A 72089-nucleotide genomic window follows, 5' to 3' on the forward strand; every position below is an offset into this window, starting at 1 on the left:
CAACAGCGTTCAGAGTGGATAGAAATCTTCAAATCTTTATTCGTCTCACAAGTACCTGAACAGGAGAATAACATCATGCATAATAGACACTACAGTGGTATACTTAGACCATAGATTAGCAATACACTGTGGAGTAAAATATAGATCATAAACTAGCAATACACTGTGTAGCAAAGCAGCTAGAGAATAATGACTGATGCTTTCAGCTCATCACTGTATGAGTGTATGTATCTGTATCACAATGTAGACATCTTATGGTGATGCAAATTGTATGAAGGATAGTGAGTTGTAGTATGTGCCTGTTGAGAGATAGTGGATGATGGGAGTGAGCATTGTGTGCATGATGGGTCCACACAATGCTCACTCCCATTATCCACACTCTCATCATCCACACACAACTCACTCTCATTCATACAATTTGCAAAAAAAAAACAACCCAATCACTTCAATACAACTAATTCAATCATTCAATTCAATCACACATAGACTTTTTTCCATTTACAGGGCCATGTGAGGGCTTCTTTTTTATCAGGAACATAACATGTAAGCCTTAAAGGAGAAGTCCGGCAATTTTTTTTTATCAAAGTATTGTATTGCCCTCCAAAAGTTATTCAAATTACCAATATACACTTATTATATGAAATGCTTATAAAGTGCTTTTTTCCCTGCACTTACTACTGCATCAAGGCTGCACTTCCTAGATAAAATGGTGATGTCACAACGCGACTCCCAGAGCTGTGCGGGCTGTGGCTGCTGGAGAGGATGATGGCAGAGGGATACTCAGTGTCCCTCCAGTGCCCTGTGTCCCTCTGTGGCCCCCTGCCATCATCCTCTCCAACAGCCACAGCCCGCACAGCTCTGGGGGTAGGGATCAGTGTTATCTGTGATCTTCTGATAGAGCCTCCTGTGGCAGACACTATTAGAAGACTGAAGATTTGACTACATGGAGGTAAGCTGCATTTCTCCAGCATTCAGGCAGTGTGACACACTATGGGTGTCCCGATCGGTAAGTGACAGGAGCTGCTCCTCTGACACTTAAACGCTGTGCGATTGTGGTGCTTAAGGGGTTAATGGGCTGCCGTGCAATTGCGGCAGCCCACCATTGAGGGCCCAGATGCTGATAGCAGCCGGTCCTCACCCGCTATGAAGCTCGCTCAGCTCCCCCCCCCCAGTCCCCCCCCCCCCCCCCCCCCCCCCCCCCCCCCCCCAGGAAAGGGTGTACAGTAAGGCCCAGGCTGTGGTGGCGTACATGCACGCCTTTGGTGTCCCACCACAGGTGTTATTAGTTTATACACCCCTTGCAAAAGCCTGTACTACAAGTTAACGTGGTAATGGAGAGATACTTAAGTTTTACCACTAGATGTCGCTGTTATTTGTATATGCACTTGTATATTGCACAGTTGTAGTGAACATTGGGTTATTGCTTCTATTCTTTCTTCTTTTTACACTTTCTTCTCACCACTCTAAAGTTCCACTACTCTGAACTTGCAGCACAAACTCCTCTCTACTGTTCTCAGGTCACTCTACTTCTCAGCACACAGCCAAGTCAGCTCAGCGCTTCTACTGCAGGTGTGCCCAGGGCCGCCATCAGGGCAGTATTGGTGGTACAGCTGTCAGGGGCCCGGGCTAAAACTAGCATCCAGGGGGGCCCGGCAGTCCAGCCTACCTGTGTGTAAGCTCCTGACAGCTGTACCGCACAGGCAGGAAGACACAGGGCCTCCTGCTCACTCTCCCAGGGCCCCCTCCTCTTCCTCACTCCCCCGGGCCCCTCCCCCGCCCCACACAACCTTCTCTGGCAGCTTTCTCCTGTGCCTCGATGTCGGAGGAGAAGGGGGAGGGGCCTGGAGCCGCTGTGTGAGGACCAGTAGGAAAACAGGAAGCACATGGGTCCTGGAGCTTCCCAGCAAGTAAGTGTAGATGTGTGTGTAATCATGTGTGCTGGGGGGGATAATGTGTGCTGGGGGGGATAATGTGTGCTGGGGGGGATGATGTGTGCATGTGTGCTGGGGGGGATGATGTGTGCTGGGGGGGATGATGTGTGCATGTGTGCTGGGGGGGATGATGTGTGCTGGGGGGGATGATGTGTGCCGGGGGGATATGTGCTGTGGGGGATTATGTGTGCCGGGGGGATATGTGCTGTGGGGGATTATGTGTGCCGGGGGGATATGTGCTGTGGGGGATTATGTGTGCTGGGGGGATATGTGCTGTGGGGGATGATGTGTGCTGGGGGGGATATGTGCATGTGTGCTGGGGGGGATATGTGCATGTGTGCTGTGGGGGATGTGTGCTGTGGGGGATGATGTGTGGATGTGTGCTGGGGGGGATGATGTGTGCTGGGGGGGATGATGTGTGCTGGGGGGGATGATGTGTGCATGTGTGCTGGGGGGGATGATGTGTGCATGTGTGCTGGGGGGGATGATGTGTGCATGTGTGCTGGGGGTGTGAGCAGAACGGGGTTGACCAGGGGAACTACAAGTACCAGGGCAAGCTCAGCCGGGGGGCAGGGTGGCATATGCCCCATGGGCTGCCCCCCCCCCGCCCAAAAAAGCACAGGTAAAGGCCATCCCCAGCCCGCCGTCTCCATAACCTGGCGGGCTGGTGGGAAGCCCCCTCTACTCCTGAGCTCACTAGGCGGCGAGAGTGGTCAATTGTTCAGCTTAAGGCTACGTTCACACATAGCAAAACTAGCGGAATTCCGTTAGCCTCCCTCTCATAATGTGAGTCTATGGGAGGCGCGTGCTGCTGATCTCCCCGCGCTGAAGAATGAACATGTTCATTCTTCAGCGCGGAGAGACGCTGTGAGAACAGCAGCACATGCCTCCCATAGACTCTCATTATGAGAGGGAAGCTAACGGCAGTCCGCGGCGAAATTCCGCTAGTTTTGCTACGTGTGAACAGGGCCTAACAGATGATACTGCACAGTCCCCCTCCCCCCAGACTGGAGTGAAGAGCCTTAGAAGATGAAAGGAACCTGCTCCATAGCCGAATTAGGTGAGTATGAGGTTTTAGTTTTTTTGTGTGTGTGCTGGGGCACAGCTGGAAAGGCATTATTACTTTATGGGCACAACAGGGAAGGCATTGTGAAACACTGTGGGCACTATATGGGCATCATATGGATAAAGCATGTACCACTATAAAACACTTTTTTTAAACAAAATATCGCCAGTTGGCATGGCCAAGGGTGTGTGATGTTAATTACAAAAGCTTCTAACATTACAGGATAAAACAGCAGCGTGACATCAGTGATAGTCTACAGCAAATGCATTCAGCAAGAAGCCAGTCCGTTTCACTGTCAGTGCTGAAAGGGTTAATGCTGGACACTTGCATAAGAGGTGTGGCTTAGAAAAGGGGCATGTCCTTACAATTGTTCATTATTGTTACCACGGCTACATGTGCGATACCGTGATATTCATTTGGGCCAACATTGCCCAGCCCTAGGCTGGAGCTATATAAATAAAGGAACTATGATGGATGATTTATCTTAAACGGGTAGTGCGGTGTTAAGCATTTATTCACTAAATAACACACATTACAAAGTTATACAACTTTGTTATGTGTGTTATTTAAGTAAATGCCCCCCTTACCCATGTCCCCCCCCCCCCTCCTCATACCAGCCCCCCTTCAGCGCGTCATCAGCTGCTCAGCAGCGATTGGCTGAGCATAACTATGCTCAGCCAATCACGTCTGAGCAGCTGATGACGCGCTGGAGGGGGGCCAGCATGAGGGAGGGCTGGAGTGGTCCGGCCGGCCTCCTGTAGATGACGTGATCATCCCAAGATGGCGGCCAGGGTCAACAGCGAATGCGTAACTATAATGCACCGCACTTCCGGGTCTGGCGTGGGTGGGGGGAAACATGGGGAAGGAGGGCATTCACTTAAATAACACACATTACAAAGCTGTATAACTTTGTAATGTGTGTTATTTAGTGAATAAATGCTTCACACCGCACTACCCCTTTAACTTGTGCAGAGGGACCAGTGTAGATTCTATAGGTTTCATTTTTAGAGGCCTTTTTAAAAATGAAAAAAGCTATCTAATTGGTTGCTATGGGCAAGTGCTCCCCTGTTCCTCTGCACAGGCTTTGATAAATCTCCCTCTATATTGTTATTACTGGAGATGCTGCTTCACCTCATGTGAGTCACTATTCTATCTATTTCTTGCTGAGGTAAACCCACCTGTAGGATGGCTACTGTAGTGCATATGTAATCCAGGACTACAACTCCTATCATGTACATGTGTGCTGGGGTTTGTCGTGCTACAACAGATGAAAGATTTTAAAAAAATTAGTTTATTTGATTTCAGTAATTGGCAAACACTTAGCCACCATGCTGCTCAAATGACACTTATAGTAATTCAGAGATTTCTCTGCCTATGGGTATAGTGGGCGGAGCTAGATTCAGAAAGGAGGGGGTGGAGCTATAGGCTTGCAGAGCTGTGATGTCACTGCTGACTCCAGTGACCTGGAAGTTCTTTATTAGAGATGAGCGAACCGGGCTCAGGTTCGAGTCCATCCGAACCCGAACGATCTGCATTTGGTTATCTGGGGCTGCTGAAGTTGGATAAAGCTCTAAGGTTGTCTGTAAAACATGGATACAGCCAATGACTATATCCATGTTTTCCACATAGCCTTAGGGCTTTATCCAACTTCAGCAGGCAGCGCTAATCAAATGCCGAACGTTCTGGTTCGGATGGACTCGAGCATGCTCCAGGTTCGCTCATCTCTATTCTTTATGTAAACAAACACAGATCCAAAAAGTAGCAACAGAGGATACAGGGACACAGAGGTGAGAAAAGGTTAGATAAAACAACTAAGGGAAATGGACAGATTAGATAAAACAACTAAGGGAAATGGACAGATTACAAATTATTTTCTTTCCCAATAAGAAAAGAAATGTTAGACAACCTCTTTAAGGGGTTAATAATGAGAGAATTGCTGTGCTTGATTGGTCAGCAAACTCGCCTTACCTAAAGGCCCTATTACACGAAGCTATTACAGTTGATCGCTTTGTGTAATAAAAGGTCTTTTATTGCCTTTCAACATGTTGAAAGACAAATATGGTGGAGGGTAACAATCTCCTATTGGCTCCCCGGACGATCTAAAGATCCCCAAACCCCCATTTCTGTGTAATTGTTCTTTTTTTTTAAGGTGGTCTTTTTAATTTCAAATTTTCTGAGATTTGTGTTTTCCTTGGCTGTATGCCGTATAGTGATGCACGATGCACCGAAATATCGATACTACTATCGATATTTCGGGCATAAAAACGGTTCGGTACCAGGATTTCCTGGTATCGATACTTTATGTTAAGCTGCATAATAGAGCAGCTTAATATAAAGTATAGAGCAGAGAACACGGGCAGCGGCTAGTTGAGCGCCGGACGTGTTCTCTGTGTGCCACCCCCGGCCCCCTGGTGTCCCCTCCTCCGCCCACGTGGTCTCCGCTCCCAGCGGCGGCAAATTCAAATAGCCGGCACATAGCGAGCACTAGTGCTGGCTATTCAGGGTAAATGCCGCTGTCACAACTGACAGCAGCATTTAACCCTTCCCGAGCCGCTCCATATGCAGCAGGAGTCTGCTGCATATGGAGCGGCCCCCACTGCTAATGACTGCGGCCCGCGAGCGTGTTCGGGCGGCAGTCATTTAACTATTCCATTCCCACCCGGCAGTTCCCCACCATCCAGCACCTGCCAGTTCCGCACCCGCCCCGAGCAGGATGGTCCCCTGCACCTGCCCGATCCCCCACCACCACCCTTCCCCCGGGTACAGTGACACAACAACTCGCAGCATACCTTCTTGTGGGGAGTTGTAGTGCACAAGGAGGTATGCTGGGAGTTGTTGTGTCAGGAGGCTGCTAACGCACTACAACTCCCAGCAGCATACCTCCTTGTGCACTACAACCCCCAGCATACCTTTTTGTGCATAAAGAGGTATGCTGGGGGTTGTAGTGCACAAGGAGGTATGCTGGGAGTTTCAGTTTTGCATTAGCAGCCTCCTGATACAACAAATCACGGCATACCTTCTTGTGCACTACAACTCCCAGCATACCTCAGTGTCCACTACATCTCCCAGCATACCTTCTTATGGTGATTTGTAGTGCACAAAGGTGAAGCCTCCCGACACAACATCCCAGCATGCCTCCTTGGGCACTACAACTGCCAGCATGCCTCCTTGGGCACTACAACTCCCAGCATATCTTCTTATGCACTACTACTCCCAGCATACCTCCGTGTGCACTACAAATCCCCATAAGAAGGTATGATGGGAGTTGTAGTGCATAAGAAGGTATGATGGGAGTTGTAGTGCACAAGGAGGTATGCTGTTGTGCACAGGGAGGTATGCTGCAGGGTAGAGGGGAATTAAAAAGTGTTATTAAAAAATTTAAAAAATCACAATAAAAGGTTCTAATAATCCCTTTTGCTTTTAAAAAAAAAAAAAAAAAAAAAGTGGAAGAAAAGGAACATACATGTTTGACATCCATTGCATGCGTAATTGTCCGAACTATAAAATGTAAGTTATCAAAAATCACATAAATAAGTATATCGCTTATATTTGTATTGTTACTTATTTTTTTTAAACTTTATTTAGTATCGAATTGGTATTGAGTATCGAAATAAAGCTGGTATCGGTATCGAACTCAAAATTCTGGTATCGTGACATCCCTAATGCTGTATGTATAATATAGGGGTTTCACTTTTTGATGATTATCTAATTTATTAAGATGCCCTTGTATATAGAGATGTGAACTATGCTGGTACTCCCTGGGTATACTCTTGTATATAATTATATGGCTCAGGATGGTTTCATCAGGTGGTGTATATTTTTGATGCTTGTTGCCCCCTCATGTTCTGATCATTCCACAGTATGCTGCAAAATCCGTTGTGATGCTGAAACATAAGGAATGTTAGCGGCTTCCTGTGGACAGAGAACATTTTCTACTGAAGAATTGGGATCCGTCTGCTGCACTTCATATGTCTGTTGCAGTCAGCGCATATTTGTGATGCATCTCCTCCATCTGTTGCCGGACTTAGCAATGAATGTGAAGACAGGGTTATGGTCTGTTTACATGAAGCGATAATTCGCCCAATAGATCGTTTAACGATTTTTTGAAGCAACGATTTGGTTTTTATAACTATCAGCGTTTAGACTAATAAATTGTTAGAAAAATCATTATTGCGATCGTTTTTAAGATCGCTTAAGCCCATCTCTTACATAGGGTGAATCTTTGAAAGACTGTTTACACAAAGCGATCTGCGAATTTTTAGTGAACGACCAATGCCAATTTGAGAACTTGTTGAAAGATCACAATGAACAATTTTTTTGCTTCGTCGCTTGATCGTTCGCTGTGTTTACTCGAGTCGATTATTGCTCAAATGTGATCGATATTGCGAAAATTCAAAACGATAATCACTCTGTGTAAACCCACCATTAGATGCATCTGTGGATTGTAATTATGGGGGCACTGGATTGGACCAGGGAATGCTACAGTGCTACAAAGTAGTCCACTGATGCATAATAACACAGTGCCCCGTTGCTGGTACAACCGGACAATACTTTGTGCCCCCTTTACCCATTACAATAATACAAGCAACAACATAAACTACAAAAAAGTGTTTATTGTAAAAAGCAGATTATAACAACTAGGGTTTTTAATGAGGCGTCTGTTTAACATTAAATAACTTATGATATCAGTATTGTTCCCTCCGATAAATAAATCTACATTTCCCTGGTTTTTTTTTTCATTTTTTTTTTTATTTCTTAATCAAGAGAATCAAACACGGATAATAATAAAAATAACCACAATTGTTCTAAGGGAACTAAATAACCAAAGCAACAATTTATACAAAAATAGCTCAGCTAATCCCATTGGTTTGCCTGCGTCGGACTACGTAGGCGATACAAGGGGCGGCGGCTCCTACTCCGCTGGTCCGATAATAAACGCAAAAACTATATTCTCTCAAAGAAAATGAAAATAGATTTCTTAAAGAAAAACTTAATTTAAGTCACTTATATTCTACAGTTAAGACATTAGTTACAGTAGAACCGTTCAGGACTTAGCCCCTGGGGTTAAATACTGAGACGCTGGCGTTCCATGATCCACAATTAACATTGAGATACCAGTGGCATCTTATAAAATGTAACAGGAAAAGTGACCGATAGCAGACTCCTCAACAGCGATGTTGTCATGTTACTCATGCTGGGGTCACACCAACCGTACTAGGCCTCTAACTCTTACAAACCTGCCCTCTGCTGGGTAACCTGAACCAGAGGTTCTCTCCAGCAGTTGCCATCTTTATTTAGCCGACCAGCAGCTTGTGGACACTGTGGCAGCTTTTTTTGTCTTGGAATTTAATTTAGATCTAAACTTCAGAGGATTGCACCAATGAACAATCACCCCTTTATAGGGTTTTTTCAGGCTTAGAAAAACGTCGTTTTCTTTCAAAAACATCACTCTTTGTTCTGTTTGGGTGTGGTTTTGCAGCTCAGTTTAAATGAAGTGAAGAGAGCTGAATTGTAATACTACACACAACCTGGGGACATGGGGGTGCTGTTTATGCAAGAAAGTAGCTGTGCTTTTTCTAATGCTGGACAATCCTTTTAAGGTTTTAGTCTGCCTCTGAGTGCTTTCACCGCAGTGCAGTCAGCTAAGGAGCCATCAGTCGGTCAAAACATATAAAAGCCATTTACAATTAGCTAAATTTCTTTAATCCAGCATCTGAGAATCCAGAAAGGGCAAAATGTGATATATTCACAGAAGCGATTATACTTCTGTGGGTGATGTTATATTCTTAACTCTACCCTTACATGCACAGTATGATGATAGATTAAAGGAATTTGGGACGCACCAGCATGCCTTAGTCTTGTGTCGCAAAGCTTTGGAATATGACGTTTGTGACAAAGGCGGCTGGGTCTGTGGTGACTAAGGCACTGAGCGGATACAACATGGAAATATTCACATCTATTTCATATATATATATATATATATACAAAGTAGTCCGCAGCGCAGTCCACAGTGTTCATTCCAGTGTCAGGGACCTCATTAGATTGTAAGCTGGCAAGATCCATTATCAGCAATATAACTACAAGGGAACAGTGTGGAGACTTTTACACTGCCACATATGTGACTCCTGGTAATATGACTGAACAGCTATGGTTGCACCAACAAGAGACCAAATTCTCAGTGTATAAATACTGGAAACCTTTAGTTGTAAGTATCGGTGCAGGAATAGGGGAGATACAGTGTTAAGAGCTTATTTGGCAGTAAATGAGGGACAGGGTTTTCCAATCAAGCTGCGTCAAATATTGAGAAGAAGCTCCTGCAGATCTGAACTTTCTGACTTCTCCACCGTGTTCAGATCATGAATGGCACAAAATAATTTAGAGAATATTTAGTACATGATGATGTGGGCTGATTGGTGACTCTTCGCCCGCCCTACAATAAATCACTTCCTGAGAAATTATAAAGCAGATGTCATGAGTCACTGACCACAGAAGAGGGAGGTGTGCTCATGAGGGCCATTTCCAGAAAGGGATCTAATGGATGAAATGCTGTGATGTTCAGGACTGGGTGACACTGTGTGGTGGTATCACTGGAGGTCGGCCACTGTGTGCTTCAGTATAATGTAACTAGTGCGTCATCATTGTGGTAAGAGACCTCACGGTCGTGTCGCCATTAAAATCACTACACTTTGCAAGAAATGACAGCTACACACTGTTTGCTATGGTAACAAGGACTGCTTCACTACATGAGGGATTGCATTTAGGGCCTCTGCTTGCTGTCCAGCCATGGAAACACAAGGATGACACTTTATTTACAGGAGTTCACAAGAAGTTGTCTCCATGTTATCCCCCTGTGTTAGTTACATGTGGGCTCTAGTATCAGTGCTCACTTTGATGCTTTCAGGGTTTTTCCTATGATGTCACACCATGTCTCTACTTACAGTATTTGTTACATTCATATGACAGGCAAAGAAATGTTTACTCATGGAACAGAAGTGGATCTAAATCTTGCAGATTCATCTCTGCACAAGAATCCCCCAGCATGAAGATCAGTTGTTATATAGGATTTGAGGACTAGGAGCTCAGAGCCTATCAGACAGAAGCATCAATATTTATATCTCACTGCTAGGAAGTTCTGCAGCAACAGTGGACGGTACATAAGGAAAAGCAGCTAAGAATGCTCCCCTCCCCCAGAATCCTGTCCCATCACAGAACCAGAACAAGATGTCTGCCTGCAGTGTCCTGGTGTCCGGCAGAAGACAGGTTAATACAGGTTAAGTGCTAATTCTCACTACTGGAGAGCCACATTCTAGCGTCCCGGGGATGAGCATCGACCGGACAATAAATAATTTGAAGAAAGCAATCGCCGGCTCTGTAGAAATGTATTGTAGACACAGGCTCCACCTCCTCGTATCTGTACACAGGGCACCCGCAGCTTGTAGAATACAGGGAGGGTCAGTCTATCTCCTCCATGGGCTTCCTTGCACTCTCACAGCTCTGTGACATGCATTGGGTAGCTGACTTGGTGCGGGGGAGGAATGTTCACGCTGAGACGTCTGATGTGGCAGCTGTGGCACAAGAGATGTCCCTGCAGCGGGTAACAGCGGTGGCCTTCCTCATCATTCAGCTGAAGGTGACAGTCCTGCACATAGGGGAAAGATAGTATCAGGCAGGGTAAAATCACACGAGTAAATTTTTTATCCCACAAACAGCATTCAATAGCCCCATAATGAGAATGTGATGATTTCGATGTGATTTTAGAAACTTTCATAAATTTATTAAAACCCTCCACAGGATAGGGCATTACTAATATTGCAGGGACCTCAGCAGTTAGAACCCCTGATATCGGTAGAATGGGGACCCCAAAATGCTAGCTGAATGCAGCTCCATTCAGAAGATATTTCACGGGTTCCATTTGAGACTTTTATTGCTGTGTCTGGTCTTCAATTATGGGCCACACTAGGGCATGTCCCTTTTTCTTTTTAGCACCATATGCTCTCAAAATAGGCACAGAGAAACCAAATGGGATATAAATAGGTCTGTTGAGACTCTGTTTTTTTTCATTAGTGTGCTATGGCTGCAGAAGGCTGTGTGTTTTAGAAACAGAAAGGCAGAAATTAAAGGGGAGTTATGGGCAACAGGGGGTGGTGGGATCATAAAGTAGTCCTGTTTAGCAGTCCTCATGCCCCTGCAATTCAGCATCACAGTTCAAGGTTCCGCCACTGGGCTCCCAATCCTGTGATGTCATGGCCCCACTCAGCCAATCAGTGAGTGAGGCGGGGCACAGCTGTAGTCACTTATTGGTTGAGAGAGTAGTTCTTGTGGGGCTGCAATAATTCAGGAGCGTAGATGCTGACAGAACTGATAAATCTGGGCCTATGGCTGACCACTATATTACTTGTATCTGGCATTGTTAGCCGTTCTCTTATGTATGGTGAATATCAGTTAGTAGTGAGTTTTTCAGAACATGGTGGCTGGAGACTGGCTGCATCCACACACAAGAATTTGCTTTATATCTTTGCCTAATGATGCGTTTACACAGATTTATCTGACAGATTTTGGAAGCCAAAGCCAGGAATGGATTTGGAAAGAGGAGAAAACTCAATCTTTCCTTTATGACCTGTTCCCTGTTTATAGTTTGTTTCTGGCTTTGGCTTCCAAAATCTGTCAGATAAAGCTCTCTGTGTAAACGCACCATTATTCACTCAGAAGTCACCCCAGGATCATGTAGCACATTATGAAGAAGCTGCTGAGCCAAATCTCCTTTACACTAGTTTGATAAATAACTCCCCTGGTGTCTGACTGCGGCTTACAGACTCCACCACTTTGGAAAACTAAGCTTGTCATGGTTATCCTGTGACAGTCATGAGGCCTGCTGTTAGCATAGCATCATGACAGGTTCCCTTACAAAGTCCAGAGCAGTCCTTTGTAAGTAAAGCTTCACCAATTTATAAAGAGTCCTGCAACTTTTTAATGGACTTTATTTCAATCTCACCATTTTCAAAATCTATTGGCTATTAGTAAGTAGGAAAATTTTTGCTTGCATAGGAGGTTCAGAAACCATGTTAACCAAATTTCACAGCTGAGGATTTGTTGCAATATATCAGTGTAATTTACCACACACTAGTGTGAGGGTGCGTGCATACTACAGAATTCCCGCATATGACCCACGGCAGATTCCATCGCTCACACCTACAAGCGGCAGCGGGCATCTCCGCCCGTGCCATAGACACTATTCTATGCATGGGCAGATTCCGCATCTCGACAAAAGAAGTGACATGTTAATTCTTTCGGTGGAATGCGGAATTCGCCCATACATAGAATAGTGTCTATGGCACGGGCAGATATGTGCGCCGACGCTTGCGGGTACGAGCAACTGAATCCGCCGCGGGTCATTTGCAGGAAATCCGTAGTGTGCACGCACCCTTAAAGGGTATATCCAGTAGTTTATCCTTCCCTCTCCACACCACTTCCAAGAAAACTTGTCTTAGCATTGACAGTCTTTCCAGCCAATCAGTGGATGTGCCACAATCCCGTCTCAGTTGGTGATTGGCTGAGTGGGCCGTCACTGCTGGGATAACTTTGTCTCTGAAGTGGTGACAGCTGCTGTTAGTGGAGGCTGAGAAGACAATGAGGAAAGGTGAGAATATACTTACTAGATTTTATATAAAATCTAGTAGGAGTAGGTCTGTATAGGTTATTCCGATCATGAACAAAAAGGGCAAATTTCTTCACAAGTTACAACAATTTTTGGCAAATATTAAAAGAAAAATGATTGGGGTAACTTTCTATTTGTGCACTTGTGCCCAAAGAAAGTTGCAGAACTCTACATTAGACCATGACACAGCTTCGTTTACAGATGTTTGTACCAGCCCTTTAACACCTTCCCAAAGTCAGCCATTGGGCACAGGGCTGCAAGTTTAAAAGTTGTTTTTTAGGACAATAACTGCATCACCTGCCAAACAGACCCCAGGACAGATCTTGAGATTAAAAGCAGCTATCTGAAGCTACAAGCGATTTGTGCGGTTTAGATTGTGGGCACAGAGCCACTTGACAGATGGCAGCCTGGGGCCTACAGAATGCCCCCAAGTCAATGCTATTTACGGTTCAGGGAAGAAAAAGAGTGCTGCACCTCACACCTATGGCTGATACTAGTACCTCTCGGTTGCATAAAAAACATCAGAATTCTGTATGTGAATTGATCAAGCCATACTGCCCCATGTACCGCGTGCAGGTATCTGATACACATGGGTCCCTACACCAAGTCCACACTGTGCCAGTCAGCGACCACCACCCCCGCAGGCATGCACAGTCAGGGAAGGGAGGCCATGGAACGGCCCTGCAACCCCCATGCCACAGGACCAGACCCAAAAATGCCACACCAAAACCCAGCCAGCACCACCGGCGGAGGAAGCTGCCCCCAAACAGCACAAGTCTGGATAAGGTATTGCACTCACCATAGCTATCAAAGATAGAATGGGACAGACAGGAGGGATTAAAACCATGAGCACTCAGGTGTCTCCTGCTAATTGCGGTCATGTGGGTCTCACCAGGAGGAGTGCAAAACATGGAGAAAAGAGAGGAACAAAATACGGTTCAGGGAAGAAAAAGGTGTGTTGTGTGGCATTTTTGGGTCTGGTCCTGTGGCATGGGGGTTGCAGGGCCGTTCCATGGCCTCCCTTCCCTGACTGTGCACGCCTGTGGGGGTGGTGGTCGCTGACCGGCACAGTGTGGACTTAGTGTAGGGACCCATGTGTATCAGATACCTGCACGAGGTACATGGGGCAGTGTGGCTTGATCAATTCACATACAGAATTCTGATGTTTTTTATGCAGCCGAGGAGTACTAGTATCAGCCATAGGTGTGAGGTGCAGCACTCTTTCTTCCCTGAGCCGTCAATGCTATTTACCCTGTAATTGTACTCCTGATTGCCCCCTCTAGTGGAGCTTAATTTAAATTTATGAAAACCAAAAAAAAAAAAAAAAACTTTATTGAGTTTCTACAACATGTTAATAGTACAATTGTGGTCTGTCTCTCTGTTAGATACATTTTTTTTTTCCCTTGTTCCTCTACATTATAACTCATCACATAAAGAAAACATGCCATCTTACATCTATGTTGACAAAAAAATAAGAAAAAGTTGTTCTCGGAAGCAGAGGATTAGAAGGGTTATTCAGATTTTCAATCAAGTGTTTTCTTATCATAGATAACCCCTTTAAAGAAACAAAACTGACATCCTTAAGAGTGGGATCAAACAACGGAATCGTAGTGGATTTCACACTGTGGTTTCCATACTATCAGTTTGAATGGCATTACATACATGCAGCAGAATTTTCATTCCGCTGTATGTAAACGCCTCCCCCGTTTACCTATTCACTGGGCTGCCTCAGGTTAAGGGGGCTGGCGCTTACATAGCGGGATGAAAATTCTGATGGGAGTATTCAAACAGACAGTATGGGGATTTCAGCAGATTTCGCTGAGAACTCGCAGCGTAAAAATCGCTGTGATTCTGTTATGTGTAAACCATTCCTAAAAGGGGATGCATTACGAAGGGGCTAATGAGACTGCTGATCACAGAAACAGGACTTGTAGTACTATCCCACATCCTTGTCTTGCTGCATTGTAAATTTTTTTTTTTTTTTTAATTCCAGCATGATCTAAGATAAAGCAGATGCAAGGGGTGGTGTCCTACCTCACAGTGATAACACTCCACGTGGTAATCTTTATCCATGGAAACCACTCTGATTGTTTCCTCTGAACCCTGGTGAAGGAGGAAGAAAACAAGTGAATGGAAGTGATGCATCTGCCGGGCAAACCCAACATCTATTATCATCCCCCTACATTGGAGAAGGGGAAGCTCAGCAGCTTGTACAGAGGCCCATTTTAGTAAGGTCTCTCTCCATGATCAGATCATGTGCTATAAGACTACATTTACACACAGTTGAAATACTGCAGATCTATGGCTTGAATATCTGCCAAATACAGTACTAGCAAGTGAACTGGTCAAAATGAACTGAAGTGTGGGTATTTGCTTGTGTAGATGTATACTACAATTCACACTTATGTTCAGGTGTAACTTGTAGTAAATGTGGCGCATGGAGGGTACACCCCCTTTGTGCCATGATGGGAATTGTAGTTTTCCAACACCTGGAAGGTCAAAGATTTCTCATCCCTGTTTTAGTCCCTCTGTTTAGTCTGTTATTGACCTCTGGCGATGATGTGTCATGTGCACACATGGGCCAAAAAGTCACTGCTGGAACCAAACATATAGGGACTGGCAAAGACTGCAAAGGATTACCTGAGAGAGTGGAGATGCGCAAAACAGTAAATTTGGCTGAACTAGGAAACATGTTTGATTACCTGTCCCCTTCCTGCTCACATGGCTGGGGATTCGTATCCAGTCTATACACCTCCTCACAGCCTGGACATTAGACTTCTCCCTGCACCGATATATGGTTACAAACTATAAGAGTAGGTTCACACTGAGGAATTGTCGCAGATAAATTCTGCAGAATTCCGTGGGCTGTACATGGCCGCGCGCCTTTCCGCCGGCTCCATAGACACCATTCTATGGGCCGGCTGATTCCGCCGAAATAATTGACGTGTCAATTCTCTCGGCGGGATGCGAAATCTGCCCATGCATAGAATGGTGTCTATGGCACGGGCGGAGAGGAACGCGGCCGTGCGCGCGTACACCAGGCGGAATTTCGAGGAATTTATCCGCGCGAGGAATGACTACACTGAAACAAACTAGGGATGTGGCCGTGGCAGGTTTTCTGAACGTAAACAAATCTTCCCATTCACCGACATCATAGAATGTCAGAATATTTCATTATATGGTAAGATAATGCAACATAAGCACTGGTCAGAGAGAGACACAGACATTACCTGTGCTGGGAGGATTGGCTGACTGCACGAGGCACATTTAGGTGCAAAAACCCTGAAAGACAAAGATAATAATCATTACGATTAAATCCCAAAGCTGCAGTGAGCTCTGACAAAATGATTTTTGCATATATTTTAATAATCAGAAGTTAAAGTTGCACTTGAAGAGTTTTTTGGTTTTTTAAATTGACGCTACAGTGGACAGGTCCGGACATAGCATCTGAGAGCTGTGCCAGGCAGCTATAAGGTACTGGGGCCAGGTCACACTCCCTGGTGATCGGTTCCCTTTAGGCTGGCCATCCATATATAACAGCTATCAGGCTTGATTTGCGCCCCCCCCCCCCCATAAAACATACATGCTAGGTAAGCGTTTGTGCATTCTCAATGGGGGGCAGCTTTCCCCCTGGTGGTGTGGTATATCTCCAAAAGAACAAAAGGCTTGGGCAGTTGAAAAATCCCCTGCTCAATACTTATGTACCCCCAAACCTTTGCTTCTAAGTTCCCTATACAGTACTTCAGAAGGGTGGCTGGTACCATCAACATTGCTTTAGTTTTAGACTCAATTCTTAGTTCATTACATTTTAGCCCCCCTGCTAATAGACTGTAAGCTCTTGTGTATGGATAATTATATGTAAATCTCTAATCTTCTGGAAGTTGTTCCAAGCATCTAATACTACTACTTTTAATGCTCTCAGAAATCACTACCCTTGAATCCTTCTCTTCTGAAGTCTTAGCCAACACAGAACGGTTAATATGGTACTCTGATAGAGAATGCCTCCTCCCCAAGTGCATTATTTGGCATATGGAAACATGCAGTTTCCCTTGTTTGGACCACTTATCTAGTAAAGCTTAATCATTTTTCATATTACTGACACCTCCAGGAATATCAACTCTATTGCACACTTTGTGAGCCTTGAGTACTCTTACTCTCTACAGCTTATGTGACTCACCCTTTTGCAAAATGCCTTGTGTGCTTTCCTCCCTACATACAATTTAATACAGTTTAGCATGTGTGCTCTGCCCTCCCTGAAGAATTGGACACGTTCCCTAGCTCCATATACTGATCTGCCACATACAGTGTCCTCCCACCGTTTGCTGTTATCTCAAACACGTTTTAAAAAATGGAGCGGAGAGGAGAAGGAGCAGTGTTCCTTTGAATCTACATTATGAGCAGCTGCACAACAATCTATGTGAAGTAGTTACACAGACTGTAACAGGAGCAACAGTAGGTAAGAATTTAGAATACTTCTGTTTATATTTGTAAAGCAAAGAATTTTTAAAAATGAGTGCAAGGTGTCTATAGCCGTTTTTGATTTTTTTATTGGATGGACAAGTAGATTTTTACCATTTATCAAAGTCTGCTCTAAGTTCTACCCTGAATGTTACATCATGATTGCTTTTTTTCCTTGTCTACAGCACCTGGTCTAAATGAGATGTTCTAAACTGGCAAGCAAAACAAGCAGTATACAAATCTACAACACAGGGTGGCAGCACCGCACTGCAGTCTCTTGAGGGGAAAAAAAAAACAAAACCTGTAAAGGTTCTACCCCCCTCTTTTCTGCCTTTAACTATGTGTGGCAGGACTTCCCCCTTTACATGTGTCACTGTTCTTACGTGTGATAATCTTTGACACAATAGATATTATTCTCCACGTCCACTGTGAAGGGGACTCCATCCAGACACTCGTTGCAGACCACACAGCGGAAGCAGCCGGGATGGTAGGACTTCCCCAGAGCTTGTAAAATCTGAAAAACATAAAAAAAGACAGTGGGTACAGTTTCCTTACTGCTCCTATTAGTGATCATCTTTAGGTGAGCTGCAGTATGGTTTCTGCCCAAGTATTATTGCCATAACGGTAAGGGCTTATTCACATATTTCCGTGAAACACAGGTAAACGCGCGGCTGTGTGATTACAGTCCCGTGAAGATTTAAAGCGACTCTGTACCCACAATCTGACCCCCCAAAACCACTTGTACCTTTGGATAGCTGCTTTTAATCCACAATCTGTCCTGGGGTCCGTTCGGAAGGCGATGCAGTTATTGTCCTAAAAAACTACTTTTAAACTGGCAGCCCTGTGTCCAATGGCCGGAGCTTAGATTGTGTATGCATTAGGCTGGCACAACCTCTCTGACCCTCCTCCTCACCCTCCTCATCATTAGGAATGCTCCAGGCAGATTGTCTCCTATTCGTCAGTTGTGTGAATACTGAACATGGGCTGGATCGTTAAGGCACCTGTGCAATGTTCAGACAGGAGAAAATGTTCCAGTCACATTCCTAAGGATGAAGAGGGTGGGGAGGAGGAACGGAGGGGTGGTACAAAAGTGGGGCACAGGTACTCAAAGCCACAGCTGTTTGACTCAGGGCTGCAAGTTTAAAAGTTGTTTTTTAGGACAATAACTGCATCACCTGCCGAATGGACCCCAGGACAGATCTTGGATTAAAAGCAGCTATCTGAAGGTACAAGTGGTTTGGGGTGGGTCAGATTGTGGGTACAGAGTCTCTTTAAACATCTTTCCTGATCCTGGCATTATATTGATACCCATCCATAGTTACGTGTTTCACGGAAACGTGTGAATAAGCCCTAAATGTGCAGATACATGACTAACTAGTGACAAAGCAGCACAGACCCCCTAAAAGAAAGCAGACACTGGTGACAGATAAGACATCTCCAGACACCCTCATCATGAAACAGGCAGGGAAGGAGGTGGCAGATCTCATATCCTCCAGCGGAATGTGAAGGCTGAACCCGTGCAAGTCCACACACATACACCAAATACTTTACATGTGCCAGATGATTTGTTCCAGGATCTGACATAACGCACACTTTAACATGTTGGATCATGTAACCCCAGAGTGTGTGAAGAGGAAAATCTCTAGGAGACGAGATCATTACCCATTATACAGAAAGTGGATGGGGGAGGTGGCGGGTTACTGTAATAACCAATGTGGCCACAGATCCAGGAGTCTCCTGTGGAATATAGGATTGAGGCCTAACCTCTGTCCAGTCATTGTGAGTGGAGGTCAAAGGCTGTTGCTGTCTTCCCTGTGGATTCACAGATTATACTTACCATCTCCATGATAAGGTGTCCACACACAAAACACTTGTCTGCCGTCTGCTGGAAGCCGGAGTACTGCAACGACAAGAAAAGAGTAGGCAGATTAACGGGCGGCATTGTTAAAGAATAGCTGTAGTCTGACAACACCAAAGGTTAGGGTGTTATCCCATAGACAAAATTTTCTAGGCAGATTTTCTACACATGGGGGAGATCAAGAGCTTTGCGTCTATTTTTAGGTGAATAATTGGACTTTTCACCCATTTTTTAAACTAACTTATATTTATGAACGAGTATTCGATGCATGAATATTTTTCAAATGCGCCATTTTTAAAAAATCTGCCTGTTTCGAATTTTTACCCAAAAGATGTGCACCAAATTTATAATTTGCAACTTCTTAGAAAGTCGCAAAACCTTGTGCAGGCTTACAGCTGGGCAGTGCCAGGTGAATTTTTTTTTTTTTGCTACCTTTTTAATTAGACGCATTTACTATGATAAATTACACACACAATATATTGGAACTATAGAACCACCAACCCACATTAGAAAAATCACACCGACTCCTTAGTAAATGTCCCACATGGTTTTTAACTGTGTGTATCCCCCCCCCCCCCCAAGAAATTGCCTTTAAGTGTACCTATCATTTGTAAAAACTTTTGACATGTCATAGACCTCCTTTACAAAGCGGAAGGAGGATGCGCAGTCCTCTCCCCGTTGTTCTCCCGATTGGACGGGTCTGAACACGCAGACCGATCAAAACTTTTGACATGTCAAAATTATTATTATTTTTTTTTTTTTACAAACGACAGGTACGCTTTACCCTTATAGCTACAGAGGTCAGCACCATTTTAATTGAACACATTCATGTTTCAGTTCCTCACCATTTACATCCAAAGGCTATGAACTCATCCTACTTTAACAGTTCTAGCAACTGATTGCTACAGACAGTGAGTCTCCCAAATCATGGTAAACTGAATAGCTAGGTTCTTGCAGCCACTTTTTATCATGTAAAAGATCTGAACTAACGTTTATTTCTTGTACAATGTGGACCATGGCAGATCCCAAGGACCTTATATTTTGGTCTCTTGAAGTTCCAGGATCAGAATCTGCTCACATTAGCATTACAGCTTTAATTTTAACAGAACAGATCATGACAGGGTAACAGAAGAAAACTAAGTACAGTGTAAACCCCATATTAGCAATTGATAATCCAGAATATCCAAAAATTAAAGCACCTGTCAGGTCCCAAAGATATCTGGGGGTAAGCAGTAGTGGGCTGTGGGGCTAAGTACAGCTGGAACACTACTGATGAGACACTGCCATCTGTCCAACACTGGACAAGCAGCCAGTTATTGATTAACAATCACTATATCCCCAGGAGGGGGAGCACAGAACACGCAGCACAGACGCACTCAGTGACTTCAGTATAACACACAATACCTCTAAATATAAAGTCACCAATTTTACTCTCCATCCTATAGAAGTGGCCAGACACCTTCCCATATACATGCAGGCCTGAATTGTATGAGTCAGCATGTGTGCTTTATTTGGAGACAGGAATAAGCCTTGAGCACAAAAGGATGGGGCACTGAAGTTCAGTACAAAAGATTTTTTTTTTCCTCCAAAACAACCTGAAACATACACATTAGATAGTTGTCTAGTCTCGTTGAAATAGCCAGATTCACCCAACTTTGATCTTGAACAACAAATAACCTATATTGCAGATGCTGAACATCTATGTATACGATTATGTCACTTCTTTAACAGTGATTGTTCACTAGTCTAAGGTAACATAATTCATAAAATGAATGAATGGCGAGTACAGTGAAGAAAACATTAGGAAACAGTAAAAAAAGACAAATATTTATTTAAAGACCCTTCCAAAAGTAAGGGGCAGTTATAATGGGACTTACCAAGAAATCTTCTTCGCAGTAAACTTTTCCATTGACATTGTAAAACGCTTTCCCACGTAATCTTCTACCTGCCAGAAAAAAGAAAAAAAAAACTGTGATAAATGTCAGGAGCCCTGGATACTGTATGCAACAGTCCCATCGCTACATTGGATATTATACGTACAACCCTCATAATAATATTTATTTGTAGAGCGCTGCAGATTCCACAGCGCTTATTTAAATATATAAATACATTACAGGTTATATATTAAATTATACAATGAATAAATTAAAATACCAAATTAGTGACCTGCTCTCAAGAGCTTACAGACTACGATGACTGGGAGTAACACGAGAGGCAACGAGTGCTTTATTTGTCAATGTTCCAGTCATTGTACATAGAATCTCTAAGTGCCTATAGGTGACTGGGCAAGCCAGTAACAAGCCATTTTCTAAGCTCAGATAACAAGGACAGTGTAACTAGCACCGAAGAAGTTATAGAGAGGATGGAGAGGGGATAGCAGAGGGAGACGAGATTACGAAATGTTATAAGCACGCCTGAAGAGATGGGTCTTCAGGGCACGCTTGAAACTGGGGATGTTGGAAATAAGTCTGAGCTCTTTGGGTAGGGAGTTCCAGAGAACTGGTGCAGCACGAGAAAAGTCTTGGAGGCGGGAATGAGAAGTTCTGATTAAAGAAGAGGTTAGTGTGAGGTCATTAGCAGAACGCAGAGCACGGGAAGGATGGTAGGTGGAGATGAGGGAGGAGATGTATGGAGGGGCAGAGTTGTGGAGAGCTTTATGGGTGAGGGTGAGGAGTTTGAACTGTGTTCTATATTTAATGGGTAACCAGTGCAGTGACTGGCACAGAAGGGAGACGTCGATATAGCGGCTGGAGAGGAAGATTAGCCTGGCTGCTGCGTTCAGAATAGACTGGAGAGGGGAGAGCTTAGAGAAAGAAAGACCGATTAGTATGGAGTTACAGTAGTCAAGACGGGAATGGATCAGGGCGACAGAGTCTGAGCGGTGTCAGTGGTGAGAAATGGGCGGATTCTGGAGATGTTTTTGAGATGAAAATGACAGGAGCGTGTAAGAGCTTGGATATAGGAAGTGAAGGATAGATCGGATAGAAGGATAGATAAGAGTCTAGCATAACCCCCAGACATCGAGCTTGATGCACAGGAGTGATGCTAGTACCACAGACTGAGAGGGAGATGTTGGCTTTAGGTTTGTTAGAGGGAGGAAATACCAGAAGTTCAGTTTTAGAGAGATTAAGTTTGAGGAACAGAGAGGTCATAGTGTTATATCATATACATACAAGCACCATGACTACATAGGATATTATGCACAAGTTCCATCATTGTTATAGGTTGTTGTTTAAAAGTAATCACTATATAAGGTATTCCATAGTCCTGTCACATACAATATGACCACCAGCTAATAGGGATTACCGATGAGTGAAGTTGTCGGATGTTTTCCAGGCAGCCTAAGGGCAGCATACCAACTTCTTCAGCCACAGGTAATCAAACACTGCATGCTTGCATTCACGCATCTCTACCAGCCAATATCCAGACTTAGGGCCGTATTAGATGGCCAAATATTTCAGCGCACACTTGCTTCGTTCCCTGTGCTATTACATGCACAGGCATCAAACAGGGAGAACTGGGCGCAGGGTGCACTGCTCCTAATTACACTATAGTTACCGGGATTTTAGGTCACGTTTTAAATCAACAATCAGCCGACATTGTCTATTTAAAACATGACTTTGTGTAATAGTACCCTTACAGTCATGTGCAGCATGGACAGCAGCTGGACAGGCTGGGAGTGACACAAAGGTCCTCGTAGGTTGTCACGTGTATCTGGAGTCATAATGACTGCAGTGCTCCCACAGCTGGAGGGTGCACAGGGGAAAATACATAGAACAAACATAACTAGACTATCTAGGTGATCCCACAGATTCTCAATGGGTTCAAATCTTGAGGAATCAGTGGGTCAGAGTCATACTTTGAAGTCTTGCTGTTCCAAAAAGTATTGCACATTTCTATCTTTGTGACGTGTCACATTATCTTGCTGGTAGATACCATCCACCTCTTGAAAGACAGCATGTACTTCATGTACATTTGGATACATTTGAAAACATTCCCTAGACCAGTGATGGGCAACCTTTTCACCTTTGTGTGTCAAGATTTGGCAAAAAACACAAGCACAACTTTGGTGGTGTGTCAATAAAAATAACTAAATTATTTATATATACAGTGGTACCTCGGTTCTCTAACTTAATTGGTTCCAGAAGGCAGTTTGAGAACCAAGCAGTTTGAAAACCGAGCAGTGTCTTTCCATAGGAAATAATGTAAATGTGATTAATTGGTTCCAGCAGCCACCAATAATTACCTACAATACTCATTTATTACACTAAGTGCTCAGTATAATCACTACAGTACAGTACAGACAGCACTTTACTGTACAGGACATTAAACATAAGAAATGTTCATCAGAACTAGCAATTATAGTACAGTAGTCACCAACTCCTCACCCATCCTTTACTGTATAGCGCCCCCCCCCATCCAAGCACTGTAATGTATGGGAGATGGTGGTGCACTGCCTGTACTACTACTGCACTGTATATGCACTCCAGCAGTCTTATACAGCACTGTACTGTATGTGAAGCCTCACCACTGCTTAACTCGCCAGGTACAACCCACCATCCACGCTCGCAAAAACGTTTGAAAACCGAGCAAAGTTTGAATTCCAAACACTACTTCTGGGTAAATTTTCGTTTGAATACCAAGCAGTTCGAGTTCCAAAGCGTTCGAAAACAGAGGTATTACTATCTATATATATTTTAAATACACGGGTATTATAATTAAATAAATATTCATTATAGTTTAAATAACAAAAATATATGTTCCCCCAGTCCCCATCCCCTTATCTGCATACACCCCCACTCCCCTTGTCCCCATCCTTTCACCAGCACACACACACCCCAGTCCCTGCTATCCCTTTATCTGAAAGCCTCTCCCCCACCACTGCATACTCGCCGACTTGCAGAATAGTCTGGTTAGGTCTGTTCTTTAAGACGGAATGCTCTACTTGTGTAGGCACGCAGCGGTACATGCACCCAATCAGCAAAGAGTGCCAGGTGACATGGGGCAAGCAAGGCCAGGTAGCACTGCCAGAGGTTGTGGCTGCAGACATTGTAATGCCGCACTGGAGTCCTTCTCTGTATGCAGCTCCGTGTCAGCGAATATGGCTAAGCGTGTCATAGGTTCCCCATGGTTCTTCCAGCAATGGTTGCAGGGTGCTTGTTGTCTGCTGTCTTCTCATCCGACATATTAAAATCCATTCATTCGATCTAGCCATCCAATCAGCAAGGGACCAATTCCGGGCCATGAAACTTGAAGTCTTTTCTGTCAAGGCATCTTCATTAGCAGAGGTGCAGTGTCCATCTATCTGCTTCAGAGCCCCATATACAATACGGTCAGGGCCGGTTTTAGACTAAATGTGGCCCTGGGCAAAGTTGAAGGTGGGGCCCCATATGCTGAAATATTGTAGCAACAATTTAAGGTCCCCATACATGTTACTCTTTTGTTGGTGGTACCTGTTGCTCCTGGTGGGTTTGGCCATCAGTGTAAGGTGTATGGGGCTCTCTGGACAGTCTGACAGATGATATCAGTGGACATAGGGGGTCGAGCTTGATGGAAAATCAACGCCCAACCTCTTTGTTCTCAGAGAGATAAGCCGCCATCAGATCTGTATGGCTATGGCTTTCCCCTCTCATACAGAACACAAGAACACTCAGATGTGCCAAATTTCTGTGTATGGGGAGGACGGGACCGGATGGGACAGATAATTGTCAGCTGAAGGAATGTTCAGCCAGCAGTTATTGGAAGTGTACGGCCACTTTTAAGGCCGTATTACACTGCCTGATATTCCGCAGAAGTGAGCGCCAATCTGGTAGAATGGAGCTCGCTTAGAGAGCCTACTACATGGCTCTTTTATGATGTCTTTTACATGTCGGGACTGCCGCTACATGCCGGGACTGCCCCTACATGCCGGGACTGCCGCTACATGTCGGGACTGCCGCTACATGTCGGGACTGCCGCTACATGTCGGGACTGCCGCTACATGTCGGGACTGCCGCTACATGTCGGGACTGCCGCTACATGTCGGGACTGCCGCTACATGTCGGGACTGCCCCTACATGGCGGGACTGCCCCTACATGGCGGGACTGCCCCTACATGGCGGGACTGCCCCTACATGGCGGGACTGCCCCTACATGGCGGGACTGCCCCTACATGGCGGGACTGCCGCTACATGGCGGGACTGCCGCTACATGGCGGGACTGCCGCTACATGCCGGGACTGCCGCTACATGCCGGGACTGCCGCTACATGCCAGGACTGCCGCTACAAGTCAGGACTGCCGCTAGTGGTGTAAACACAAGAACTATTTATATGAATTGCTTTAAAAAAATAAAATAAAAAAATCACTATAATCAGGACCAAATATTACCTCCATACCGTTTATTAAGAAAACACACTATATATAGGCCAATATTACCACCATAAAGTGACCGCCCCATAATGACTCTATATACACTATATACAGACCAATATTACCACCATAGAGTGACCACCGCATAATGACTCTATATACAGACCAATATTACCGCCATAAAGTGACCGCCCCATAATGACTCTATATATACACTATATACAGACCAATATTACCGCCATAAAGTGACCGCCCCATAATGACTCTATATATACACTATATACAGACCAATATTACCGCCATAGAGTGACCACCGCATGACTCTATATACACTATATACAGACCAATATTACCGCCATAAAGTGACCGCCCCGTAATGACTCTATATATACACTATATACAGACCAATATTACCGCCATAGTGACCACCGCATGACTCTGTATATATAGACCAATATTACCGCTATAGACTGACCACTGTATAATGAATGACTCTAAATACACTGTATACAGACCAATATTATGTGGCTGTCAGTCTATGGCTGTACTATTGGTCTGTATATAGTGTATATATAGAGTCATTATGTGACAGTCAATCTATGGCAGTAATGACTCCGCCATAAGCTGACCATCACATAATAACTCTATATACACACTATATACAGACCAATATTAACGCCATAGATTGACCACTGCATAATGATTCTGTATCCAGACCAATATTATGTGGCGATCACTCTATGGCGGTAATATTGGTCTGTATATAGTGTGTATAGAGTGATTATGTGGTGGTCACTGTATGGCGGTAATATTGGTCTCTATATAGAGTGATTATGTGGTGGTCACTGTATGGCGGTAATATTGGTCTCTATATAGTGTCATTATGTTATAGTCAATCTATGGCAGTAATGACTATATATACACTATATACAGGCCAATATTACCGCCATAGAGTGACCGCCACATAACTCTATATACACACTATATACAGGCCAATATTACCGCCATAGAGTGACCACCACCTAAGGACTGAATACCACCTTATTTTTTTTCTCAATAAAATACACTGTACTGCCTTATATACATAGGAGCTGCAGCCAATCAGCGGCCTCAGTGGTCATCGGCAGCAATTACATAGGACTGATGAGGCCAGAGAATGGCTGCAGCTCCTATATACAGTCTATTCACCTCAACACTTGGAGTCAGCAGTGCTTATACACACACCATTATATATATATATATATACACATACATACACATATACACACACACCAATATATATATATATATATATATATATATATATATATATATATATATATATATATATATATATATATATATATATATATATATACATATACATACACACACACTCACACTCACACACCCATGAAAACACATTATACAGATCCAAACCATCCAGTCCACACACTATACACAGGACATGTAACACACACTACATTCATGCATTATACACCTACATTCATACACATTACACACTACATGTACAGTATACTTACCCCCTCTAGCATGCTGGGTGTAGTGGTGAATCCCCCTCATGTTCCTTGCAGCAGCAGGCTGTCATCCTCACCCGGCAGCCCTCTCCTCCATCGTCCCGACAGCTCCACACCAGAGCAGGAAGTCACGTGCAGTAAGAGGAGCTGGAAGGAGGGGGAGGGGGAGCAGACACCAGCCCAGCGCAGCAGCCAGGAATCATTCACAGACGCTGCAGGACCCTGTCTGTGCTCTCCTCTCCTACTGGAACTGCGGTAGGGGGCCCCTGGGGGATGGGGGCCCTGGGCATTTGCCCTGCTTGCCCCCCCCCTAACGCCAGCCCTGAATACGGTCTACAACAATGTTTTAGACACACATCTGGTAGCCCCTTGTTCATTTTGGCGATGAGCTGTTCCACTATAGCTAAATCTTTCACATCAGTGGTGTGGTGCTTTGTGGTTTCCACGTTGCTTATTTGCAATGTTGCCATCTATCCACTCATGATACCCTTTCACCACAGCAGTACGAGAACAGTTCACAAACGGCACAGTGATTGGAAATTCTGCCACCCTTGGCCTGAAAGCAAATAGTCATCCCTTTTTGCAATCCTAATATATCCCTCTTCGTTGTCATGGATAATGTGTAATTTGTCTTTAGAAAGTCCATCATGCACACCTTATATACCCAAGAGACCAGCTCGCAACATTTGGCTTCATGAGCACTGCTAACACTGAAAGTAGATCATAATAAAGTAAGCACTGTGCACTTTCTACTTAGGGTACTTAGGGTATGTTCACACTGAGCAAATACGGCGGAATTCCGCAGCAGATCTCTTTTTTTAAGCGGAGAGCGTCCGCTGTGGAGGAGCGCGCGCTCTCCCATAGAAGGGCTATGGGACACAGACAGGCGGGATTCGCCGCGGAATTACACCTGTTTTACTCAGTGTGAACATACCCTAAGAGTTCAACTATGTTTTAAGTGGCCAAAAAAATGAAACCTCAAAAATCCAATGTTACCTTTTAAAAAAGAGCCCTAATTTGTGTGGATAGCGTGTGTGATTGCTGAGATCTCTCTAATTCTTTGGCTCAGAAAAAAAAAATGAATTTTTCTCCTCCCTGTCATCTCCCTTGCCCAGTCCCTCCATCCACTCACTGCTGACCAGCACCTTAGCAGATGGTATCACACAGTGGGATTAGATACAGTGCCTCAGAGCAGCATATGGTATCACATACAGGGGGATTAGATACAGAGCTCTAGCAGAATTTATAGTCACCTGCTCTCAGCGCTGACAGCCATGGAGTGGGGGTCGCCTGCTGCACTACTATGCGCACAGTGGGTTTGTGGTGCTGGGAGTTGTAGTCTTGCACTCAGCTGACATAAATGCAGTGACAGTCAACAGTTCATAACACTGCAGAATTGGGAGGGGGGGAAGCACCTGCTGCAGACAGATGTAATATCTATGTAATATGAAATATGAAATGTAATATGTAATATGAAATGTAATATGTAATATGAAAGGACTACAGCTGTGTTGTGCTGGGAGTTGTAGTCCTCCCTTTAGTGACACTCAACCCCTGGCCTGGCTGCAGAACATATTTGAGTCATGGCCTGTATGTTCCCCTCCTGGTTGAAGCACTCAGCACACTGCCTGTCGGAAGTCCTGGAACTTTTCCTCCTCCAGCCAGCAGTGACCTGCACAAGTCCAGTATCTCCCCCGCCTCTGCTGCTCACACTACAGTTTGATGCCTGCCTGTTATCCGCTGCTGTCTGAGAATCTGCCCCAAACTGTTCAGTTTATTAATGTATATTGCAAAAATTCTTATCATGACCTAAGCTAACTAAATGGCAAAAATATTTTTTAGTTACACTTTAACTGTTATAGGATTTGGTGCCTCTTCCCAACCTTCCCACATGCTATAGATACAAGTGTGACTACTATGTAGGATATTACAATTATGAGTCCCAATAAGTCTGTATATAAATTGTGCATTTCTCCCCCCACTCATCTAAACTGAACTGCTGCAATGTGAAATTCCAATAATCATCCAATAATCGCAATTTCCCAATCTGTAACAGTTTTTGGTGCCAGGATCTGTCTGCCCCAGGCATCAGCGATGGCACACAAAGAGTTAATCCAGTGCTGCCTTCTTGTATATTAGTCGCCGTGTGACTCAGCTGTTACCTTCTCTCCACCAGGATGAATGAAGCCTTTATATTTCACAGGGAGTCAGTCGTCACGGTCAGACTCTTCTCAGAGGAAAGATTCACTGAGATCTGGGGGACTCCTGTCCAGACAGGGTCAAAACTCACCAATTACACCCATACCACCAAATAGGAGGTCACATGATCTAAAACACAAGGTGTGCAACATAAAAAAGCCACAGGCAGCTCCACATTTGCTGCTTTTATCGACAGGCTCAGATAGGGGAGGAGAGGACTGCAGGACAAGTGAATAAAATCTACTGCCTCATGTTATCAGCCATATCATATAACTCAGCTGAAGGTGCTGGCGTTCTGGCCCTAAGAGGAACAATGACAGATGTGGATGGAAGGCCCCCTCCCCTATATTATCATAGGAAGCTTCCTCTAGCGTCAGGTCCAGGATGAGTCCACCTAATCCTGACTCCACTGGACACAGCTCACAGGCCTCAAACCTCACCTCTCCATAACAAATTGCAGAGCAATGATAATCCTGCACAGGAGAGAATCCTGTGCACACAGAGACACACACACACCTGGCCGACCCCATAGCATGGGCATGTAAAGAGGAAAGGGTCTGTAAAGGAAGTTGCTTCTTATACAATAGAAAACGTTTAAGTTTCTTATAAACTATGTTACCACTCCTCGCCATTTTAACATATAGCAGAGTCCATCAGCACCAGTAGAATGGCGTTCAGGACAGTGGTAATCCACACGGATGCACGCCAGGAGGTCAGCAATCCCAGTAACTGACCATAAGAACAGCAATGGTAGGCAAAGTCCGACAGCATTCAAGGTAAAGTTCAAAGCTTTATAGGCTACATATAGCGACGTTTTGACCAAACGGTCTTTATCCTGCACATTTTTACCAACACCGATACAATGTAACCAACCTCATTAAGGGTATGTGCACACTATGAAATTTCCGGAGACTTTAAGCGGAATTGAATTCTTTGGGCGAACAACAGAATTCGCCGGCAAATATCATTGAAACTATGGAAGGGGCGGATCCTCAAGCGTAGGCCACCTGGACCGAATCCACTTGGCGTCTCCGCAGAAATTCTGTGGTGTGCATTAAATAAAACATATTCCAATCATTGCAAGCAGAAAACAGCTCTTGAAATTGTTGAATTGAAACTGAACGTGACTACAAAGCATGACTATCTCCTGGTGCAGACACCACTGGCTTAGCATTATTGCGCTCTTTTTACACCTTTCTTTTGTAGTGGATTCCCATCTGAATGCACAAACATAAATAAGGGATAATCTGACTGAACTAGAGAGTTTCCCCACATGATGGGAGGAGTGACTGGGTCAGGGGTCCACTGACTGGAGCTGTTCCCTCAGATCATTGAAATGGCACCTTTGGCAGAAAGAATGAGCACAGTGATTACCACATCAACACTAAGGGCTTTATTCCACAGGACGATTATTGTTCAGATTATCGTTAAGTCGTTCGATTCTAAACGATAATTGTTGGTTTGAATAGCAGCTAACGATTACCGACCGAACGAGAAATCGTTGATCGTTTAATAAGACCTGGAACTATTTTTATCGTTGCTCATTCGCTAATCGTGCGCATCGAGTAAGATTTTGTTCGGTCGTTCGCAGTAGTGACGAACGCAATAGCGACGACAAGACAGTAAGAATGATCATAAGTAATAACTACCGTTCCATGTAAATAATTGAACGATTTCAGGTCTTTCGCAATAGCGGTCGTTTGGATCGTTTATCATTAATGAATATGTGAACCATAATTGTCCCCTGGAATAGGGCCCTTAGGTAGAAACTACAGGGATTTACCAGAATAACAAAAGTGAAGCCCATTATCAAGTTAAATTAGAGATTGGGCAAAATGGTGACTGTAGTATGTGACCAATTAATGCGTTTCTGTGTATGGTGGCCTTCCGACAGAAGAAAAGAAACTGGCATGAATTTTTTTTTTCCCATAAGTTAACAGCAGAGCAGTCTGGTAGCGGTCTACTCCATCTCTCCCATGAAGAAAACAAGTAATTTTGTGCATGGTGAGGCCAGGGGAAATACCCTTTTGTCCTAAATGACATTCTTTAGCAAACAGTTATTATAAGTACCCTTTAAGTGTAAATGTTTTTATGAATCTTCATCAAATGGGCATGAAGTCATTGCTGTTGCTGAAAGATCGGGTAACTCTAGATATGACCCATGCCAGGTCAGTTTCGTGCATAAGCTCTATTCTGATTCAATTAACTGATGCCAGAATGTTTTATATAATTACTTCTGTTTAAAAGGGAATCTGTCACTAGGTTTATTCTGACTTAAATGAGGGCAGCATAAACTAGTGACAGAAATGGTAAACAGACTGGTGTATTACTTACATTATTCTGTTTAGCCGTTCTTCTAATATGCAGGAGAATAGGATTCTTGCCGCACCCCTCCCCCCTGCTGATTGATAGTTGACTGCCTATACACAGCATGGATAGATAACTGCCAATCAGCAGCTGATGGGTGGAGTTTTTTTGCTTCTTATGAATATCGAGGACTACCTGGCTCATACATATAATGGAGAGGACTACGTATTGTCCATGCTATTCAGGAGGATCTAAAGACACTTAAGGGAGGGATTTATGAAGACCGGTGTACAAGTACGCCGGTCTTATATAAGTCCGCGCCCCCTTTTCCCTGGCAAGATTCACTAAGAGGCGCACGCCTCTTAGTGAATCCGGGCGGACGGGCGCCCGAACCTGCACCCGAGTACTAAATCTACACCTGCCTCCAGCAGGTGTAGATTTGGATCATGATTTACACCTGCGAGCATGCCTAAATCATAAATGTGGCACGGGAGGAGGCCACACCTCAGCACCTTCTCCCTGGCATACGCCTCGGGCAGACGCTTCGTAAATGTCCCCCAAGCTGTCCAGTACTTATCAGCCGTTGTATGTCTTGTAAGAAGTGTTGTATTCTTTTCAGTGTGGCACAGTGCTCTCTGCACGTTGGTCCGCAATTACAGACAGGATTATCAATGTGAGAATAAGTCCTAAGCCTTTTTTTCTGCACAAATGGCCCCTGAATTCTAACATATTTCCCACAGTAATTGGCCCCAATGTTTGTCGCTTGAGCAGGAAATGGTATTTCATAGGATGATCCTTCCTGTCCTGTGGGACTGTAAATGGCATCATGCTACTTTCTGCTATAGGTGGGATGCCAGGGATCCGGGTGCTGGAGAAGCAGGCAGGAGGCGGCAGGTAATGTATTAGCACGGAAGTGGTGGGTTAAGTGGGCAAGGGCTACCAGGGGGAATGAAAATCTGCTGCGAGAATGAAGGTTCATAGGACAGAGCATTGCAGTGGATTTCACATTGTTTGCTGTATGTTTAAAACTGGCATTAGGGTTCAGAAAATTCCACATGCTGCAATACCATGTAGAGTATTTTTTATGTTTAAATTTTTATAAAAGGTTATTTTTAACTTATCTTGGGAGGGTTTTTTTTTTATTTAAGTGACTACAAAAAAGTTTTTAAAATCCCAGTGGAGAATTTTCATGAATGAGTCTCCATTAAGAGTCACTTTGGAAGCCTATGCTTACTCTCCATAACTGCCAAAGAGACCAAATCGGCACCCACAAAAGTTAATTGTGGGATGCTGATCTCACACCCGAGAGGTGTGGAACCTGTCATTTGGACAGTTAAATGCTGCAATTGTTACTGACCCTCTCCATACACCCCTTCCCCTACCTAGCCTGTTAATTAATGTGGGGCAGTGGGAAGGGGTTAAACAAGCACCACACCATTGTGGATATAGTGAGTACTTCACTGGGTTTGTGGTTTCACATTTCACCCTTTGAATCTGGAGTTTACACAATATCCTGTCCCACAGTGGCAAAAATAGCCGCACCCCCTCTCCCCCAAGCACCATGTTTCCTGCCAAGCTGCAAAGGCATCCAATGTGATGACCCAGGATGAGACCCAGGGTGACTGAAATATATCCAAATTCAAAAACATGACCCCAAGGGTGACAGGACAAAGAAGCAGCTGCAGGATGAAACTGTAATGTACAGCACTGACCCATCATCAGACCTATTACAGTGAAAAACTTCATACAGCTCTAAACTCCATAATGGTAACCCATGTATTCTGTGAGACATGGTGGGTCTGCCTTTCCCCAAAGTCCTTGGTCACATGTGTGTTCTACCTGCTGGTTAACACCAGACCATCATGGAGTAAGGAATGGGCAGCAGGGAAGGGGTAAAGTATGTGAAGTTTAGTGGATTTTTCCTCATGAAAGGAAAAGGTGATGATTGAGTTTTAGGAGGGCCAATAGGAGGCTGTATCTGGGGGAGAGGATTCTCCCGCTCTGGGTTAGGTTATCAATTAGTCAGGGAGAAGCCGATGAGGTATTGGTATCTGGGGTAAGACAAATTTGTTTTACCTCAGATACAGGGTTCTGATAGGAGGACATAGCTTGGAGGGTAGGGCAGAGGGTAGGTGATGTAAGTCGTGCAACACAGGAGATCAGAGAAAGGAGGAGTAGCGGCCCTCCCAACTGCCTGTTTTTTGTTCATAGGTCTTTGGTAAGTGGCCTTTGCTTGCAGGTTGGGGTTAAGCAGTTAATAAATACATAAATGGGCTTGCAGTATTTTGTCTTTATCATCATCATCATCATGGTCTGAGCTGTAAAAAGCTAGGCCTATGGTTACTGCCGTTTTTAACAAACAAAATTATTTTAATTTAAAAGAATTTTCAATGAATATAGGCCAAAATGTCTTGTGTCTCTTTATTCCTTAATATTCTAGTCAAGGGGTGTAAGTATGCATTATTACTTTAGACAGCCACAGGACACAGTACAGTTTTCATCACTGCTCTAGCTTATCTGACATCTGATTCTAGCAAAATTACTAACATAGTAACCAATACTAAGTAAAAAAAATAAATAAAATCAAGAAAACATTCCTAATTTACAAGATAGTTTCCATTCACTAACAGCGGGCAAAAAGTTAAAGGATAAATCCATGAAAAAGTCTGAAAGAATGTATACATCACTGTATACATCATCCTAAGCCCCAATGGGGTAGGAGGGTCACTTACCGCAAGAGCAGCAGGTGAAGCAGTTGGTGTGGAATAGGTTCCCCATGGCTTGGCAGGCCTGGCTCGCCCCATATACCCCCTTTCCACATTTGATACAAATACCTGAGAAAAAAGGCAAAAATCATCAGAAACCATAAATATTTGAAGGCAGGGGGTGAATGGGGGAGGGGAAAACATTACAAATATGCATGTTCTCCAGCGAACACTCAGGACAATCAAGTCTGCTCCACATGTAACCAATCTGTAATAACCATTTACACAACATACACTGTAGCTAAAAACACACAATATCATCTCTTCTTACACTCCAGTAGTAATGCACGATACACCGAAATATCGATACTACTATCGATATTTCGGGCAGAAAAAAGGTTCGGTACCAGGATTTCCTGGTATCGATACTTTGTTAAACTGCCTAATAACGCAGCTTAACATAAAGTATGGTGCAGAGAACACGGCCGGCGGCTACCTGAGCGCCAGCCATATTCTCTGTGTACCGCCCCCTGGTGTCCCCTCCTCCGCCCGCGCGCTCTCCGCTCCCGTCGGCGCCAAATTTAAATAGCCGGCACATAGCGATCGCTAGTGCCGGCTATTTTACAGCGCCTCCTGAGGCGCTCCATATGCAGCAGGAGTCTGCTGCATATGGAGCGGCCCCCACTGCTAATGACTGCGGCCCACGACCTTGCGGGCGGCAGTCATTTAACTATTTCCCCCCCACTCAGGACCCACTGCTGCAGCCGGGTCCCCCGCGCCGCACCACCCCCAGGACCTGCCGGTGCAATGCGGTCCCTCGCACCCTCCGGTGTCCACAATCCTGCCCCCCCCCTTCCCTCGGGGTCCTCCGGTACAGTGGCACAGCAACTCCCAGCATACCTTCTTGTGGGGAGTTGTTGTGCACAAGGAGGTATGCTGGGAGTTGTTGTGTCAGGAGGCTGCTAATGCACTACAACTCCCAGCAGCACACCTCCTTGTGCACTACAACTCTCAGCATACCTCCTTGGGCACAAAGGTATGCTGGGGGTTGTAGTGCACAAGGAGGTATGCTGCTGGGAGTTGTGGTGCATTAGCAGCCTCCTGACACAACAACTCCCAGCATACCTCTGTGTCCACTACAACTCCCAGCATACCTTCTTGTGGGGAGTTGCAGTGCACAAGCAGGTATGCTGGGAGTTGTAGTGCACAAGGAGGTATGCTGCTGGGAGTTGTTGTGTTAGGAGGCTGCTAATGCACTACAACTCCCAGCAGCATACCTCCTTGTGCACTACAACCCCCAGCATACCTCTTTGTGCACAATGAGGTATGCTGGGGGTTGTAGTGCACAAGAAGTTGTGCTGCTGGAAGTTGTGTCAAGAGGTTGCTGCTGCACAACTGCAACTCCCAGCATACCTCCTTGTGCACTACAACTCCCAGCATACCTCCTTGTGCACTACAACTCCCAGCACACCTTCTTGTGGGGAGTTGCACACAAGGAGGAATTCTGGGGATTTGTAGTGCACAAGGAGGTATGCTGAGGGTTGTAGTGCACAAGGAGGTATGCTGGGAGTTGCAGTTGTGCAGCAGCAGCCTCCCGACAAAACATCCCAGCATACCTCTTTGTGTACTACAACTCCCAGCATACCTCCTTATGCACCACAACTCCCAGCATACCCACTTGTGCACTACAAATCACCACAAGAAGGTATGCTGGGAGTTGTAGTGCATAAGAAGGTATACTGGGAGTTGTGCACAGGGAGGTATGCTGCGGGGTAGAGAGGAATTAAAAAGTGTTTAAAAAAAGTTTAAATTAAAAAAACAATCATAATAAAGGTTCTAATAATCCCTCTTCCCTTTTTTTCAAAAAAAATATATTATATTTGTATTTTTACATATTTTTTTTCCTAACTTTATTTAGTATCGAATTAGTATAGAGTATCGAAATAAGAAAGCTGGTATTGGTATTGAACTCAAAATTCTGGTATCGTGACATCCCTACACTCCAGTCACAGTTCTGTTGTCACATCCAGAGCTGAAATCAGAATTCTAATGTTATATCTTGTCTTATACTCCGGTCACATCCAGAGCTGCAGTCAACTTGTTGTTCTCACAGCAACTAGATCATGGTGTTGCCACATCAGGGAAGAAGTCCTCAATCTATCACAATGGGCACCATTTAAAAATCAAAGTGCCTCTCTTCAAAAACAGTGACACACCAGTCATCGGTTATGTATGGTATTACAAATTGACTCTCTTTACTTCAATAAAATTCTGCTACAATACCACACACAAACGGAGGACATGAGTGCTACAGTGGTTTTCTGATCCCAGATCACCACTTCAACTGATAGCGGTCACCACCTGTGTACACTCAGTAAAATCTGTCAAAATGATCACTGCCTCTCCTTGTTGCCCTGCTCCTTTAAATTAGGCTCTGGGATTTGTTTTCCTACATAAAATAAAAAAAAAAAAAAGCATGATGTCACAAGAAACAAAAACCCGGTGAAGATGTTGAGGCCACGGCGTCAGATGTGTATTTGCTTGTCTTGGAATGTAATTATGGAAAAATGTGGGCGGTGGGGTGGAGACTGGCAATGGGGCAAACGGGTTTGGGAAAATATTTTTGCAAAGCAAACATTAACCCTTTACTGCTTTTCTTACGGTGGGAGGGGGATGGGGCTGGCCCTGTTCATACACATGCAGATTCTGACGATAGCCACCAAATTAGGGTCAATGCCTCGTGCTGTTGATACGGCCATATAGCAATGTCCACTTCATATCGCAAGGAGGCTACAAGCTTCCAATATCTTTGAAAAATGAAGGGCATGTTTTTATGCTTCTGGTCACTGACTGTCCACCCACAATCATTAGATGTCCCTGGGTTACATTTTGCTTGAGGTGAGAAATCCCAAGACACCAGTGCAGGATGTCACTCCATAGATGGTGCTGCTGGGTGAGCGTGAGAACCTTTAAGGAGAAATAAGACATTTTAGGATAAAGCTGCCACACATGGGAAAAAGAGGCATGACCAGCCATTTCCCACAATGCGAACAATCTTCCTCATATAAAAAGGTCAATGGTCTTAAAGGGGAACTCCATGAAAAATAAAAAGAGGATTGCAGAGTCTGGCTGCTGGGACCTTTAGAGATTAGCAATGACTTGCAGTGGAACCTGTTAACAAGCTTTCTATATTCCTGCAGCACCTCTACAGGGACGAGACTTGAACATTTCACCACTGATCCTTGGTAGTGAGGCCCTTGTTACTTGATCGCCATATTGTCTGGCAGCACAGAATGGGTTAACGTGCGGCGGGCCGGGGGATAATGAGCGCTTGTTGGTGATCTCTCTGCCCGCTGGAATGTCTGCAGTAACTTGGCAGGAAGCAAACGCTCAATGTACACAGCAAACAGTCACGTTGTGTTCCTGTGCAGCATTTCCGGAGAGCGTGAGATGATGGTTTAGCACTGTGTCAGCTTCACAGCTTCCTGTGTCAGGCCAGCAATCTATAGATGTAGTGACAGTGAGGACAGAGGCGATCATCCGCAAAGTCCTCCTCCCCTTAATCTAAAGACAGTGGGACAGCAAGAAGTGAGTGACCATCTGCAAAACATCCCCACTCATCTACAGATGTGATGGTGAGGATGTGAGTGACCCCAGAGGGCCCCCCCAGCTCACCCAACTTCTATCTACAGACATAGGGAAAACAAGAAGCGTTAATAACTGAGCGTAGAGCATTCCCTCAGCTCCAGCAATCTAAAGTGACATCGCGGACATAAGTGACTATTCATGGAGCACCCATCCACAGGCACAGTGGCAGTGAGAATAAGAAGGACCATCTACAGAGCATCAAGTCCACCCACTGGTGATCTACAGACATAGGCTAGGATGTGACTGAGCATCTGGAGAGTGTTACTTCATGGCAATGTATAGACACAAAAACGATAAAACTGCGGCACACCAGTCTTGCGGTGAAAAGTTGTGGATAGTTTATTCCATAAAGAAAAAAACACTCAATGTATAGACACAGTGACAGCGAAGACGTAAGTGACCATCCATACAGTCAAGAGAGTCAGAATCGCTGCACTAGAGAGCTGGGAACATGAAGGAGCCGTGATATAGCCAACAATTAAAGGCTGGGCATCCCTATGGAAACGGAACACTATACTTGTATAATAAAACGTTCTGGTCCTCAGTGGTGCAGCATTAGTTGGGACATGCTTATCCACCTCCAGAACTAAAAACCTGTATAGACCCATAATGTGGCCCCTTGGGTCAGGGGCCATAGACAAAGATATTTCCAAGCTGCAACGTTAACCATACGTAATAGAGGGAAAACAAGCTGATTGGTGGAGGTCCGACTACTGAAAACAGGAGGATAATGTGGACTAACCCTTTAATAGATAAAACATCTGTCTCATGACTGATCAAATAAATGAAAATATAAAAAGTGTTAGAGCTAGTGGAGATAATAAATTTAGCTCATCTTGTGAACTCTTGACTTTTGGCATAATGTTCAAGCCGCAGGGCCACTGGAGGCCACACCCCTAAACTAAACCACACCCACTTTAAGTGTGTTGTGGGTGCTGCAGATACATTCTCACAAAAACCAATGCTTTGGCATGATGGGAATTGTAGTTGTGCAACAGCTGGGGGACGGGCAGGTTCCCCATTAATGCCTTACATCATCACCCTAATCTGCCCTTTTGACGTGAGTAGTGAAGATACGTTTCCTGTTCTTTTGACACTATTTCTATGTCACTTGTTAAATAACAAAGCAAAGCCTGTAGTTCTTAAAGGGGTTATCCAGAGAGCAGCTGAGGTTCTACCTGCATTGCCTTTCTCCCTCTTGCAGTCTTGGAAGGCATTTGGAAAAAAGGGAGCGGGTGCATGTTGTATTGGACAATAGGTCTAATACTTGTCTCATGTCGCAGTGACCATCAGGCAGCTACTGTACATAAACTGCAACAGGCGCCTGCTATTGTCTCGGAAGATACCTACCGTCCAGAGGGAAGAGGTGCAGCGCAGAACAGTCCTTTTCTGCTGTCTGGATAGCCCTCTATAAGAGCAGTAATAACCTATCACCCCACATATAATAACATTCCCTGTTATCAACCACAGTGTATTCCCCATGTACAAACTAAATCCCAAGATCTGGACAGTGAGACACTGCATCCTCTACAGGTCATCCCTTATGGGTTAGCATAACTGAGCCACACGATTACAAAGTCAGATTTGGCCACTAAAGACTGAAAGGCCTGAGGGAAACAAGAAACCAGCCATCTCCATGGTTAGGGGGTTACCCGCCACAGAAACAGTATGGGGAGGAAGGGGGTCGCATGCAAACACAACCAGCAGCGCCAGCAGCACAGACATGAAAAATCTCAAGGTCGCGAGCGGAACGTCAGCTTCAAAGAAAGACATGTCCCAGCCTGATACAAGGCGCGCTGTGTCTGCCGTGTTTATTCTTGGAGGAATCCACCTAATTTCAGTCCTGTGACTCCAGACGTGAGGCGTAATGACGGCTTTCTGCAGGATAAATGAGGCTTTGTGGCTCCGCAATTACAGGCAGCAGCTCCAGCCTCCTGTCCCCGCTGGTAATGCACCACAAACCAATATTCCATTCTAAGTACGGCCTGGATAATTACAGTGGAGACCAGATCCAGACTGGCCACAGGTGGCGCTGCAATGGGTAACCCAATGCTAGGGTTACTTCTGCCCTCAAACTCTGGATGTAGAGTATATATTAAACTTCTATTCTCAGAGGCATCGAGGGCAACAATAAACTGTCTAAAAGGTACATTCACACGTACTGGATCTGCTGCGGATTTGATGCAGTAAAGGATTTTCTAGGAAAAACTACAGTACACCAAGACCAGAACTGGAAGCAGGTGTATCCAATTCCTGTGTAGCTGCAATGCTAAGGTACTGCAGCCACAGCTCCTATTCCCTTCAATAGTCATATCCCAGCATTGTCGCTAAAAAAGGAACAGAACCAACTACTGCTTTGATCTTGGTGTACTGTGGGCTATAGCAGCAAAGACTGTTTTACAACTACACCGTTTTTATTACCACCACCACCAATGAGCTACAACTAAACACAGGGCAGCGGGTCACCTCAGATTTCTGCTTCATACTATTTTTGATAAATGATTTGTAAGAAGCTGCAGCGCTATCCCTACAGTCAGTCAATGGTGTTTAGTATGCTGGATTTGTCCACAAGCTGAGAGTTGTAGTCTCACAACAGCTGGAGAGTCACAGGCTGATGGGCACAGCCTATCACCCAATATGCTCATCATACAGAGGGGAGACACAAACAACCTAAATCTCAGCCCCCTCCCCCGCAATACCAGCATCCGGTTAGCTCTCTAAGAAACGATGAGATGCTAATCCCATCAGTTTAAGATGAATTCTAGGAATTCCTGGACTTTGTGTCAATGCCACAGGTGTTAGTGAGAAGAAAGACACCTCAGTGGTGAGCAACAAAGCGAGAGCAGCCAACAAAGACCCAAGAGCCACCACTTCTGCTGGGAACTGCTGGGGCTTACAGGACAATGGAGGGGGAGACACTGGAGCCCTGGGTAACACATCACCACCACTATCATGACCCCATCACACAGCTCACTGTGAGGTCGCATCTCAGGACACCCTTATACTGGCGTGTGACTGCTCTATGCTGGGCCAAAAACACATCAAATATCTGGAAGTATAAATGGCACACAAACGTCCGACTTCTAAATCCTCTGGTCACCATGCACTTTAAATGTTTGGGGTTTTTTTTCCCTACGGCTGAGAGCAATATCTTCCACACCTAAAACCACCAAGCTCCACTGCCAGTTGTGACTCATCATACACTATATCACACGTCACACAAATTGCGCCACACTTGCTGATGCCGCACTGAGTCACGTAGAAGCCAGGATCTGAGCATGATGAAAAACACAGAAAACCACGTAAATCACTGTATAATGGCCAGTTTGTATTTCTATTTCTCGCCATTTTCAAGATCTCTAGAGGCTGCAAACACCTCCTGAAGTCCTAACATATAAGTGCCATCTATGGGAAATCTACAGCTCAGACCTGTCTCCAGTCCTGATCATTACTTACAATGTGTCAAAGCTGGAAAAATGGATCAGTCCAGAATGTTTCCCTCACAGACGCTTGGTTGTCTACAACAGGGGGCAATTGTAACAAACCCTGTAAGAAGTATTGGCTCAGCACATGAATTGGGAATCTAGAGAATCTAATGGTCCTTATACACGGAGCGATTATGCGCCCAATCGATCGTTTAACGATTTTGAAGCACAGATTTGGTTTTTATAATAATCAGTGTTTAGGTGGAAAGATAAATCGTTTGAAAAATCATTATTGCGATTGCTTAAAATCGCTTAAGCCCATCTCATACATGGGGTAAATCTTTGAAAGACTGTTTAGACGAAGCGATCTGCGAATTTTCAGCGAACGACCAACAACGGTTTGAGAACATGTTGAAAGATAATGATGAACAATTTCTCACTCATCGCTTGATCGTATGCTGTGTTTACCCGAGAAGATTATGGCTCAAATGCGATCGTTATCACGAATTGTTCACCAATAATGGCTTAGTCTACCCGCACCATTAGAGAATAAGAATGTCCCCAGTAAATAAGCAGAGATCTTGGCAATAATCAGGAATTAAAACAAAGTATATAAAAAGTTGCAAACCTCATGATACACTGATGTATATATTATATACAGTTCTGAGTGCACTAGTTTGCTTAGACCGTCACAATGATTAACATATGAGCAATACCTAGAGACAGGCTGGGCTAAGGCGGTGATGTCTGCCAACCACAGTTATGGGAAGAGGATAGGCACTGGAAGCGGAGCCATCCTCCAGGCTGCAGCCATGCAGGGGTTAATACGGTGGCCACAGCGGCTGGAATGCGCTCACTGAGGTTTTTTCGCTGGAGCAGAGAATGTGGAATCTTTGTGTTTGCCTCCAGCCTGGCGGAGAGCGCTCAATCCCCCATTGTAGACAGATCTCATCCTCTGACCTCAAACAGCAGCACAGGAATTCCAGAAAACAACAAGTATACAAGAAGCGCTTTACCAGACAGCTCCAAAACCAGCATGACCCCCAACACATGTTATTACTGATAGTGTAACCAGGTAGAAAATAGCAGAGCAGCAAAGTGCTCTCTCCTGTAAAGTAGTTCCTATGGTTGGCAGGATCCTCTCCTGTAAAGGAAGATATAAATAGCTGGATCTCAGCTATCCATAGAATGGCTAATCACTGGGGTCCGACTGCCGCCAGCCCACTGACTTTGAGCACGGGGGAAGTAATTGTCCCTGCAATGAATGGCGCGCTTACCATGCTTGTGCAGCCAACTCTCCATTTATTCTCTATGGGGCTGCCGAGCACCCAATGAGGAAATGTTTGGCCGCCCCATACAGAATAAATGGAGCACAAGCCACTCAGTTTACTGTGGGGATAACTTTGTCCCAGTTCTCGGGATCAGTGGGGTCCCTGGTGGCTGGACCTCGAAATGGGAATGCCCCAACACTGTCATTAACATAAAAGATCTTATGGCCAGTGGGGTTCTCTCTTCTGTACAGTGTGGGTTCTTATGGTCTGTGGTGGTCCCCTCTTCTGTACCGTGTAGGTTCTTATGGTCAGTGGTGGTCCTCTCTTCTGTAGAGTGCCATCTCTTATGGTCAGTATGGGTTTCTTTCTCCTGTACAGTGTAGGCTCTTATGGTCAGTGATGAGTGTGAGCTCCTATGGGCATGGACCTCCTGACGAGTGTGAGCTCCTATGGGCATGGACCTCCTGACGAGTGTGAGCTCCTATGGGCATGGACCTCCTGACGAGTGTGAGCTCCTATGGGCATGGACCTCCTGACGAGTGTGAGCTCCTATGGGCATGGACCTCCTGACAAGTGTGAGCTCCTATGGGCATGGACCTCCTGACGAGTGTGAGCTACTATGGGCATGGACCTCCTGACGAGTGTGAGCTCCTATGGGCATGGACCTCCACTCACTGTTCCCATGCACAGCACTCTGCAACATCTAATATGCACAAGCCTGAAAGACAGAAATGGCTGCACATTGCACCCATGGTTGACACGAAAGCTTGTTCAGCTACATTAAAAACCATTATCAGAAGTTAGTATATAATTTGATCAAACCATATTGCCTCATATACCACGTGCAAATCTTCTGATACAAAAGTCCCCTTATACTGAGCAATGTCTAATATTCCTTTTTGACAGGGAACAGTACACAGTCCAAGCCGCCTGACACTATACTGGTAGGATGTTCATATTGTAAACCCCATTAACACCTCGCAATAACTATCACAGATGGCTGTACAATAATCAGACTACAGGGAGCAGTGATGGAGTGTTCATTTGTCCTTGACTTGAGAAAATACTTGCAAAAACCAAACTTAGCCAGTGACATGTGAATGGATCCAAATGATCAATTATGTGAAAGTGACAAGAGCTTAAGATAAAGCCTGGCGTACAAGGTCACACATGCCAACCCCCAGAAACTCTATACACTTCATATACTCCAGTGCCCATAGGCTACTATTCCCACATAAACGCTACGTCCTCACACATGTCTGGAATCAGATGCTCCGTTATCACACACATCAGTCTGTTCCTGGGTGCTGGGTCTACAAGCATTCATGCCTAAATGAAATTATGAAATTAGATGCTCCGCTCTCGTGCTCACACCCATCCACACTGTCCTAATGCATGCAGGTTTGCCTGAACTCAGATACTGCATGCTCACGTATGCACGTGGTCCAAATGCTCCATTCACACGTACACATTTCCATCCCCTGACCCTCTGTTCGTAAAATGTCTGTCCCTGGACCCTTTACACCCCTGGGTCCCAGGACCATCCTCCTTTATGGGCAGCTCCAGCGTCATGCGCACCCATGCCTGTCCAAATCCAGATGGTCCATTCTCATACATGCTTAACAGAACCCAAATCCTGCATCCTCAAGCATGCACCCCTGCCTGTCTGAGCCTGCCCTCACCTATGCCTCTCCATCCAAACTCAAATACTCCATCTTCATGCATGCCGGCACGTCTCTCCTTCCAAACTTATATGCTCCTTTCTCATGCATGCAGTTCTGTCTGAACTTGAGGCCCTCAGTCCTTACGCACGCCTGGACATCTGAACCTAGACTATCCATCCTCACCACCCTGTCTGAATCCAGACACCCTGTCCTCACATGCACTCCTCTATGACCACACATGCACACCCATCTGTCCATAAAAGCTTTGCCCTCATGCGTTTGTCTGAACCTGGACCCTCTATTTGTGACAGCATGCCCATCTAAACCTCTACAATCCAATACAATTAGTGTAGAAAAACAGTTTTCTACTTAAAAAAAAATATATATATATTTTTTAAATTGATGTTTCTCCCAGTTGAGTTGATACCTTTTATTGACATACTAAAAAGATGATGACAAAATGTGAGCCCTTGAGGTTACAGTCCTAGTCTTTCCACCAGACATGGGGTAACGCATCACTAAAGAACCACATTTATTTAGCAGGATTTGACTGCAGTGTTTTTTTGTTTGTTTGGTCAGATCCTGCTAAATAGATGGAATCTGCAATGGAGCCCCCTGTAAGACTGCCAATGAAAACGTGAAATCAGCCTCAGGTATGTTGTCAAGCATGCAAACTAGTCCCTGGACTTGGCATCATAGGGCACACACAGCCCTGGGTCCCCCGGACCTTCTGTCTTCCTTTGTGCACACAACTGGGTCCCCCATACATTCCCTCCTCATGTACACACACCTGGGTCCCACACACACACACACACACACACACACACACACACACACCTGTGTCCCAGTGCACACACACACACACACACACCTGTGTCCCAGTGCACACACACACACACCTGTGTCCCAGTGCACACACACACACACACACACCTGTGTCCCAGTGCACACACACACACACACCTGTGTCCCAGTGCACACACACACACACACACACACCTGTGTCCCAGTGCACACACACACACACACACACACCTGTGTCCCAGTGCACACACACACACACACACACACCTGTGTCCCAGTGCACACACACACACACACACACACCTGTGTCCCAGTGCACACACACACACACACACACACACACCTGTGTCCCAGTGCACACACACACACACACACACACACCTGTGTCCCAGTGCACACACACACACACACACACACACCTGTGTCCCAGTGCACACACACACACACACACACCTGTGTCCCAGTGCACACACACACACACACACACACACCTGTGTCCCAGTGCACACACACACACACACACACACCTGTGTCCCAGTGCACACACACACACACACACCTGTGTCCCAGTGCACACACACACACACACACACACCTGTGTCCCAGTGCACACACACACACACCTGTGTCCCAGTGCACACACACACACACACCTGTGTCCCAGTGCACACACACACACACACCTGTGTCCCAGTGCACACACACCTGTGTCCCAGTGCACACACACACACACACACCTGTGTCCCAGTGCACACACACACACACACACACACCTGTGTCCCAGTGCACACACACACCTGTGTCCCAGTGCACACCCCGGGCTCCCCTTACCGAAGTACTCCTTCTTCATGTGCATCTCCAGCTCCTTCTCCAGCTCCAGGGTGAGCGCTTCCAGCCTCTTCTCCGCCTGGCTGGGGCCGCTCTCCTTGGATGGGGTAACCTGGTAGGGCAGCTTGAACCTGTGCAGGGTGGCGGAGCCCTTGGCCGAGCTGTAGCCGTAGGAGGCGGTCGCGGCCTCGGTGGTGTGCTGCTGTTCGTGCCTGGGGGGAGACTGTGCCAGCAGCTTGTAGTGGCCCACTTCCCCGACTTCCTGCGGCAGGGCCTCTTCCTGCAGCCCCGGCCCCAGCATGGAGGAGCGGGGGGAGGGTCCGGGCACGTCGGGATAAGCCCCCATGGACCCGCGGGAGCTCCGGGAGCTGCGGGAACTGTGGCTGGAGATGCTGGAGCGGGGGCTGACCAGGGTGGCGGCGCGGCCGTCCTGCAGGCACAGGCTGGAGCGGGGGCTGATCACCGCGCCGTGCCCGCCGTCCGCCTCGGGGTTGCCGGTGGAGTAGCTGGAGCGGGGGCTGACGTGCCGCTGGTCGTAGCCCATGCTGATGCCGCTGGTGCGGTTGCTGCTCGGCTTGGAGCCGCAGTCGTTGAGGCTGGCCCGGGGACTCGAGTGCTTGCTGGTGTCGCTGGCCGTGCTGGCGTAGCTGGAGCGGGGGCTCAGCGTCTCGTACTGGCCCAGGCTGGAGCGGGGACTCGGCACCACCAGGCTGGAGCGGGGGCTGGAGAACTTGCCGAGCTCGGGGCAGGGGGGCGCTGTGCTGGACCTGGGGCTCCCGCTCCCCCCGGGGTACATACCGGGCCGGCCCGAGTAGCAGGGCAGCGCCACCTCCGCCTCCTGGCGGCTCAGGGGCCCCGGCTGCGCGGGGTACGTCTTGTACGGGTCCGAGGGGCAGTGCGGCACGTAGTGCAGGAGGCCGCCGCTGTTGCTTCCGCCGTTCAGCCTCCGAGGCCGGCTCTCCTCCAGGCACAGCTCCTCCATCAGCCGGCCCACGTCCTCCTCCATGTACTGCTCCATGCTGCTGAGGGGGCCCCCGGCGGAGCGGACACTGGTACGGCTGCTGGCCGGGGGGGAAGCTTCATTCCAGCCCTGGCTGCACGGTTCGGGGCTACGGGGGGCGGTTAGGGCCCCGCCAGGCGGAGGAGAGGGCAGGGGGGCGGGCGGACTCTTTTACTGCTGCCGCCGCCGCTTCTCTTACTTCTGTGTCTTCTGCTCCCGGACAGGAATGCGCGGAGGAGGACGGCGGTGCTGAGGCTGCAAGGAATGTGCTGCGGACGCACAATGCCCGTCAGGATCACTGCGCTCCATACAAGAACCGAGCGCGACACCCCCTCCGCATAATGTACCCCGCTGTATACCCGTGTAACTGCCCCCTTTGTGATAAATGCCCCTGGTTAACTACTGCCGCCTTTGTAAAAATGAGTCCTCTATAATTACTGCTCCCTATGCAATAACTAAACATGTATAACAAATGCTCCCTTTGTGATAACTGCCCCTGTATAATACCCGCTATTACCTACCTGCCCCTGTGTAATAACTGTCCCTGTATAATACCTGCAATTACATAACTGCCCCTGTATAATACCAGCTCTTACCTACCTGCTATTACCTACCTGCCACTGTACAATACCTGCTATCACCTACCTGCCACTGTGTAATAACTGTCCCTGTATAATACCTGCAATTACCTACCTGCCCCTGTGTAATATCCGCTATCACCTACCTGCCCCTGTGTCATAACTGCCCCTGTATAATACCAGCTCTTACCTACCTGCCACTGTACAATACCTGCTATCACCTACCTGCCCCTGTGTAATAACTGTCCCTGTATATTACCTGCTATCACCTACCTGCTCGTGTAATAACTGTCCCTGTATATTACCTGCTATCACCTACCTGCCCCTGTGTAATAACTGTCCCTGTAAATTACCTGCTATCACCTACCTGCCCCTGTGTAATAACTGTCCCTGTATATTACCTGCTATCACCTAACTGCCACTGTGTAATAACTGCCCCTGTATAATACCAGCTCTTACCTACCTGCTATTACCTACCTGCCACTGTACATTACCTGCTATCACCTACCTGCCCCTGTGTAATAACTGTCCCTGTATAATACCTGCAATTACCTACCGGCCCCTGTGTAATATCCGCTATCACCTACCTGCCCCTGTGTCATAACTGCCCCTGTATAATACCAGCTCTTACCTACCTGCCACTGTACAATACCTGCTATCACCTACCTGCCCCTGTGTAATAACTGTCCCTGTATATTACCTGCTATCACCTACCTGCTCGTGTAATAACTGTCCCTGTATATTACCTGCTATCACCTACCTGCCCCTGTGTAATAACTGTCCCTGTAAATTACCTGCTATCACCTACCTGCCCCTGTGTAATAACTGTCCCTGTATATTACCTGCTATCACCTAACTGCCACTGTGTAATAACTGCCCCTGTATAATACCAGCTCTTACCTACCTGCTATTACCTACCTGCCACTGTACATTACCTGCTATCACCTACCTGCCCCTGTGTAATAACTGTCCCTGTATAATACCTGCAATTACCTACCTGCCCCTGTGTAATATCCGCTATCACCTACCTGCCCCTGTGTCATAACTGCCCCTGTATAATACCAGCTCTTACCTACCTGCTATTACCTACCTGCCACTGTACAATACCTGCTATTACCTACCTGCCACTGTGTCATAACTGCCCCTGTATAATACCAGCTCTTACCTACCTGCTATTACCTACCTGCCACTGTACAATACCTGCTATCACCTACCTGCCCCTGTGTAATAACTGTCCCTGTATATTACCTGCTATCACCTACCTGCCCGTGTAATAACTGTCCCTGTATATTACCTGCTATCACCTACCTGCCCCTGTGTAATAACTGTCCCTGTATATTACCTGCTATCACCTACCTGCCCCTGTGTAATAACTGTCCCTGTACATTACCTGCTATCACCTACCTGCCCCTGTGTAATAACTGTCCCTGTATAATACCTGCAATTACCTACCTTCCCCTGTGTAATATCCGCTATCACCTACCTGCCCCTGTGTCATAACTGCCCCTGTATAATACCAGCTCTTACCTACCTGCTATTACCTACCTGCCACTGTACAATACCTGCTATTACCTACCTGCCACTGTGTCATAACTGCCCCTGTATAATACCAGCTCTTACCTACCTGCTATTACCTACCTGCCACTGTACAATACCTGCTATCACCTACCTGCCCCTGTGTAATAACTGTCCCTGTATATTACCTGCTATCACCTACCTGCCCGTGTAATAACTGTCCCTGTATATTACCTGCTATCACCTACCTGCCCCTGTGTAATAACTGTCCCTGTATATTACCTGCTATCACCTACCTGCCCCTGTGTAATAACTGTCCCTGTATATTACCTGCTATCACCTACCTGCCCCTGTGTAATAACTGTCCCTGTATATTACCTGCTATCACCTAACTGCCACTGTGTAATAACTGCCCCTGTATAATACCAGCTCTTACCTACCTGCTATTACCTACCTGCCACTGTACATTACCTGCTATCACCTACCTGCCCCTGTGTAATAACTGTCCCTGTATAATACCTGCAATTACCTACCTGCCCCTGTGTAATATCCGCTATCACCTACCTGCCCCTGTGTCATAACTGCCCCTGTATAATACCAGCTCTTACCTACCTGCTATTACCTACCTGCCACTGTACAATACCTGCTATTACCTACCTGCCACTGTACAATACCTGCTATTACCTACCTGCCACTGTGTCATAACTGCCCCTGTATAATACCAGCTCTTACCTACCTGCTATTACCTACCTGCCACTGTACAATACCTGCTATCACCTACCTGCCCCTGTGTAATAACTGTCCCTGTATATTACCTGCTATCACCTACCTGCCCGTGTAATAACTGTCCCTGTATATTACCTGCTATCACCTACCTGCCCCTTTGTAATAACTGTCCCTGTATATTACCTGCTATCACCTACCTGCCCCTGTGTAATAACTGTCCCTGTATATTACCTGCTATTACCTACCTGCCCCTGGGTAATAACTGTCCCTGTATATTACCTGCTATCACCTACCTGCCCATGTGTCATAACTGCCCCTGTATAATACCTGCTATTACCTACCTGCTATCACCTACCTGCCCCTGTGTCATAACTGCCCCTGTATAATACCAGCTCTTACCTACCTGCTATTACCTACCTGCCACTGTACAATACCTGCTATTACCTACCTGCCACTGTGTCATAACTGCCCCTGTATAATACCTGCTATTACCTACCTGCTATTACCTACCTGCCACTTTGTCATAACTGCCCCTGTATAATACCTGCTATTATCTACCTGCTTCTGTGTAATAACTGCCCCTGTATAATACCTGCTATTAACTACCTGTTATTACCTACCTGCCCCTGTGTAATTACTGCCCCTGTATAATACCCGCTATTACCTACCTGCCCCTGTATAATACCCACTATTACCTACCTGCCCCTGTGTAATACCTGCTACTACCTACCTGCCCCTGTCATAACTGCCCCTGTATAATACCCGATATTACCTACCTGCCACTGTGTAATACCTGCTATTACCTACCTGCCCCTGAGTAGTAACTGCCCCTGTATAATACCTGCTATTACCTACCTGCCCCTGTGTAAGAGGCCCTTTATAACAACTAATCTGCATAACTGCCCCTCTGTAGTAATGTCCTCTGTATTACACACACACACACACACACATATATATATTATATATATATATATATATATATATATATATATATATGTATATATATATACAGTATATATATATATGCCCGAGCATAATGCCGTTCTGTAACTCCTGTAGAAGAACAGCCCTTATATACCAGAGGCTGCTCTAATTGTACCACTGTGCCAGACATCATAGGAAGGAAGAAGGGATATGCAAAGTAGCTTTCACAGAAAACAATTGGCAGCACCTCTATGCCTCTGTTCACACTGCAGGTTCCACGCTGTTGAATGTGTGTGTCTGTGTGTGAGCGGGGGGCTACCTCCTTTTGGCTTGCGCTCCACCTATGTCCCAAGGGTGCTATAAAAAGAGATCATTTGTATCCTTTCTGCCCAGTTGTAGGCTTTTTCATCCCAGGAGAGGCCATTGCTAGTGTGAAAATGCTAGGGTAGGGACCATGTCTCTGAGGACACCTTAACGGGGTGACATGGTACACTCTAGAAACAAGCTTCTAGCTTTCACAAGATAGAAACATAGAAGATTGTCGGCAGATAAAGACCACTTGGTCAATCTAGTCTGCCTTTTTGTATTTCCATTCTTATTGTCTTTGGATAGATTTATGTTTATCCCAGGCAGGTTTAAATTCTGTTATTCAGTTCGTGGTTTTGTCTATCTGCAATACCTATAATATAGTACGGTGAGTGTGCTAGTCAATCTGGGTCTAATGCAGAAAGTCATTAAACTGCTACTACAGTTATTACAAACTATGACCAAAAAAAAGAACAAATACTGATTTCACGTAGCAAAACAATCTTTATTAAATACACATTTAAAACAATTCATATATATTTATAAAAAAGAGAGATGACCAAACATTAAAAAAGAGAACGGCGGCTATCCTGGAGGTGTTTCTATTATAACCACATCACATGTGCTGGGATCCCTTGACCTACAACTTGCATCACAAACCAGGGGGATAAATTCTGAAATCTCCTACAGTAGGGTATTATGTTACTTGTATTGCAAAATAAAGTGCTAGTGCATTCAATTCATAAACAGACCTACAGCTAGTTGGTTAGTCTCTTATCCACCCTTCACCTACATATCACCACCCCATCGTATCCAGGGGTCCAGCCAGTCAATTACCTTTCACAGTGTATTATTGTATATATCCTCCAGGAAGTATCTCATTTTCATAATTTGGGGAGAAAATGCACCCCAAATTTTGTAACGCAGGTTCTCCTGAGTACAATGGTACCCCATATGTGGGCATAAACCACTGTATGGGCACACAGCGGGGCTCAGAAGGGAAGGAGCGCCTATTAGCATTTCCAGTTCAGATTTTGCTGAAGAAGTTTCTGAGCGCCAGGTGCGTTTGCAGAGCCCCTGTAGTGTCAGCAGAATAGAACCCCCCCAAAAAGTCACCCCATTTTGGAAAGTACACCCCTCAAAGAAGACATCTTGGGGTGTGGTGACCATTTTGACCCCACAGGTATTAGAGGAAAGTATTCAAAAGAAGACAGTAAAAATGAAAAAATTAAATTTTTCCAATAACATGTTTGTTTAGTTTGAAATTTCTCAATTTCTCGAGGAACAGGGGAGAAAACTCACCGCAATATATGTAACGCAGGTACTCCTGAGTAGAATGGTACCCCATACATGGGTATAAACCACTGTGTGGGCACACAGCAGGCCTCAGAAGGAAGGGAGCGCCAATTAGCATTTTCAGTGCATGATTTTTCTGAAGAAGTTTCTGAGCGCCAGGTGCGTTTGCAGAGCCCCTGTAGTGTCAGCAGAATAGAATTCTGGGGACAGGGGGGGGACATGTTCTCATCTCCTCTCACTGTGGATTCACGGTGAGAAGAGATGAAAGCGTTCAGCTGCGCTGGCAATGTCTGTTACCGGTGGCTGCCGTTATACTGGTAATAACGGCGATCGCCGGTGAGGGGACTGGCCAGGACTGACCCCACACTCTGCCCCAACCCCTCAGCTACCTCCGGTAGCTGAGAGGAGGGGGCTGCGGGCATTACCGATTCCGCTGCACTATTCTGCACCAAGGCCATAAAGAGCTGATGGCAGCAGAATAGAGCCTATTAGTGATCGCCGTAAAAATCCGTATTGGCGGTCACTAATAACATAATACATATATTCTCTGGGTCGCCGGTTACGGCGATACCACATTTGTATAGGTTTTTTTAATTATCATCACTTTGGCGCAATAGAAACTATCTTCCTAGCAAAAACCCACAAAAACTGTTGCCGCATTGCAAGATCCATAGCGTTCTCATCTTTTGCGCGACAGATCTGGTTTTGGGCTTATTTTTTGCGGGAAGATCTGTAGTTTCTATTGATACCAAGTTTTATATGTAGATGACTTTTTGATCTCTTTTATGACGTATTTTCTAAAGTGGATTGATAAAATACAGCTATTCTGGTAGTTTTTTTTTTTTGTTTTTTTTTTACAGCGTGTGTCGTGCGATATAATTATTGATATAGTTTTATAGATTGGGTCGTTACGGACGTGGCGATACCAAATATGTATATGATTTGTGTTTTTGATCATTTTTATGTCACGTTTTATTGGGTATGGGGAATGTAATGCATCTTTATTATTGGGGGGGGGGGCTGTGTTGTGTTTGGTGCACTCTTTTTTTAACTTTTTTTTACTTTTACACTAGTGTACATTACTGTACACCAGTGTAAAATTCTTTGATCACTGATACAATACATTGCAGTATCTGATGTACTGCAATGTATTGTATCATGCCTCATGCTGACAGGCAATAGCCACAGCCACCCCTGTCAGCATCAGGCATCTCCATGGTGACCCCGGGGACCTTCATTAGGACCCCGGGATCACCATGGAGACATCGGGACCCCGGACTGCGCCGCGGGACATCGCGATCACGTAAGTGGACCTGTGGTGCTGTCCGGGATCCACCTGAACCCGTTAGATGCCGCTGTCACGCTTTGACAGCTGCATTTAATGGGTTAAACTGCCTGCCGCTCCGGACAGTTACAGGAGGGGGTCAGCGGTCACACTGACCGCTGATCCCCCGTCCTGCAGCCGCCGCCGGGTGGTAATTTATTCCGATGCGCCCGCCGTTAAAAGGCGTACGCATCGGAATAAAGCCCATTAGTGGCCGCCGTGAATATGCGTGCGGCGGCCACTAAGGGGTTAAAGGTTTTAATCATGTCCCTTCTTTCCTCCAGACTATACAGATTCAAATCCTTAAGACTTTCCTGGTATTGGGTTATGCCTCACACCCTCCACCATTTTTGTAGCCCGTCTTTTGACCTGTTCTATTTTATCAATGTCCTTTCCCTACCGCCTGGTTGCACTGGTGACTCATTTTAAGGCTGTCAGAAATCGCTACCCCTAAATCCTTCTCTTCTGAACTCTTTGCCAACACAGAACTGCCGATGTGATACTCGGACAGAGGATTCCTCCTCCCCAAGTGCATTATTTTACATTTAGAAACATTGAACTTTAATTTCCAATGTTTAGACCATTTATCTAGCAGAGCTAAATCATTTTCCATATTACTGACACCTCCAGGAATATCAACCCTGTTGCACACTTTTGTGTCGTCAGCAAACAGAGAAACTTTGCCTACCAAACGTTCTCTTATGTCACTTACAAACATATTAAAAAGAATAGGACGCAGAACAGACCCTTGTTGCACACCACTTGTAACCAGTCTCTGCTCGAATATATACACTAAAAACAACAACCCTCTGATATCTATCCTTCAGCCAACCACAAATCCACTGAACTATCCAGGGATTAAGTCCAATTTTCTCTAACTTCTCTATCAGCTCTTTATGGGGAACTGTATCAAAAGCTTTGCTGAAGTCCAGATAGGCAATATCCACAGCACCACCTTCATCCAGCACTTTTGTGACATAATCAAAGAAATCAATGAGATTAGTCTGACATGATCGGCCCGCAGTAAGGCCATGCTGGTTTGGTTACATCAAATTGTTAATTCTTAGGTGATCCATTATCTTCTTTTTTTTAGAAGAGTTTCCATCATTTTTACTACTACAGATGTTAAGCTCACTGGCCTGTAGTTACTGGATGACTTCACTCAATGGTGTATATCCCTAGTCATGTTCTAAGACCCTTAGAATCTGTGCACATGTAGCAAAACTGGCGGAATTCCGCGCGCCTCCTCTCTCCGCGCTGAAGAATGGACTTGTTCATTGATTGTCATTATGAAAGGAATATGCAAAGAGGAGCCCGTGGAGCCTCATTGAAGAGTCACAAAACACAGGGCTAGCCATATATCCCTCCGGGAAGGACCTGTGTTTTGAGACTCTTCAATGAGGCTCCACGGGCTCCTGTTTTGCATATTTATGTTTCCCAGGGGGCAATGCACCTAGGACTTCACTGCATTGAGCGCTTTCACTAGCAGCCGGCAGTGTTGTCATTTGGTTGGTCTCCCTGAGTTCAACAATCTGTTTCTCTTATGGCTCTACTAGGCATTGCTCCCACCTAGCCAGAATCCTGCTCTACACTGATGAGGGGCAACACCTTGAAACAACTGTATGTGGATGGTTCCCAACCTTGGTTTATCCCTTGTCATTACATTGACTTATAGGGCCACTTAATAAGGTGGTTTCCTAACAGGAGCTGCCCCTTGGCTGGGTCCTTCCCGGAGGGATATCTGGCTAGCCCTGTGTTTTGAGCATAAAACAAAGAACATAGGATGGCACTCACCAGGCTGTAGTGAATCAATGTACAACTTTATTCAGGCATGTGGGGAGCGGGGGAGAGCAGAAATCGAATGACCGCAGTTTCGCGGCAAGCGCCGCTTTGTCAAACTCCTGTGTTTTGAGACTCTTCAATGAGGCTCCACGGGCTCCTCTTTTGCATATTCATGTTTCACAGGGGGCAATGCACCTAGGACTTCACTGCATTGAGCGCTTTCACTAGCAGCCGACAGTGTTGTCGTTTGGCTGGTCTCCCCGAGTTCAGCAATCTGTTTCTATTATGACAGGAATGCTTCCTCCACTTTTGCTCCATGTGCACAAAGCCTTAATTGGAGTGAAACACTGACTAGAAGCGCGCTGGCGCCATCAACGTTATAAATCAGTTATCATAATGGTAAGCAACAACAAACATGGGTCCTGCACAGCCCAAAGATATTTAAACTGGTGCTTAAGACCTGACCCTGAATAATGCTATACACAAAAGAAAAAGAAGTCAGGTATAAAACCTGGCACAGCAGTCAATGTAATCAATAAGTAGCAAAATCTTTATTGAATGTGAATCATTAGACATACATAAGACAACACCTAAAAACAATTAAATACACTTAACACTGTACAAGACCGTATAACATAAAATACTGGTCAAAGGACCCTAGAACATTAATATAATAGCCCACCCCTCATCCAAACACGAATAAACAATTGCCCAAACTAATACATGTAGTGCTCAACATGTTGTTTGGCAGAAGTAGGTAAGTCAATAAAGTGCTGGTGCTGATATACTTTGTTAAGTACACAATAAGAAATATATGTATATATCAATAATAAATGTGCAGTAGTGCACATACCAGCAGGTATAGAGGCATAAATTACAAAATACACTCACCTGCCACTTTATTAGGTACACCTGTCCAACTGCACGTTACCACTTCATTTCTAATCAGCCAATCACATGGTGGCAACTCAGTGCATTTAGGCATGTAGACATGGTCAAGACAATCTCCTGCAGTTCAAACCGAGCATCAGTATGGGGAAGAAAGGTGATTTGAGTGCCTTTGAACGTGGCATGGTTGTTGGTGCCAGAAGGGCTGGTCTGAGTATTTCAGAAACTGCTGATCTACTGGGATTTTCACGCACAACCATCTCTAGGGTTTACAGAGAATGGTCCGAAAAAGAAAAAACATCCAGTGAGCGGCAGTTCTGTGGGCGGAAATGCCTTGTTGATGCCAGAGGTCAGAGGAGAATGGGCAGACTGGTTCGAGCTGATAGAAAGGCAACAGTGTCTCAAATAGCCAACCGTTACAACCAAGGTAGGCAGAAGAGTATCTCTGAACGCACAGTACGTCGAACTTTGAGGCAGATGGGCTACAGCAGCAGAAGACCACCTGTTACTAGCATAGTGTACCTAATAAAGTGGCCGGTGAGTGTATATGCAAATAAAAAGAAGAAACCATATCACCATATACATGGAGTGGACAGGGACCAGGGTCCACTAATCCACACACTTGCTGTCCATCTTACTGAACTTTTTTCAATGATCATAATGCTAAATGGTTGTCATAATGGTAAATTCACTTTAAGTGTTCGCTCTCCTAAGGGTGCGTTCACATGTACAGGATCTGCAGCAGATTTAAAGTTGCAGATTTGCTTTGAATCTAATCTGAGCCATCAAATCTGCTGCAGATCCTGTACACGTGTGGCTCTGCAGGCCCATTTCTTGACCCCCTATAGTTGGCCGTTGGGAGGCAACCCCTGTGGAGGAGGGGTTGGGGTGTATGACTGATCAAAGCTCCATATCTCCCCCCCCCCCATTGGTAGACATGTTAGTGATGAGCAGTAGGGGCCCCAACAATTAGAGCTGGGATCCAGCACTATACACATTTAGCTTTCTTTTTGTGGAACATTCAAGATTTTCCCATAATACTCTAATCCACATTTACTAACACAGCCAATCAGAAAGAAGCTTTCATCTGGTAACCTGCAATAGGATTATGAAGGCTGCAATCTCACTGGCTGCCAAGGCTAACAAGGCCACATTTTCTGTTCATCTTGAACTCTGAGGGCCTTAGCTTTTCACATTTCCATTATTTTTGCTTGTTAGAACAGTATTGAACATTCTTGTTTTATCAAGAGGCGGAAAACAAGTCCAGACCTAATGCTTCCCACTACTGAGGGTTTGTGCAGATGTATCATTGTAGATGATTCTGTGAGCTGTACCTAGGGGCAGTGTCCTGGTCTACAAGCTGAGGATTCTATCTGCACTGATACACTGTAACTGATGCTCAGCTGTGAGGAGTTGTAGGTCACTCGATGTAAACATGAGTGTTCCAGTTGTAAGTGCAAACAGAGATCTTGGATATAACAAGTAACTGAAATAAAGTATATGGGATAATCACAGAAGCGCACAAGGATTATGTTTTATACAGTGTTCCCTCAACTTACAATGGGCCTCAGGATACAATATTTTCAATATATAATGGTCCTCTTTGGACCATCGTAAATTAAGACCAGACTCAACATACAATGGTACAGACAGTTAAACAGGATCTGCAGCACGTGAATAGCTAGATGATCAACCAATAATAGTGCCCATTTTACTGGTAAAACTTCAGTATTGGTGAAGTGTATATAGTGATTGGCTGCTAGTATATCCTCTCTACAGTACAGTGTGATAATACATGTCCTGTACCGTTGTGTGTGTCTAGTGTCTCCTCTCTACAGCACAATGTGATACTACATGTCCTGTGTCCTGTACTGCTGTGTGTCTAGTATCTCCTCTCTACAGTACAGTGTGATACTACATGTCCTGTACTGCTGTGTGTCCAGTATCTTCTCTGTACAGTACAGTGTGATACTACATGTCCTGTACTGCTGTGTGTCTGGTATCTCCTCTGTACAGCACAGTGTGATACTACATGTCATGTACTGCTGTGTGTCTAGTATCTCCTCTATTCAGTACAGTGTGATACTACATGCCTTGTACTGCTGTGTTTGTCTGGTATCTCCTCAGTACAGTGCAGTGTGGTACTACATGTCCTGTACTGCTGTGTGTTTAGTATCTCCTCTCTATAGTACAGTATGATCCTACATGTCCTGTACTGCTGTGTGTCTAGTATCTCCTCTCTACAGTACAGTGTGATACTGCATGTCCTGTACTGCTGTGTGTCTAGTATCTCCCCTGTACAATCTAGTTTGATACTACATGTCCTGTACTGCTGTATGTGTCTATTATCTCCTCTCTCCAGTACAGTGTGATACTACATGTCCTCTACTGCTCTGTGTCTAGTATCTTCTCTCTCCAATACAGTGTGATACTACATGCCCTGTACTGCTGTGTGTCTAGTATCTCCTATGTACAGTGTGATACTACATGCCCTGTACTGCTGTGTGTGTCCAGTATCTCCTCTCTCCAGTACAGTGTGATACTACATGTCCTGTACTGCTGTGTGTCTAGTATCTCCTCTCTACAGTACAGTGTGATACTGCATGTCCTGTACTGCTGTGTGTCTAATATCTCTTCTCTCCAGTACAGTGGGATACTACATGTCCTGTACTGCTCTGTGTCTAGTATCTCCCCTGTACAATCTAGTTTGATACTACATGTCCTGTACTGCTGTGTGTGTCTATTATCTCCTCTCTCCAGTACAGTGTGATACTACATGTCCTCTACTGCTCTGTGTCTAGTATCTTCTCTCTCCAATACAGTGTGATACTACATGCCCTGTACTGCTGTGTGTCTAGTATCTCCTATGTACAGTGTGATACTACATGCCCTGTACTGCTGTGTGTGTCCAGTATCTCCTCTCTCCAGTACAGTGTGATACTACATGTCCTGTATTGCTGTGTGTCTAGTATCTCCTCTATCCAGTACAGTGTGATACTACATGTCCTGTACTGCTGTGTGTCTAGTATCTCCTCTCTACAGTACAGTGTGATACTACATATCCTGCACTGCTCTTTACCACTGCCAGGATGAGCTGCTCCTTTAGGCACCAGATAAGAGCGGCTTCATTTTATTTTTCTGGGACCCTGTGTGATCTGTACAGGACCCTGACCCTCTACAAAAAAAGTGATTTACAGTTTCCAGTAGCTCTTTCTGACTGTTCTGTGTAAGGACTAGTTTTATCCATATTAGTTATTTGCTTATTTTGCTTTGAATGTAAAATTTTTCCCCCCATTTGGGGTTTTCAGGTCCAATTACCAGTTTTACATAAAGTTTTGGTCTAAGAATACAATAGTTTCAACTAACAATGGTCGTCCGATTAATATTGAAACGTGAGGGACCACTGTATCCCTATGACTGGACACCAAGGATCACTGTCAGAGTCCCAGCTAATCTGGTATATTTGTGCTGCTTACAGTGCTTGTGGGTTTAGTACAGTAGACTTCATTTTATAACATATGCCCTAGATCCCATACTTTGGGAATATGGCATTGTAAATACAGTGAGTAGACCTTGATATAATATGTATATATAATAATATGTGCTAGCTCATATACACTGTGAATACAATAATGTGAATACAGTAGAGTAGACCTTGATTTAATATATGTGATAGCTCATATACAATGAATACAATATTGTGAGCACAGTGGAGCAGACCTTGGTGTGATACTGGTGAATATAATTTCATAGGTAAAGCACCTGGATCCTGTGCTGTGCTGGAGCTGATGCAGAACAGTCCTTTAGATCACCAGGTTAAATATTAAACTGGCAGCAGGTAAGACACGAGGGACGACGAAAGGTCTTATTGCATCACCTCAAAATTGCAAAAAGTTACAATTATCATATCAGAACTAGAGATGAGCGAACCGGGTTCGGGTTCGAGTCAATCCGAACACGAACGTTTGGTATTTGATTAGTGGCGGCTGCTGAACTTGGATAAAGCCCTAAGGTTGTCTGGAAAATGTGGATACAGCCAATGACTATATAATGACTATATGTTTTCCACATAGCCTTAGGGCTTTATCCAAGTTCAGCAGCCACCGCTAATCAAATGCAGAAAGTTCGGGTTCTGATCGACTCGAGCATGCTCGAGGTTTGCTCATCTCTAATCAGAACCCAACACATGTAGCCTGCAGTCTATGGAGTAAAGGCGCAGCATGCAGCCATTTTGTTTTCCAGACCAGGGCTTCTATGTTAGGCACATTCCCTGCAACTGTACCCCTTATCGTCTGGATTTCATGCTGGAGATGTGCGGTCTAAATTTTATGTATGATTCGTGTATAATTTCATCCAGAGAAGAATTTGCCGCACCTACTCCAGAGGCTAAAGCCAAACCACAGCCGCGGGTTTTTCCTAATATAGCTAGGGATGGAATCCGCCCCGGTGCCAGACACCCAGCAATTACATACAACATAGTGGGCAGGGATGTTACTACTCATCTCCAGTGCCCTTTGTCAACAAGGGTGATATCTGCTACCTGAAGTAACTAGTGAAAAAATCCCCCATATTCAAATGAATAGGAACTGTGCAAGGATGAATAGTACCTGCCAAAATGTTGTCCCTAAAGCTCACAACTCATCCACACTACAGAATAATGAGACAAGATGTGTCTCATGCTCCTGTCCAGAAGGTCTGGGACCACAGAAAACGAGATAACTAGCGGATCAGTGGATCAACTGCTGGAACCACAGAAAACAAGATAACTAGCAGATCAGTGGATCAACTGCTAGGACCACAGAAAACAAGATAACCAGCAGATCAGTGGGTCAACTGCTAGGACCACAGAAAACAAGATAACTAGCGGATCAGTAGATTAACTACTGGGACCACAGAAAACAAGATAACTAGCGGATTAGTGGATCAATTGCTGGGACCACAGAAAACGAGATAACTAGCGGATCAGTGGATCAACTACTGGGACCACAGGAAACGAAATAACTAGTGGACCAGTGGATTCACTGCTGGGACCCCCACTGATCCTGTGAACGAAGGATAAAAGTCCAGTAAATGGGGGAGCACAGGCAGCCTGAACTCCATTCATTCTCTATGGGGCTTCTGAACATTGCCAGGCTATGTACTGCACATAATTTATTTAGAGGCACTCTTTTCCTCTAGATTGGTAGGGTGGTTGGACCACACTGATCCCCTAACTATAGATGGGGAGCGATAATATTCTAAGATGAGAACACCTTTTAAAATCCCAGAAGGGGAAAATGAGGAGCTCCTAAATGTACTGACATCTGGGGTATAGGTCAATGACACATACATATTTGGGACACAGAACAGATATAATGATGCCTGATTACAGGATAGTTGAGGGTTTAATGTCCTTCTTCCTTATCTCTCCCACAGTTCATTCACCTCACACCCTTTCTTCCAATACTCAGCGCTAAATCGATATACAGCATAGGTCTGAGCTATGTATATCTGTGTCCCTGCGGACCCTGCAGCGCAGGCTGAGATCCAGCATGAGGCAGCAGGGGATTATGGGACATATCTTTGTGTTCACATAGGAAAGCTGCTGCATATTATGGAGGAGGCTGAAAATAGTTGGATTATTCCCAGGGGGCAGCTGCATATTTTCTGTCCCCTATTTCTGTCTTTTCCCACAAGCCAGTAGTGTTTACAGGAAGGGGGGAGATGTCAGGCCTGTAAATGATGGTCCTGGGGTGACATGCTTCCCCTGCTGGTAGACAAGCTGCAGTGACATGGACAGGGTTCATACTTGTGAAGCCTATGGTTTGATGCTACTTGAAGCTATTGGGTAAGACCAGTGGTATAAATGACACCAGGAATATAATATAAGCCAGCTGCGTGTGCAGGAACAGGAAGGGGTTAAGCCACAATTCAACACTGCCGATGCTGCTTTTGCTGCACAGTTATTAACATGAGCTGCTTTCACATAGAAATGGAAAAAATAAAGAGGAAAAGTAAAATCATACTGAGCCTGAAGTCATGGCAACCTTTAATGGATTGAATGGTAAGCAAGGGAGGCACAGTGATCCTGAGGCCGTATGTTTGCTGCAGACAACCTCCACCCACCAGATTATTTCAAGTGCCTGAATATTCCCAATACGACCCTCAGGAACAAAAGGAGACATCACCTGAGAAATGCTGAGGGCGGAAACGCCACTGCCACTCACAATGTTCTGTACTTTTAGACTCCCCACACATTTCATATCACACATAATAATCCTACATGAAGGTACCACACACAACTTATATTGTTGAGGGGTGTGGAGTGACCTAGATCACAATATAAACAGATGAGAAGAACCATAACCGCAACTATGCTGTCGCTGGGTCCATACGTAAGTTATCCTACACTGATGCACAGTTACAGCCTGTATTACGCTCAGTATTCTGTTGGTAATACGCTGTCATTTATACACACAGTAATATACACTCAACACTGAAACTGCAACAAGAAGGACGAGCCGAGAACTTCCGGTTCCGGCGCGTATGGGATGGTAGCAGTGTGAGTGAGCTCCTCCACCCTCCGCTCATAATATCACTCCCCGCTCTGACTCCTGACATTACCGGCCCTGCCGGACCACATCTCTGACTTCTCTAAGTGCCGAGGAGTCGGAGGCACCACTTCATTAAGCGGGGAACCAGTTATACACCTCCCCATAAGCCCTCCTTCATTTACCTCACAGCTCTGTCACAGGGACACCTAAGATGCGGCCGACACGAGGTGCTGCTGCTGAGGCACACACAGAGGAAACACATACCTCACAAACCCCAGTGCCGGACCTCTGTGACACCATAATACCAGGACTAAATATGTCTTGCAAGGCCCTGGCAATTCAAGTGTCCAAGATGATATTAAATGACATAAAATCCTCTCTTGAGGCCACTATAGTTTCCTCCCTAGCAACCATACAAGGAGATATAGCAACGCATACCTCACACATTACTGAACTTCAGGAGAGAGTCAGCCTGTTAGAAGATGAAATACATTCTACAAAAATAACTACAACTACAACAGAATATGAATGTCACAGCTTCATTGCAAACAAAGACTGATGATCTAGAGAACCGCTCTATGCGCAACAATTTACGTATTATAGGTTTACCTGAATCCATTCCAGCCATGCAATTACATGCTATATGTTCTTTAGAAATTCCTCAAGCCTTGGGTATCCCCGGTCACATTACTGTGGAAAGAGCTCACCGTGTGGGACCCCCACCAGCAAAACAAAAGCAAGATGCAAATAAAAAAGAACAGAAACCCAGACAAGTGATTGTCAAGTATCTGAATTATAATGATAAAAACAACATTTTACAAAGCTTTAAAAAATCTACAGTTGATGTTGCAATTCGTGGCCACAAAATCCTCATGTTTAACCCCTTCAAGACCAAGCCTATTTGCACCTAAAAGACCAGGCTCATTTTTCAAAATCTGACCTGTCTCACTTTATGCGCTTATAGCTCAGTGATGCTTTAACGTATGCTAGCGATTCTGAGATTGTTTTTACGTCACATATGGCACTTTATATTAGTGGCAAAATTTGGTCACTACTTTGTGTGTTTTTTTGTGAAAAACATCAAAATATCATGAAAAATTGAAAAAATTTGCATTTTATGAACTTTGAAATTCTTTGCTTCTAAAAAAAGAAAGTTGTATTACATAAATTAGTTACTAAGTCACATTACCAATATGTCCTCTTTATTCTGGCTTCATTTCATAAACATATTTTACTTTTTTAGGGTGTTACGGGGCTTAGAAATCTATCAGTAAATTACCACATTTTCGTGAAAGTTTCCAAAACTGATTTTTTTAGGGACCAGTTCTTATTTTAAGTTGATTTAGGAGGTTTGTATACTGGAAACCCCCATAAGTGACCCCATTTTGGAAACTAGACACCTTAAAGAATTAATCTAGGGGTATAATGAGCATTTTAACCCTACAGGGGCTGGAGGAAAGTATTCACCATTAGGCCGTAAACAAATGAAAAATTAAAATTTTCCAATAATATATACATTTAGATTAAAGTTTCTCATTTTCAAAAGGAACATGAGAGAAAAAGCACCCCAAAATTTGTAACACGGGTTCTCTTGAGTACTACGGTACCCCATATGTGGGCGTAAACCACTGCATGGGCACACAGCGGGGCTCAGAAGGGAAGGAGCGCCAATTAGCTTTTCCATTGCAGATTTTGCTGAAGAAGTTTCTGAGCGCCAGGTGCATTTGTAGAGCCCCTGTAGTGTCAGCAGAGAGAAAAAACCCCATAAGTCACCCCATTTTGGAAAGTACACCCCTCAAAGAATTCATCTTCGGGTAGGATGAGCAATTTGACCCCACAGGTGTTAGAGGAAAGTATTCAAAATTAGACAGTAAAAATGAAAAACTCGAATTTTTCCAATAATATGTTCCTTTAGTTTGAAATTTCTCAATTTCACGAGGAACAAGAGAAAAAAAGTACCCCAAAATTTGTAACGCAGGTTCTCCTGAGTAAAAAGGTACCTCATATGTCGGTATAAACCACTGTATGGGCACACATCAGGGCTCAGAAGGGAAGGAGCGCCAATTAGCTTTTTCAATGCAGATTTTGCTGAAGAAGTTTTTGAGCGCCAGGTGGGTTTGCAGTGCCCCTGTAGTGCCAGCGGAGTAAAATCTCGCCATAAGTCACCCCATTTTGGAAAGTGCACCCCTCAAAGAATTCATCTTGGTGTGTGGTGAGCATTTTGACCCCACAGGTATTAGAGGAAAGTATTCAAAAGTAGACAGTAAAAATGAAGAACTCGAATTTTTCCAATAATATGTTCCTTTAGTTTGAAATTTCTCAATTTCACGAGGAACAGGAGAGAAAATTCACCCCAAAATCTGTAACGCAGGTTCTCCTGAATAGAACGGTACCCCATATGTGGGCATAAACCACTGTATGGGCACACAGCCGGGCTCAGAAGGGAAGGAGCGCCAATTAGCATTTTCTCTGCAGATTTTTCTGAAGAAGTTTCTGAGCACCAGGTGCGTTTGCAGCGCCCCTGTAATGTCTACAGAATAGAATCCCCCCAAAAGTCACCCCATTTCGGAAAGTACACCCCTCAAAGAATTCATCTTGGGGTAGGATGAGCATTTTGGCCCCACAGGTATTAGAGGAAAGTATTCAAAATTGGCCAGTAAAAATGAAAAACTTGAATTTTTCCAAAAATATGTTGGTTTAGTTTGAAATTTCTAAATTTCACAAGGAACAGGAGAAAAAATGTACCCCAAAATCTGTAACGCAGGTTCTCCTGAGTACAACGGTACCCCATATGTGGGCATAAACCACTGTATGGGCACACAGCAGGGCTCAGAAGGGAAGGAGCGCCAATTTGCTGGAGCAAAACCGCAGCTAGTAACAGTTATTAGAATAGCGCAGTTACTAAAATACAATAAAAAAAATTAGATTACAGGTAATGTGGGGTGGGTACGGACAGTCTGGGGTGGTTCCGGGTAATCTAGAGGTGGTTACGGGCAGTCTGAGGTGGTTACGGGCAGCCTGAGGTGGTTACGGGCAGTCTGGGGTGGTTACGGGTAATCTGGGGTGGTTACGGGCAGTCTGAGGTGGTTATGGGTAATCTGGGGTGGTTACGGATAATCTGGGGTAGATACGGTCAACATGGGGTGGTCACAGGCACCCTGCTGTGGTTACGACAACCTGGGGTGGTTACAGGCAACCTGGTGTGGTTAGAGGCAACCTGGGGTGGTTAGAGGCAACCTGGGGTGGTTAGAGGCAACCTGGGGTGGTTACGGGCAACGTGGGGTGAATACGGACAACCTGCTGTGGTTACAGACAATCTGGTATGGTTACAGGCAACCTGCTGTGGTTACAGACAATCTGGGGTGGTTGCGGACAATCTGAGGTGGTTGCGGACAATCTGGGGTGGTTACGGACAATCTGGGGTGGTTGCGGACAATCTGGGGTGGTTACGGACAATCTGTGGTGGTTATGGACAATCTGTGGTGGTTACGGACAATCTGGGGTGGTTACGGGCAACCTGGGGTGGTTACGGGCAACCTGCTGTGGTTACAGACAATCTAGGGTGGTTACAGGCAACCTGCTGTGGTTACGGGCAACGTGGGGTGGTTACGGACAATCTGGGGTGGTTACGGACAATCTGGGGTGGTTACGGACAATCTGGGGTGGTTACGGACAATCTGGGGTGGTTACAGGCAACCTGCTGTGGTTACGGATAAACTGAAGTGCTAATAGGTAATCTGAGGTGGGTACCTGTAATCTGGCGTGGTTACGGGCAATCTGGAGGGGGTCACTGGCAATTTGGGGTGGTTAGAGGCAAGGTGCAGTGTTCATAGGCAAGGTGCGGTGGTCAGATTCAAGGTGCGGCGACGTGCAGTGGTCATAGGCGAAGTGCGGTGGTCATAGGCGACGTGCGGTGGTCATAGGTGACGTGCGGTGGTCAGAGGCAAGGTGCGGTGGTCAGAGGCAACCTGCGGTGGTTGCGTGCAATCTGGGGGGTTACATGTAATCTGGCATGATTACGGGCAACCTGGGGTGGTTACCGGCAACCTGGGGGGGTTACAGACAATCTAGAATTGTTACGGATAGAGTGAAGTGCTTATAGCTAATCTGGGGTGGTTACATGTAATTTGGGGTGGTTACAGGCAATCTGGGGTGATTACGGACAATCTGGAGGGGGTCACTGGCAACGTGCGGTGGTTACGGGCAACGTGTGGTGGTTACGGGCAACGTGCGGTGGTTACGGGCAACGTGCGGTGGTTACGGGTAATCTGGGGGGGTTACGTGCAATCTGACGTGATTACGGACAACCTGGGGTGGTTATGGGCAACGTGCGGTGGTTACGGGCAACCTGCGGTGGTTACGGGTAATCTGGGGGGGGTTAGGGGTAATTTGGGAGTAAACTGCAATTATTACTATAATAAAAAGTGTGTGTTTTATTTTTTTGTATGTTTGTTAATTTTTGTAGTATATATATAGTATATACCGCTGATCGCTTGTACCGGGACCCCACAGGGGGGGTTCCGATGACTGCCCCATGCTCTCCGCTACCTCCGGTGGCGGAGAGCATGGGGCTTTCATTCATTTTTCTTTTTTGATCACTGTGAACAGACATTAGTCTGTTCACAGTGATCGCGGCGGCCATCTTGGATCCGATGGCCGCCGCGGGAGGGGGGGTTAGTGACTGGGGCACTAGGGGGCTGATCTGGGGTCTGATTTTTACTTATTTCATCTCCCCCCACCGTGGATTCACGGTGGGGGGAGATGAAATACAGCGGCGGCACCGGCCCATTAGTGACCGCCGTTTCGGCGGTCACTAAGGGGTTAATGGGGGTCAGCTGCAGAATCGCAGCTGATCCTCATTATCTCTGGTGCTGTACACAGATGAGAGCGGGATCGCTGTCCCTGCAGCGATCCCGTTCTCATCACAAAGCCCCTGTCAGTCAGGAACGTATATGTACATTCCTACTGCACGGGGCATGTGCAATAGGAACGTATATATACAGATGGCTGACGTGAAGGGGTTAATGACTACTCCGCAGCAGTGGTTCAAAAACGTAAAGCTTTCGCACACATTTGCTCGACATTGGTAAAAAATCAAATACGATTTGCTTTTTCAAATCGGATGGTTCAGCCTCTCTTTACAGTTCTCCTGAGGAAGCCATTAGGCTGCGTTCACACTACGTATATTTCAGGCAATATTTGGTCCTCTTGTCAGGTCCTCATAGCAACCAAAACCAGAAGTGGATTGAAAACACAGAAAGGATCTGTTCACACAATGTTGAAATGAGTGGATGGCCGTCATATAATGGTAAATAACGGCCATTATTTCAATATAACAGCCGTTGTTTTAAAATAACAGCAAATATTTGCCATTAAATGACGGCCGTCCACTCAATTACAACATTATGTGAACATAGCCTTTCTGTGTTTTCAATCCACTCTTTGTTTTGGTTGCTATACAGCCTCAAATATACAGCCTCAAATATACGTAGTGTGAACCCAGCCTAAAGATGTAAAGGGTCTCACTCCACCTATTCAAGACAAGCACAAGAGATGACGTTTGGATAGTCCTACTGACACGGTAGAAAAAATGGAATGATTATGAACTCCATCTCTATTCTGTTGGACGCTATGCTGCTCATTAAAACTGAGTATTTTTCTCTATTTAGCCCTATATATGTTGACTAAATACTATATTAGGGACACCTTGTTACTACATTATTATTTTCTTTAGTCTAGGTAGTAATGCATTTGGTGGTGTGTGTGTGTGTGTGTGTGTGTGTGTGTGTGTGTGTAAGTATGTATTTACTGTATATATATATATATATATGTATATGTGTGTGTGTGTGTGTTTGTGTGCACGTATATGTATGTATTTGTAAAATTCCCCCTTGTATGGTTTTAGGTTTAAGTACAACTTCTTTAAGTACTAATCATTATATACTGGCTCTTCCTTTTTTTTTATTTTATTTATTTGCTTCCCTGTGACAGCTCACACATTTCTCAGGAGGGTAGGGATGTGTATGTCTTTAATTTTAATATATACTCATTTAGTGGAGCGGAGGTTGATGTGACCTCTCCACCAGTTATTTCTTTCTCTTTATTTCTTCTCCATAATGCGGAGTTTGCGAATGCTCCGAACATTGGACAATACGAAAAAAGTGAAGTCCACATCTCACTTTATTCGCTTAGTTTATATTGTTAACTGTTTTATTCTTAAGTATATCACCTTTAGTTTGTCTGAAAATGCTACATGCTATCCTCTTTCTGCCTGAAAGGGTTACCCACTATGTTATTGTGTAACGCCCGGAGTAGTGGATCCACTGGACCGGCACCAGCGATGGCACAAACCTCACCAGGGAGCGGAGTCTAAGGGGCCGCTGGTTTTCACCAGAGCCCGCCGCAAGGCGGGATGGACTTGCTGCGGCAGGCGACCCCCAGGTCGCTACCCCTGGCTTGGTTGCTGGTGTCGGCAGGCGAGGCGTGGCAGGAGATAGCACAGGCAATAGTCTGCAGATGAGAGAGCACGTGACAGGCTGGACACGGGAACAGGTGGAGTGACAGGGGAACAGGAACCAGGAACAGGGACTTGGGACCAGGTAACGGACAGGACTCAGGAACAGGGACTTGGGACCAGGTAACGGACAGGACACAGGAACAACAGGGAGCTGGGCCAAACGCTATGGGAAGCATGTAGAGGCTCCAACACAGCGGACAGGGCATGCTGGGATTTATAGGGGAGTGATTAGGTGCAACTACCAATTAGGAGCGCACTGCCCCTTTAAATCTGAGGCAGCCGGCGCGCGCGCGCCCTAGGAGGCGGGGACGCGCGCGCCGGCCGGCACAGCGGGAGACAGGAGCGTGGAGAGGTGAGGCGCCCCCCGGGGCCGAGGTGATAGCAGCGCCGGGTCCCCGACTATGGACACCGGCTGCTGCATGGGGCAGGAAGCGGTCGCGGCGGCGGCCCGGAACGCGGGACGCCGCCGCGGCTGTGACATATTGTGCTTCCAGGGTCTCTTCTTAACACCTCCTCTTCTATTAATATTGTATGAAATTAATCACTTGGAATGTTAAGGGACTATGTTCCCCATCTAAGAGGACTTCTATACTGAAACACCTTAAGAGACTTAGGGCCGATATAGTATTATTGCAAGAAACACATTTAACTGAATCGGATTATTTCAGACTCAAACATTTTTGGGTGGGTGCAGTTTATGGTTCACCAGCTATTAACCGTAAAGGCGGGGTAGTTATTCTTATACATAAAAATTTAGCCTGTACGGTATTATCTCAATATCAAGATGATGAAGGCAGGATATGTCATCTTCTTATTGACACTCCAGCGGGCAAATATAGCATATATAACGTCTATGGTCCCAACACTCAGAGACCTGATTTTTTTTAAAAATTGGAAAACCTCATTCTACAAGATGACAATAATCTTAAAATAGTTGGTGGAGACCTAAATACTGTTCTTAATACAACTGAAGATAGAAAAAGAACTAAGACCCCTACTGTATATACTTCATCAGATAACATTTTATCCAACTTCCTTAATTCTACCTCCCTATCTGATTCTTGGCGTCATCTACACCCAGATGGTAGAGAATACTCTTTTTACTCTCACTCCCAAACGGCCTGGTCAAGAATAGACTACTGTTTAGTGTCACCGGACTCTCTTGGCAGAGTAGAAGACTCTGAAATTCATAATATAGTAATTTCGGATCACTCCCCTGTTAGTTTACAATTAAGAGATATTTTTCAGAAGGGATCCGATATTATTTGCAGATTTCCTTCTCATTTAGCTAATGATGAATCATTTATCAAACTATTAAAAAAATGGTGGTCAGACTTTTATTCTAACAATGCTGAACATACACAATCCCCAATACTTTTCTGGGAGACTGCAAAAGCAGTTCTAAGGGGCCAAATAATTTCTTATGTGGCTGCCCAGAAACGTGAAGCACGTAAAAACTATCTTCAACTTTCCCAAGATCTGCGCTCTACATACACTCTTTTCCTGTCTTCCCCTACAGATGTCAATAAATCTAAATGGACAGCAGCTAGACAAGCTTTCGAAATTGCACAGGAAAAACTCAATGCTATATATAGAGATCAATACATATCCCGTTTATTCCGCTATGGTAATAAATCAGGGAAAATGTTAGCTAACCTTGCTAAAGGACGTAGACCTACTACACATATCCCTGCTCTCAAAGATACAGCGGGTAATATACAAAAAGATCCTAAAGTCATATCACAACTTTTACAACAATTTTACCGCTCACTATATTCCAAAGATAGGCTTGATCTAGCTGCTGGTAAGAACTTTCTAGAGTCATTAACTCTACCTTCTCTTGATACCCCTTCTCTTGATTCTCTCAACGCCCCAGTCACATTGGAGGAAATTACTGCCACTAGCTCTACACTTAAAAATAACAAAGCTCCAGGCCCTGATGGCTATAGTGCGGAATTTTATAAATCTATGTCTTCTGTCATCTCCCCTAGCCTTCTTTCTATTTTCCAAACTATTCTGACTGATCATCACATGCTTCCCTCGGGAGATACTGCATATATCAAAATACTACATAAACAGGGGAAGGATCCGACATCTCCTAATTCGTACAGGCCAATCTCTTTAATAAATGTAGACCTAAAATTGTTGGCAAAGATTATGACCAATAGATTGGCAGACATCCAACCATTACTAATAGGCAGCCATCAAGTTGGCTTTATAAAAGGACGTTCTGGTGTCACTAATATAAGAACGGTACTAGCGGCCCAGTCTGGTGTCCAATCTGGGGGTCGTTCCAGCCACTCTCCAGGTCTGTTGGCAATTGACACTGAAAAGACTTTTGATAATATCAGCTGGGAGTGGCTGGACATGACCTTAACAAAATTTGGTATCATAGGTCAATTCAAAGATTTTATTTCCACAATATACACATCTCCGAAAGCTAGAATTCATACCCCGGGTTTCCTTTCAGATAGCTTTCCCTTACAAAAAGGTACCAGACAGGGTTGCCCCCTATCCCCTCTATTGTTCAATTTGGCGATGGAGCCTCTTGCTAGATATCTTATTTCTTCTGACTTTTTCTTAGGCATACGGGTTGGTTCCCAAATCATCAAAGTTACATGCTTTGCTGATGATACTTTAATATATTTAGATAACCCAGATCTACATGTTCCGGCAGTATTAGATGCCTTAAAATTTTTTGGTTCCTTCTCTGGGTATAGAATCAATATACATAAAAGTCAACTTCTTTACCTAACTCCACATAAAAGGTCTACTTCGGGTCCTGCGGGGGTCTCCATCGCTAAATCCTATATTACTTATCTTGGAATCCAGATTGGCAGAACTCCCTCCTCACTATATTCCCTGAACTATCGCCCTATAATTAAGAGAATAAAACAAGATCTCCAGAGATGGGAATCTCTACCATTGTCAATTCTAGGCCGTACCCACTTAATCAAAATTATGTGTTTTGGAAAACTGTTATATCCAATGCAAACAATACCCCTTTTACTCAAA

General features: G+C 45.2%; 1 protein-coding gene across 1 annotated transcript; it reads right to left on the reverse strand.

Moving 5' to 3' along the window:
• Positions 1 to 7590: 7590 nt before the first annotated feature.
• Positions 7591 to 46928, reverse strand: LOC138788465 (Wilms tumor protein 1-interacting protein homolog). The gene is made up of 8 exons (XM_069966341.1): positions 45689 to 46928; positions 34073 to 34174; positions 20846 to 20913; positions 18948 to 19010; positions 17494 to 17624; positions 15883 to 15934; positions 14687 to 14755; positions 7591 to 10636 (listed from the first exon to the last, which is right to left on the reverse strand). The coding sequence occupies exons 1-8, from the start codon at positions 46701 to 46703 to the stop codon at positions 10484 to 10486; spliced, it is 1653 nt and encodes a 550-aa protein (XP_069822442.1). The 5' UTR covers positions 46704 to 46928; the 3' UTR covers positions 7591 to 10483.
• Between the last annotated feature and the right edge of the window lie 25161 nt (positions 46929 to 72089).

The sequence above is a fragment of the Dendropsophus ebraccatus genome, chromosome 4, assembly GCF_027789765.1.
Source record: "Dendropsophus ebraccatus isolate aDenEbr1 chromosome 4, aDenEbr1.pat, whole genome shotgun sequence".
In the NCBI taxonomy this organism is placed as follows: domain Eukaryota; kingdom Metazoa; phylum Chordata; class Amphibia; order Anura; family Hylidae; genus Dendropsophus; species Dendropsophus ebraccatus.

Excerpts from the sequence above, each read along its gene's own strand:
- LOC138788465 (XM_069966341.1), bottom strand. The coding sequence starts at position 46,703 with ATGGAGCAGTACATGGAGGAGGACGTGGGCCGGCTGATGGAGGAGCTG. Across the intron at positions 20,914-34,072 it reads CTTCACCTGCTGCTCTTGCG|GTAGAAGATTACGTGGGAAA; the intron begins GTAAGTGACCCT and ends TTTTTCTGGCAG. Across the intron at positions 14,756-15,882 it reads AGCCAATCCTCCCAGCACAG|GGTTCAGAGGAAACAATCAG; the intron begins GTAATGTCTGTG and ends CTCCTTCACCAG.